This window comes from Pleurodeles waltl, chromosome 4_2 (genome assembly GCF_031143425.1).
Source record: "Pleurodeles waltl isolate 20211129_DDA chromosome 4_2, aPleWal1.hap1.20221129, whole genome shotgun sequence".
Lineage (NCBI taxonomy): Eukaryota > Metazoa > Chordata > Amphibia > Caudata > Salamandridae > Pleurodeles > Pleurodeles waltl.
The window spans coordinates 552,630,853-552,702,941 of NC_090443.1; positions in this window are offsets into that span (position 1 = coordinate 552,630,853).

Sequence of the window (72,089 nt, forward strand, 5' to 3'; positions counted from 1 at the left end):
AATTTGTGGGAAAGTCATATTTATTTGTGGGGTTTCCTTGATTTGGTTGTTTTGCTTTAGTGTGTGCTATTTGTGTCCATTTGGTGTCACTGTTTTGATTTCATGTGGACAATATGTGTGTTATTTATTTGTTATAGTTTTATTGTGAAGAAGGGAAGATGTGTAATACCTTATATGTAAGTTGGAGAGTTCCGTCCTAATGAACTTTCAGTACTGTGTATTCTGGGTTAGAATGCTACGATGGAGGTACTCATGGAATGTAGGGTTAATTGTGTTGGCAGTTGAACTGTAGCTGTAACTGTGCCGGCAGCATAAGGGTCCCTGCATGTTCACCCTCCGTTACTGTGTAGCTTATATGTAGTAATAAACTTACCTTATCTTGCCTGATGTCTCGGGTTTGATTACTACAGACACGTGCCACAAAAGCTGTACTTGGGCTTGGGGTTGTTACAAGCATATGATACATGAACAAACAATGCAAAATAAAGAATGATAAACACTAACGATACATACTAACATAACAGTAAATACATCTATGAACACAGCATCACACACTTGAGAAACAAGTGTACAGGAGCCCAGGGTTGAGCAATGACTATGCCCCTTTTTTTATATGCACCCAATTATTGTCTGCATTAACCGAATGATATGTGTATCAGGAAGTGTGATTAGTATGCTCAATACAGGAAGGGTGAGATGTTACAGGCAGGCAGGTCCCTTGACACCACCCCACTCCTACCCACCCTACTTTAGTCCAATCCGCCTCACTCCAATCCAATCCATGCCACTCCCATTAAGTGTTCAGACACAATATCAGAAATTAAAATATCATGGGACAAAATATTGTGTTAAGAATATCGAGGACAAAAATATTGTGACGGTAAGCTTCTATAGGTAAGGAAAGTATTACTGTATATAACTCCACATATATGTACCTCATCAAGGTTAAGAATAGTAAACCCATACTTTCCTATTTTCACTTACCTTCTCGATATTTTGGTCCGGGTATTTTTCACACAATATTATATCTACACAATATTTCTGTTTCTGATATTCTGTCAGTGATCCCTCCAGTCCACTTACTCCAATACATTCTATCCCACTCCAATACACTGCAATCACCCACTCTATTCCAATGTACCCACCCTACTTCAATCCACCCCATTCAGTCCACCCCACTCCAATCCAAACCACCCCACTCCAATACACCACAATATACCCCACTCCAATCAACCCAAACCATTACAATCTAATCTAGCCCAATTCCAGTCCAGCCCACCCCACTCCACTCCAATCCAATTCATCACAATCAACCCCACTCCAATCCAATCCACCCCACTCCAATTCAGTGCAGTCCAGTCCACCCCAACCCAATCCAACCAACTCCAATCCAATCCTCCTCAATTCAATCCACCCCACTACAATCCAAATTACCACACTGCAATCCAATCCACCCTACCCCATTCCAATCCAGATCCTCCACTTCAATTCACCCCACTCCATTCCACCACACACTGATCCAGTCCACCCCACTCCAACCCAATTCACCCCACTCCAATCCATTCCAATCCAATCCACCCCACTCCAATCCACCCCACTCCAATCTACCACAATACACCCCATTCCTAACAATCCACCCCACTCCAGTCCAATCCTCCCACTCCACTCCAATCCAACCCACTCCAATCCAATTCAACCCACTCTACTCCAATCCAGCGACTCCAGTCCAATCCTCCCCACTCCAAACCAATTCACCACAATCCACCCCACTCCAATCCATTCCAGTCCTCTCCACTCTAACCCAATTCACCCCAATCCAATCCACCCCACTCCAGTCAAGCTATCTCACTTCAAAAAATCCACCCCAGTCCAGTCTAATCCATGTCTCATTCACCCCATCCAATCCACACCACTCCAGTCCAGTTCACTCCACCCCACTCCAATCCACCTCACCCCACCCCAATGTACCCTATTCCAACCTACCCCACTCCAATCTAATCCACCCTACCCCAATCCAATCCATCCCACCCTACCCCAATCCAATTCACCCCACCGCACCCAACTCCACTTCACAGCACCATAATCCAATCCTCCTAGCTCCAATTCAATCCACCCCACTCCAACTCAATCCACCTCACTTCACTCCACCCCACTCAGTCCACCCCACCCCAAACCACCCCAGCCCACTTCTATCCACCCCATCTCACACTACCCAACTCTAATCCTCCCAACTCCACCTGATTTCACCCCACTCCACCTTACTCTACACCACTCCACGACGCTCTATGCCACTGCACTCTACAACACTTTCCATCACTGAACTACTGAACTCTACTCCCCCTACTCCACACTATGACACTCCACTTCCCCTACTCCACTCTACAACACTCTACTCCTCCACTCTATGAGACTGTACTCTAACAACTCCACTATCCAACACTCTATTCCACTCTACAACACTCTGCTACCCTTACTTCACTCTACGACACTCTACTCCATTCTACAACACTCCACGCCATGTCATAAGCTCTCTGGGAAGACTGCTGGATTTGGGGTGGCAGCACCTCTGCGCTGTAGGTGAATAAATCACTCCCACACCAGTTGGCTGCTGTCGGCCCAACACTCCCAGTAAAGGTGATTTGTGCCAGCTTTGCATGGAACTCTGAAAACCCCTCAGAGAAAATCGTGGTGAAACAATCCTTACACTTTTCTCTCCACATATGAGTCTCTTAAACACACATAGGCAAGAAAAGAGATGCAGAACAGTTTTTAATACATTTATTGAAAATATAGCAATTTATGATAAAATGCATGAGGTGCAACAATTAGGATAATGAGAAATAACAAAATCAGGATTGTGAAAATCAGAGATGTAAATATGAACAACTCCAACATATTGTCATTACAAGAGCATGCAATTCCAACCTAAAAGCTTGATCTCTAGCCCTTAAGTGAGAGCATGGCGATGTAAGTCAACTCGGTCTCTACAGTGTCTATGAGAAGCACACCCCACCCTGGTTCATTGGTACAGGATCAAGCCACCAGCTTCCAGATCAGGATCCGTGGAGACACAAAGGATGAGGTCAACCAAAAACCAGCATGGAGCATGGATGGAAATTCTGGCTGGAAGCCCCTATAAAGCTCAGTCCTTACAAAATGTTTTTATAAGAGACATGTTTATGTTCATGTACAGAAGCCTGAAGTGGGTATGTACCTAAGCACTGGACTGTTTACGCAGTCTTGGGGCCAGCAGTACAAACTATTATTCTGTATGCCTCGCATTCTGAGGAAAAGAACATGATGCAAAGTATGTCATCCATAGCACTGATAATGACGCTCTCGTAGAATAGCAGCTGATAATGAAATTAAAACAATGCCACTAAACGAAGCAAAAATAAAATGAATACAGGAATACAGAGCATAATAACTGGGCAAATGGGCATGGGTCGCAAGCCTAAGCTAAGCTATCACTGTGCCTAAGTGACTCACTAAAATGGACCCACGACAGCAACTAACTTCTAGCCATACTGAACAGCAGCCACACTGATGTCCAACACGGCTAAAACACATTGCCAAAGCCAATAGCTTTTGCGTAGGTGCGACCTATTGGATTTGCCAATGTTTGTTTCTGTAGTCGACTACGCCTCCAGGTTGAGGGTCTCAATTGCCTTGGTAAGTATATATTGTAAACAGTTTTGCCTTTCAGAAACATATAAATATCAAGGTGCACAACGCACCTTTACCTGCCTTTGTAGACGTGGTATTGTACTGAGTCTTGGTTAAAGGCTCACAATTTTGTTAGCAAAGAGTCAGGGTGGAAGCTGGGGACTTCTGCTTCCAATCTGTAGGATGAGAGGATCCGCTCTAAGCAGAATGCAAGGTTCTCATGCAGGAGAAAGAAAGAACTCCTCCAGCCTGATAGAATCTTCTAATAAGGAGTGAGTGTGCCAGGGTGGTGCTCCCATTTACACCAGAAGCCTCCCAAGTTGGCTCCCACTAAGGAACCTGGGAAATGAAGTCCAAAATTTCACAAGTTTCTTGTTTCCTTGTTGGTGAACACTATCTGATTTGAATGCCCATTCATTTCCTAATAAAGGAACTTCACATTATGATAGGCAGAGAGACTTTTCTATGAAACGACTATCCATAATCCGTCGCCAATTAAAATGTTTACGGAGCACAAATTGCCTACCAAGCACCATGAGTGCAATCTTTGAAATTAAGGTATAACTTTCCTCATGGTGCTTGGTGTTCTTGTAGGTAATTTGTTCTACAGCATTGCTGCAGCAAGACTTCACTACACTGATGTGTTTTTTCAAACACTGATGCATCTAGATAGATTCCTAAGAATCAGTTTATGGACATGTGGGCTCTCAGAGATGTATCCTGAAGTTGTGTGTGATGTGATGTTTGAAATATACTTGCACATTTGTATGATCACAAAAAGACTGGGGTTTAAATGTTTTGCTAACATTACTGTGATGATACAGGGCTGGGTTTAGGGGCATTTTCATACACGTTCAACTGTTATGCATGAGTACATAAGGTATTAGAATTCAGTGTGTGCACTGAATCACAGGATGTTTATGATGTTCTATGTTTTCAGTTTACAGCAATAAAATAGAAACTATATTCATCTTCCCTGAGAGACTATATGATGAACAGATCTTGAGGCTGTATTCTAACGCAGAAAAGGATGTTGTTGTATAAATATTATATTACCTACTGATGGTGGACAGTAGGTAATTATAGTAAGAACCTAGTTTCCACACGAAAAGTGTTTTTGGCTTTGCTAATAAGTTTGGTGCTGTTTGACAAATTTTCACGAAATTTTTAAAACAAGTGTGCCAGTCACTTCCGCTGCTGTCTTTAAAGTTTCGGGGTGGTTTCTCAAGCAGGGGCTGAGACAAAAGGGAGGTCTCAAAATGCGCTTTCCCGGTGCAAATTGCCATTGGGATATTAGACACGACTACAGCCCAAACCACTGAACGGAATTAAACCAAATTTGGCAGAAAGCAAGATCTTGACCAGAAAAATCTCTTTTTGTTGTAATTTGATGTAAATCTGTTCAGTAGTTTTGGAGTTATTAAAGACAAAAGATAACTCGCGCCCTCGCCATGCACTGCTAATTACCCCACATATTACATCAGTCATGATATCTTCTATGACATCATTGATAATATCACTACAACATTTGCCATTCATTTATCTATGATACAACTGTGCATGTCAGGGATGCAAGTTATAGATACCTTAGGGCACGAGTTATAGTTTGCTGAGATAACTATAACTGTGACTGCTGAATTTCAATGATTTTTTTGTGTAAACTCTGAACCTAACTATAACGCCTCTGTAACCTTTGTTTTTTTAGTGATTTTATATATATATATATATATATGTCCCGGTTCTCTATCCAGGGATTCATCCCGTGAATTTGCCCGGATGTGGTCCTTGATCAACCTGATATGTTAATGTGGCCTCACAAGATTATCTGTACAGCCTTGAGAAAGCCCCAGGTTTATGCACCACTAGGGGGCTAAACACGTGTCGGCGTTTGCTCATTACCTATGCACGTTGAACTGGCTCTTTGTTATCGATGCAGTTCAAAATTAACTCTCATTGGATTTATTGATTGGACTGAATGTATTGACTATAACTGGGACTGGGATATTGAAGACATGAATTAATCAATTTAAGCATGGGTTCACCAATATTTTGTTTCTAAACTTCATTAATAGAGGTTAACTTAAGGGGTCCACACCTCTTTGGTAACCCATAATCGCCAATAATAGGGCATTTAGAAAGGGAGTTCTGGACCCTTTTTGGAATATATATATATATATATATATATATATATATATATATATATGCATGGTGGCGGACATGACCCCCTATCCTGTGTGCCCCAGCTGGTACTGATTTTTGGGTGAACATGGATCATGCATGTGCGCCATGATCTAGGCCTGTCTCATGGAAATGATGTCTCATGCCATGAGGGGTGCCCCAAGTGCTACCCTCATAGTGGTAAAGGGATACTGCTCTTGTCAGGAGATAAGTTACATAAGCACTATGGGGTCAGCATACCCGTTTTGTGTTTTGTACTAATCTGTAGAGTGAACAGATCTTTTTATCTGTGTCACGGCAATGGGGCCTACCTGCCCACCCATATAAAGTTCTGCTCTGTGTACTTAACTCACCCTTGGCCTATATGACCACTGTATGTATTGCTGTGCAGTGTGTGATGCTTATGTGTTCTTGCTGTGATGTATATGTGCTTGCAACAAAATATGGAGGCTTGTGTGTTCCATTTTCGAAGCCCAGGACCTTGGAGGGGCTAAATGGAAGTGAGGACTGCAACCCTAGACACAGGAGATGTGGATTGCTGACTAGGCCGCGGAATGGACAGGCACACTGGAGGGACGGGAGCAAAGTATTCTCTGTGCATCTCAAATGTCTCTTTGGTTCAAGAAGACTTACTGGTCAGTGGGGCCTTGGCTCATTGCCAGGAGAAATGCTGGGTCTAATAAGTGTGCACTGTAGAAGCAGGGAATAACAGAGGGAATCAAAACTGAATCTTTGTGAGGCATATTTCAGGAGAGGATGACAACCATGTGTGATGTTTACGACTCCCACACGAAGGCATATCTTGGCGCTTCACTTGTTACAGGATCAGCAGATGACTTAAAATAGCCTTGTCCTCTAAAGTTTTTTAAATTTTACATAATCTGTATGAGAACAAATGTGATATCGGAGATTATTCCAAAGTGAGGGAGTGAGATAGGAAAAGGTCCTACTACCTATCCTTGCTGAGTGGATATGAGGAACCTTAAGCAAGTCCTTGGATCTAAGATTTCTAACTGACCAGAAGTAGCTAAACTTCTTCTGCATATAGCTCGGGCTCTTTCCCATTAGTGCCTTGTGAGTGAGGCAGCAGAGCTTGAAGACTGGTCTTTTCCTGACACGTAGCTAATGTAAAGCTCTTAACAATGGAGCAGAGGAAGAGCCCAAAAGAAGATTATTAGCTGGTCGTGCAGCGATATTCTGCACTACTTGCATCTTGGACATCGGGGTCTCATTGGCTGATATTAATAAAGCATTTCCGTAGCCCAGCCTACTCATAATTCATGCTTGTACTAGCATTTTCCTGGCAGAGGAAGGATGGAATGGAAACACTTTCCTCAGCAAGTGCATAGTGGCAAACAAAGTGCCACAGATGGAAGAGACATGGGTGGTCATTCTGACCCTGGCGGTCTTTGAGCGCCAGGGCGGAGGACCGCGGGAGCACCGCCGACAGGCCGGCGGTGCTCCAATGGGGATTCCGACCGCGGCGGTAAAGCCGCGGTCGGACCGGCACCACTGGCGGGGTCCCGCCAGTGTACCGCGGCCCCATTGAATCCTCCGCGGCGGCGCAGCTTGCTGCACCGCCGCGGGGATTCCGACCCCCCCTACCGCCATCCAGATCCCGGCGGTCGGACCGCCGAGATCCAGATGGCGGTAGGGGGGGTCGCGGGGCCCCTGGGGGCCCCTGCAGTGCCCATGCCACTGGCATGGGCATTGCAGGGGCCCCCGTAAGAGGGCCCCTAAATGTATTTCACTGTCTGCTGCGCAGACAGTGAAATACGCGACGGGTGCAACTGCACCCGTCGCACAGCTTCCACTCCGCCGGCTCGATTCCGAGCCGGCTTCATCGTGGAAGCCTCTTTCCCGCTGGGCTGGCTGGCGGTCTGAAGGCGACCGCCCGCCAGCCCAGCGGGAAAGTCAGAATTACCGCCGCGGTCTTTCGACCGCGGAACGGTAACCTGACGGCGGGACTTTGGCGGGCGGCCTCCGCCGCCCGCCAAGGTCAGAATGAGGGCCATGATCTTTTGTCAACAGAGATTGATCAAGTTGAATACCCAGATTTTTTTTACTGTCTGTTGAGGAGATGGGGTGGGACAAAGTTCATGGGGCCACCACTCTGGAGTCCATACCTGTTGGGCTTTACCGAACATCAGGATCTCGGTTTTATCACCATTCAGTTGCAAGCAGGCAATTCTCCGTCATCCAAGTGGCTATCTTTCTAATACAATCACAGAAGTGAGCTTTCACCACACCAATAACATGTCCAAATTAGATATTTAGCTGGATATCATCCTCACACAATAATATCTCAAAGGTGTATGCTTTGACAATCTGAGTAAGGGAGGACACATAGGCCCTCATTATGACATTGGCGGTAAGTCCCGCTTACCGCCATGCTGACTACCGCCAACATATCGCCGGCGAGGCGGATTACCGCTACCCATATTATGACACACACATAGCAATCCGTCACTATACAGCCAAGCACACAAGTCCGCCAGCCCAAAGGCCAGTGATAAACTGACGGTAGCAAAACCCACACCGTTACGCCAACAGAACTACGTCCACAGCATTATGACCCACTAATCATTGCGGCGGACATTCAACCGCGGTAAACCATTGGCGGTACATACCGCCACGCTCAAAATACACACACACATATAAAACAACACTACATTGGACAATTCAAACTACACACACCTGACACACATACACACACCACACCCACACCCACACTATAAAACAAACACCCCATTACCCACAATCCTTTACGAATACAAACAATTGCCAACTGAAAGAGATAGACCAAGAGCACCCACAGAACCAGAGCCACATAACACCATCACCCATACATCACCCACACACCTTACAGCACACACCCTAATACATCACCCCACACATCCTCACACACACACCACTCACACTACACCCATGGCACCACAAAGACACTCCAGGTTCTCAGAGGAGGAGCTAAGGGTCATGGTGGAAGAAATCATCTGGGTAGAGCCACAGCTATTTGGATCACAGGTGCAGCAGACAGGCATCACTAGGAAGATGGAGCTATGGTGGAGAATCGGGGACAGGGTCAACGTAGTGGGACAACACCCCAGAACAAGGGTTGACATCAGGAAGAGGTGGAACGACCTATGGGGGAAGGTGCGTTCCGTGGAAGCAAGACACCAAATAGCAGTACAGAGGACTGGCGGTGGACTCCCACCTCCTCCCCCACAACTAACAACATGGGAGGAACAAGTCTTGGCAATCATGCGTCCTGAGGGCCTGGCATGAGTAGCAGGAGCACTGGACTCTGGTAAGTCTATTACTAACACCCCTCTACCTGCATGCCATCCCATACCCCCACCCCTACCCTCACCCCACATCACCCCACCACCTCACATACACCCCACTATCACAACCCACCCATCCCAATACCAAGTACTGCAAGTAACACCAATGCACGGACCCCCATCACAGTGCTGCATGGACACCCATCACTAAAGCATGCACACTAGAGACAATCACCTAGCCCACCAAATAACTACTCAGACAAGGCAAAGCTGCCAGGGCAATAACAACCATAGGGGGCAACACACCCATGCACATGATGTCACACACAAAAACAATAACACTGCATTTACATCCCCACAGGTCCCCCACCCAACGTCACCGGAGAGGAGGTGCCAGCAACATCCAGTCCCCCCCCAGATAAGGTCCACAGTGATGACAGCAGCTCCGGACGCGTGGACCTGGATGACCAACCTGGTCCATCAGGGACCTCCGGACAGACGGTTACCCAGTGTCAACACCAGGGCAGTGCGTGCTCTATTGGTGACTAGAATGCAAAAACCCAGCACTCTCAAAACAACGTAATTTATGCATTGTGCTGATATGTTGTTGTTTAACCTTTTGCATTGCAGAGTTCAATCCTGAAGACTTATTTTTAATGTGCTTACAAATGCTGTTCATTTGCAATGTATTGCTGCAGGCTTTCAGAGTGTGTTAGGGTGTTGTCCCTTTCCAGGGCTTTCTAGAGACTTTCCCTGCAACATGCCTGGGTGTGGTTGTGGGCTGGGCCAAGACTCTATAAAAAGGAGCCAGCCCAGCTCCAAGTGCTCACTATTCAGAGGTCCCGGTGCAGAGCAGCAGCTACTTCCTGAGCTCCTGTCCCGGTGGCCTATTTGGTCTTCTAGACATCTGACTTTCATTCTTCATTTGGAGATCCTTGTTCTGGACGGTGAGACGGTGGTTGGGCTGGCCTCCCGACGCCGTTATCGAGAACTTTCATGTTCTTGGGCCTAATTCTTTTATGATTTGACAGAGTACTTTGCGCGTGTGAAATATGCGCTTGAGTGTTTGTGACATTTGCAGGGTGACTTGCGAATCGGCAAGACGCGTGATTCGTTTCATGATAATTTAATCTTGTTATTCATTGCACGCTACCATTTCTTGACAGTTGCATGGTGGCTTAAGAATCGGCAGGACGCGTGATTCATTTTATGGTGATTTAACTTTGTTGTTCATTGCTCGCTACCATTTCTTGACATTTACATGGTGGCTTAAGAATCGGCAAAAGACGCGCGATTCGTTTCATTGTACTTTGATCTTGTTATTCATTGTGAGCTGTTATTTCTTGGCATTTACATCGTGGTTTACGAATCGGCAAGACGCGCAATTCGTTTAATGATATTTTGACTTTGATATTCATTGCGTACTACCATTTCTTGGCTTTTTACATGGTGACACTCGAATCGGCAAGACGCACGATTCTCTCCTCGAGTTTAATTCATGTTGTTTACTGTATGCCACTATTCTAAGATATTTATCATGTAATATTCGAGTTGACAAGTTATGTGATTTGTTTTTCCTGAATCCATATTGTGTTATTCATGGTGCACAATCCTTTTATGGTGTTTACTATATATATATATATATATATATAAATCTACAATATGCGCAATTTGTGTTGAAACATTTTAAGAGTACACAGAAGATCAGAGTGTCTAGATGCAATATTGTATGGTCCTAGTATGCATTCTCAAAAAAGGATTTATATGACTGGTTAAAAATGTAGTCAGAATGTTTTTCTGATTCTCATGTAAAGGAAAGTACTTGAATAAGAAAGTTTTCATTTAATCCATCTTGATTCCCTTACAGGTATCCGGCCATCTTGAAACTTAGGGCCTGATTACAACTTTGGAGGAGGTGTTAATCCGTCCCAAATGTGACGGATATACCACCAGCCGTATTACGAGGTCCATAGGATATAATGGACTCGTAATACGGCTGGTGGTATATCCGTCACATTTGGGACGGATTAACACCTTCCTCCAAAGTTGTAATCAGGCCCTTAGTCATTTTAAACTTAATTCTTAGATTGTTCATGTTTTCAGAATGACTATGCTTAGAGTCATAGGGGGTGAGGCCGCCCGCCAGAGTTCCCCCCTCCAAAATACCGCTCCGCGGTCGTGAGACCGCGGAGGGTATTCTGGCTTTTGCACTGGGCTGGCGGGCGGCCGCCAAAAGGCCGCCCGCCAGCCCAGTGCAAAAGAGCCTTCCCACGAGGACGCCGGCTCAGAATTGAGCCGGCGGAGTGGGAAGGTGCGACGGGTGCAGTGGCACCCGTCGCGTATTTCAGTGTCTGCAAAGCAGACACTGAAATACAAAGTGGGGCCCTCTTACGGGGGCATGGGCACTGCAGGGGCCCCCAGGGGCCCCACGACAACCCATACCGCCATCCTGTTCCTGGCGGGAGAACCGCCAGGAACAGGATGGCGGTATGGGCTGTCAGAATCCCCATGGCGGCGCAGCGAGCTGCGCCGCCATGGGGGATTCTGAAGGGCAGCGGGTTTTCCGCATCTGACCGCGGCAAAACCGCCGCGGTCAGAATGCCCTGCGGGGCACCGCCAGCCTGTCCATGACCGCCGGGGTCAGAATGACCCCCATAGTCTAGTATTGATTTCAGGAGATATAATTTTCATATTGTGTGTTCTAACCTTTTTCTTACTACAGGTCTCCTTCCCAGCTGTTTCCCTTCCTAATCCCCTCTTCCCCTCTTGAACTCTCTTAGCCTCTGTGATTTATCTATCAGAGTCTTGGAGCTGTTCAGTGGTGGACGTGTTGGGAACGTGCGCAGACCCCTAGGATCTGCTGACTCTGACACCCAGGCACAGTCCCATACCACCACAGAGCATCCCCACTCAGGAAACACCAGCACAGTACCCACCCAGCGGGCCCATACCTCTGTCCACAGGACACGTCATTCAGCGGTGTGTCCACCACTACAAGGACCCCAGGACACCCCACAAACACAGGACAATCAGGGACCTGGGGTAAGTGGCAATGGGCACTCGGTTCAGGGGACAGAGGCACAGGACAACAGGGAAGCGTGGAGGACTGCTGTGCAACAGGGGGAGAACAGGCCCAGGGAACTGACTCTCCAGCAGGCACTTGCAGGGATCCTGGGAGCATACCACCATTCCCGGGAGACGATGGGCCAGATACTGAACAAGTTGCAGGAGACCCAGCGGCTGCAGGAGCGACAGTACCCGGGGATCAGGGAGGACTAGAAGGACATCAACACCACCTTGGTCTCCATTGCAGGGGTGCTGGCAGACATGGCCAACACCATGAGGGAGACAGTGGCACATCAGTAGGCCGCTACCACTAGCCACACCGATGAACAGCCCTCCACCTCTGCTGCCGCTAGTGGACAGGAGGCCCTGCCACATGACCAACAGGCCAGTAGCACGCCTCCCCCTGCAAGCCAGGCAGAAGCCAGAGACTATTGCCAATACCCCCACCAGGAAATTAGACTATCCTGATTGTCACCCTTGTGTCCCACTCTGTCACCCTGTCCACCTTGAACTGCCAGTGCTCCCCTTCCTATGCCCCCCTGGACAATGCACCTGTGATACAAATAGACTGAACTCTATCCTGGACATTCCTCCACCATATCCCCAGCCCATTGCACGTCCCCCTCTACTTATTGGCACTTAAAAAATACAAGTATGGAGTCTGGCAAATGATTGAACTATGTATTCGTTTAACAAGCTTTAAACACTGCAATTCAACTGTACAGTAATGTATACATAGGAATGACCTGTAGTTGGCTGCAGTCAACACACCAGGAGCCAGAGTGGGGCACAGATATCTGAAAATAGAGTTGCCAAAGGGTAAAGTAAGTGGCCATAGAAGTGGGAAAATCAGCCTGCCATGTACAATGTCAAACACAAAACTGTCATTGTAAAGTGAAGTTACAGTGTCTTACCTGTGTGTCACTGGAAGTATTGTCGTATTATTGCACTTCTGTTGTCCTCATCCTCATCCTCTGCCTCATCTTCACTGTCCAAAGGGTCCACTGCTGCCACACGGCCATCTCCCGCCTCATCCTCCTGCAGTAAAGGCACATGGCGTCTCACGGCAAGGTTGTGCAACATACAGCATGCCACAATGATCTGACAGACCTTCTTGGGTGAGTAGTACAGGGATCCACCAGTTAGATCGAGGCAACGAAACCTGGCCTTCAGGAGGCCAAAGGTCGCCTCGATAATCCTTCTTGTCCGCCCATGTGCCTCATTGTAACATTCCTCTTCCCTTGTCCAGGCATTCCTCACAGGGGTCAGTAGCCATGAGAGTTGGAGTAACCAGAATCACCTGCAAATATCGAGGGACAACTGTTAGACACACACTAACCCTTAGGGCCCACACCATACCCATACACCAACACCTACTGGGTGGGAATCAGGGCTCACCTATTGGCCACACCCGGCGCCTCTGGAGTTGAGCCATCACATATGGGATGCTGCTATTCCTCAGGATATAGGCATCATGCACAGACCCAGGCTACTTTGCATTGACATGGGAGATGTACTGGTCCTCCAGGCACACTATCTGCACCTTCATCGAGTGATAGCTCTTTCGATTCCTGAACACCTGTTCATTTCTCCGGGGGGATAGGGGGGACGCATGCAATATGTGTACCATCAATAGCCCCAATAATGTTGGGGATATGTCCCATTGCATAGAAGTCAGCTTTCACTGTGTCCAAATCCTCCACATGGGGGAATATGATGTAGCTGCGCATGTGTTTTATCAGGGCAGACAAACACTCTGGTCAGCACTATTGAGAACATTGGCTGTGACATTCCTGCTGCCAAGCCCACTGTCACTTGGAAGGAGCCAGTTGCCGAGAAATGGAGCACAGATAGGACTTGCACAAGAGGGGGGATCCCGGTGGGCTGACGGATAGCAGATATCAGGTCAAGCTCCAATTGGGCACACAGATCTGTGATTCTGGCCCTGTCAAGTCTATAGGTGAGGATGATGTGCCTGTCTGACATAGTTGCCAAATCCACCAGGGATCTGTACACGGGGGATGTCTCCATCTCCTATTCAACCACAGCGGTTGCAATCTAGCGGGTAAAACGGTGAGCAGCTGGTCAGTATTCCACATTTCCAAACACTACACTGCATTGCATGTTGTGACTGGAACAGTATAATGTTGTATAGGCCCAAATGGTGCATATGTGTACTGTGACGCAGTTAGGTGCCATGGCCTGCCACCCCTGTAATGGCGTTCGCCTGTCCTGAATAGAGGGACATGTGGAAAAGAGGTAATTCCGCTGACGTTGTGTGCTGTTGTGGAAGGCGGTCGAGTACCGCCGTGCAACTCCTCATTGGTTAACATTGGGCTCTATGGGTACAGTGGCCAATGGTGATGTACGCCGGCAGTGACAGTACGGACCGCTGTGGACGTGACCGCCACTTTCTATCTGTTCACTCACTTGCTACCTGACCTTCAACACGAGAGAACCTACACCGCAAGTGCTGCTGCGACCTGTGACTGGAACCGACCATGGCTCGTGTCACTGGGGAAAGGGCCCCTGCATTCACTGCTGCAGAGTTGGAGAGACTTGTGGATGGGGTCCTACCCCAGTACCGAATGCTGTATGGGCCTCCAGACCAACAGGTGAGTACACTGTGAGCATGATGCATGGGACATGAATGCATGGAGTGCTGTGTGTGAGGGCCTTGTGCAAGGGGGGGATTGGTGGAAGGGTCCTGGGCAGCGTGTTGCATGTATGGTGGACAATGTCTGTGCGTAAGAGGATGCGAGGGCTATGGTGGGACCTGAGTGTAACAGGCCGGACGATCTGTCTGATACCTTTTTCTATGTGTATTTCTCTGCAGGTCAGCACCCATCAGAAAAAGGGTATATGGTGTGCCATCACCAAGGACGTGCGGGCCCTGGGGGTCTAGGGCAGGCAGAGCACCCAGTGTCGCAAACGGTGGGAGGGCCTGAGACGCTGGGCACGGAAGATGGCGGAGGCCCAGCTAGGGATGGCCTCCCAACGAGGAAGGGGTGCCCGTCGAACCCTGACCCCCCTGATGACCCACATACTGGCGGTGGCCTATCCGGAGCTGGATGGGCGCTTGAAGGCATCACAGCAGCCACAAGGGGATGAGTACAGTTCCCCAATATACTACTTGCGCGAGGTGGGGTGGTCTCCGGGTGGGGGATGTGGGCCTGTGGGTGCCCCTAGGCCAGGCCGGACATTGCAGGGTAGGTCCCATGTTGGGCAGAGTATGATGTGAACTACCTCCAACCAAGCTAGTAGGCATCCACTACTGGGCAGGGGACTGTGGGTCTCACTTATGCTGCTATTGGAGTTAGGTGTTCCTGTCCATGGCCTGGTGACTAGCATTGTGACTGTTAGTGCATTGCCTAATGCGTAGGGCTGTTCCTTGTGTGTGTGTGTCATGTACGCCAACAGTGGTGTTGTTGCCGCCATTGACCAAGTGTATACCTTATCTCTCCCCCCCCTTTTTGTTTTGTCACCCTGTCCTTCTGTGCATTAGCATCATCTGGCAGAGGAGCAGAGGCACAGGCGACGGAGGGAGCTGCATCCCACATGGCCCAGGAGGCCATATCCACTGATGGTGAGGGCACCAGTGGGACGGAGGGCGAGGGGAGCACCACGACAGAGACAGGAGGGGACAGTTCTGACAGTGATACCTCCTCAGATGGAAGCTCCCTGGTGGTGGCGGACACCTATGTGGCCACCCCAACTACAGGTACAGCCACCACCCACGTACAAGCACTGCCCTCCCAGCAGCCCCCCATGCCCGCTCACCCAGGAGGGTGGGCATCTCCTTCGCCCCAGGCACCTCAGGCCCTGCCCCAGTTAGCCCTGCTACCCTGAGTGAGGAGGCTATTGACCTCCTACGATCCATCTCTGTCGGGCAGTCAACCATTGTGAATGCCATCCAGGGGCTGGCAGCCCATTTGCAACACACAAATGCATTCCTGGAGGGCATTCACTCTGGCATGGCACCCCAAAAGAGATCAATCCAGGCTCTGGCCTCCTCTCTGATGGCAGCCATTGTCCCTGCTTCTAGCCTCCCCCCTCCAACTTTGTCTACCCTGTTCCATTCCCCTCAACCCCAACCTATCCCAAGCACACAGGCAGACCAGCATGCACCCAGGACAACACACAGGAGTGGCTCAGGCAAACACAAGCACCACACATCATCCCGCAGGCACTCACACAAACACCATCCAGCTGCAGACATACCAACATCCACTGCCTCCACTGTGGCCCCTTCTTCCTCGTCCTCCACCTCCCTCCCAGTACCGTCTCCACTCACACCTGCATGCACTACATCCTCATCCACTACCTCCATCACCAGCACGCCTATCTCTACACACGCCTCACTGGCAGTCACCACCCCCACATCCATGCACATGTCCCCTGTGTCCCCTCCTCCCAAGGTACACAAACCCAAGCACTCAGATACCCAACAGCCATCCACCTCACAACAGTATCCAGCCCATGCACCTGCACCCAAACACAGCAGAATGACACCTCCTACAACCACTTCCTCTTCCTCCACTCCCAAACCTTCACCCTCTTCCCACCCCAATGTCCTTAAGAAGCTTTTCCTCTCTACCGTTGACCTCTTCCCTACCACTCCCACCCAACCCCCGTCCTTCACGTCGGGCTAGGGTGGTCAGAACCCAGGCGAGCACCTTAGCCACCCAGGCCACGGCCACAGTAGTGTCGACAGCTACTGCAGGTGGGAGAGGATCCCGGGCACCAGCAAACAGCAATGAAAGTGTGCTTGCACCAGGTGCATCAATGAAGGGGAAGGAGGCACCACCAGCAGCATCGAGGAGGGGCAAGGAGGCACCAGCAGCTGCGACAGAGAAGGGCAAGGAGGCACCACCAGCAGCGTCTAGGAAGGGCAAGGAGGCACCAGAAGCTGCGACAGGGAAGGGCAAGGAGGCACCACCACCAGCGGCTAGGAACAGCAAGGAGGCACAAACAGCTGCAACAGGGAAGGGCAAGGGGCCTGCAGGCAGGAAGGACAGGAGGCCTGGTGCTGGGACTCATTCGGAGCCCCACCACCAACCATGGTGGTTCTGCCATCTGAGGCTGCAAGGATATGGCTGGAGCCTCCCCCCACCACTGCCAGCACTGCCACCAGCACCACTGCCAGCAGCAGCAGCCCCAGTGGGCAGCCGCCCGAGGCTGCAGGGGATGGGCTGGAGCCTCCCTCCATCACTGCCAGCACCGTCACCAGCACCACTGCCAGCAGCAACAGCCCCAGTGGGCAGCCATCCAAGGCTGCAGGGGATGGGCTGGAGCCTCCCCCCACCACTGCCAGCCCGACACCAGCCCTGCCACTGCCACCACTGAGCAGCCATCACCGTCGGCAGGCAGTGTGTAGTCCTGCCTCCATGGGCTGTTGTGCGTCTTGGCCCCTGCAAATCCTGTGGGTGTGACACCCAGGTGAGAGACTGTGACCTTGCACTCCCCAAGATCTGCATCACAGGGCAAAATGCCCCCTCCCTAACCAGTGGAAGAAGCCATCCACTCACCCCATCCTTCCCAGGATGAAGCACACTGGGCACAAGGCCCCCTCTAGAACCAGTGGAAAAAGCCATCCACTCACCCCATCCTTCCCAGGATGAAGCACACTGGGCACAAGGCCCCCTCCAGAACGAGTGGAGAAGCCATCCACTTGAGAGACTGTGGCTTTGCACTCCCCAGGACCAAGCAGTGGGCAAACCACCCACTTGAGAGACTGTGGCCTTGCACTCCCCAGGACTAAGCAGTGGGCAAACCACCCACTTGAGAGACTGTGGCTTTGCACTCCCCAGGACAAAGCAATGGGCAAACCACCCACTGGAGAGACTGTGGCCTTGCACTCCCCAGGACAACGCACAGGGCATGTAACCCCCTCCAGGACCAGTGGTGTTGTACCATCTTCCGGCTGAGGTGCCCCCCCATTCCCCGTCCCCTTGAAGTGCCTGTGTATTTTCGACTTGATGCCCCTACAGTGTTCTCTACGTGTTGTTGCAGGAGTGAGGTTGGGCCTTGGCCTATGTGATGTGGCCCTGTGGCCCACGGACATTGAGGACTGGGCAGTGTCCCTACATTAGTAAATATGTATATACGTTTGTATTTTGATGCACTTATTCATGTTATGTTATCGTATTACACTCACTTTCTTCCAATCATTTTGTCCTTGCATTATTCTGGGGTGGATTTGTAATGTTTGTGCATCTGGTTGTGTGTATGGTGTTGGGGGTGGGGGTGTTGCGTGTGTGTGTCACTCTCTTTTTCCTCCCCCCTCCCTTGTGTGCTAGGCAGCAGTACTCACTGTGGTCGTCTTCGCTGGTGTTGGTGTTCATAATGCAGGAAAAGGTAGACGAGCATCGGAAATATGTGCAACTCGGGCTCCATGGCGTCGTGGTTGTTCCCTGAGTCTCCAGAGGTGAGTCCTTTGACTTCTGTGTTCTGTTTCCGCCGTGCTTTTGATGTCATTGGTACCGCCCCAGAAAAGGTGGCAGATAGACCTGTCGTAATAGTGTGGGCGGTACATTGTCTTTCCGCCTGGCTGTTGGCGGTTACCACCGTAGTGCTTGTTGATACCGCTGTGAGCGGTTTCCGCCGTGGTCATAATTCCATTTTTCTTACCGCTGGCCTGTTGACGGTATTATCGCCGCTTTATCACCGACCGCCAGGGTTGTAATGAGGGCCATAGATTTTGAAAAATGTAGAACCTAAAGAGGAGCCCTGAGGGACCTCCTTGTTGATTGGCACTGTACATGACTTGAAACAGCCTAATCAGATCAGCTGCGTCCGGTTTTTCAAGAAATCTATATACCATTGTAGAGCTTTCCCAAAGATGCCTGTGAATCAGGTCCTGAAAATGTTTTTACAAAAGGACATAAGGGGCAAGGTAGGGCTACCCTAACCTTCCAGCCCTGGTGTGGGGGGCTCTTGGTTCGCAGTCACTTGTTACTCCAGTGGGACCAGAAAAAAATAGTAAAAAATAAGACAGGGGCTTTTTTTCATAAACATTCCACAGGGTGGGCCAGGGCCTGGTCAGTTGATGAATTTTGTGAGGCTTGATGTAAGTATGAGGTACTGGGGACCCCACCCCTCAGAATATAAAAGGCGTGTTTTTTCCCTGCCTGTGAAGAGCCTGGGCAGGGGACACTGGGTCATTCCCACCTGTCAGGAGAAGAAGAAAGGTAGCTAGAGGACAGAGAGTTACGGCCAACTCCCACACTGGCACCTGAGGATGGGAGGTGTCTCGGGAGCCGGTGTGGCCTCGCATGCCTTGGGCCTATCCCCACAGTCCCCAAAGAAAGACTGAAAATAAATCCAAAGAAAAATATGGTCAGCTCTCTGGCAACCTAGGTGCTTGGTGACTGGGGCTGTGGGGGCCTTCCCTTACGGCCCCCAACAATATGGCAAAAGGTGGGTGTCCGGGATGGCACCAGGGCATCAGAAAAAAAAGAGAGGTGAGGCAGCCAACAGTGATTAATAAATGAGTGGTGGGAGCCACTCATTTATTTTTTACCACTAAGATTGCCCCATAATGACCTTTGTGGGCTAATTTACATATGTTTTCTTGTTTTGTGGTGCCCCTAACTAGGCAGGCGCACCCCCAACATGTTACAGAAATGAGTAGCCCCTAGAAATCCTTTATTAAAAGTAACCCTCTGTTTCTTGAGGTGTATACAACGTGAACCCATGAAAGGTTTATGATGTTTCAAAGCATTCCCAGAGATGGAGATTTTACTCTTCAGCTGGGGATTTAAAGGACCCCTTATGGCTGGTGTTATGGCTGCACAATGTGGCCTGAGGACTGTAAAACAGAGACACCAATGGGTGTTTAATGTTGTTATTAATAATAACTGCCTTTAAATCTGGATGTTTAATCATAGCTTGATCGTTATTTTATCAAGGTTGTGGCTCCTTGAAAAAGCCAATATGTTTGCCTTTGTATATTGATGTACTGACCACTTGACAAAGCCAATTGACTTGCTTAGCATATTGATGTGGTCACTCCCCGCCAAAGCCAATAGGCTAACCTTATATAAGGATGTGGCCATCCCTCACACCTTGTATATTAATGTGGCACCTCCTTGACAAAGCCAATAAGTCCGCCTTTTATATATTGATGCGGTGACCCCTTGACAATGGAAGTAGACATGCCTTATTTAAAATGGCGCCCCTTTATATTGTGATGAACGCTCTCATTAGCTGACTTTGCACAGGGCATTGACCAACACAGGGAGGGATGGGTGCAGGGTCTGTCCTCTCCACAGGTAAGTGGCGTTATAATTAGATATGATAGTTAAATCATACGTTATGTTAAAAAACCTGGAAATTCACAAACATTAAAATGGCGTTATACTTAGGTAGGGTATTAAGGTCTTACTTTATGTTTAAAGACCTGAGAAATTCACTGAAAAAAACAAATGTGACCTCATAGTTAGGTCTGGTAATAATATCTTATTTTGTGTTTTTAAAAAAACTTAGAGCTTCATTGAAAAAAACTTTAAAGTGAAGTTATATTGTTAAGTCAAAATGTCAGTTAAAAATAAAATTGTAAACTAAAACAATACTGGAATTCACCAGTTATAATTTACTGAGCTAAGTGTAAATTGTGCCCTCCTATGTACCTGCTTATGACCTCACATATTACATCACTCATGACATGTTCAATGACATAATTGATGATATCACTGAAGGCATCTCATTTGACATAATTGATGACGTTATAGATTACATCATCCTCTAATATTCTGTTCAGTTTACCAAACCAGTATAGCCTTTGGAATATGTAAAGAAATTACTAAATGATGGAGAATCATGTAAAGTATTAATTACATAAACAAATATTTTTTGATAAAATAAGTACACTGTAACTCACTCCCTCTAGCCCCACTAGCCCCATTAGGTGACCAAGACACTACTATGCACATGCTTATTCACGCACACATTTTCCTGCCTCCAGACACTCTAGTCCCATTTTATGCCAAAGCTCCTACTACCCACATCCTTCACCCTGTGCAGAGCTCTTCAAGGAGAGCCCGCTCTATCCAGACACCAAAGCCCCATTGGGTGACCAAACCTCTACTACGCACATCCTTTTCCCTGAGCACAGGTCTTCATGGTGAAGCCACTCTCTCTAGCCATGCATGCCACATTACGTGGTCAGGCCTCTATTACATACAAACCAGTATAGCCTTTGGAATATGTAAAGAAATTACTAAATGATGGAGAATCATGTAAAGTATCAATTACATAAACAAATATTTTTAGATAAAATAAGTACACTGTAACTCACTCCCTCTAGCCCCACTAGCCCCATTAGGTGACCAAGACACTACTATGCACATGCTTATTCACGTACACATTTTCCTGCCTCCAGACACTCTAGTCCCATTTTATGCCAAAGCTCCTACTACCCACATCCTTCACCCTGTGCAGAGCTCTTCAAGGAGAGCCCGCTCTATCCAGACACCAAAGCCCCATTGGGTGACCAAACCTCTACTACGCACATCCTTTTCCCTGAGCACAGGTCTTCATGCTGAGGCCACTCTCTCTAGCCATGCATGCCACATTAGGTGGTCAGGCCTCTATTACATACAGACTTCACCCTGTGCACTAGTCTTCATGGAGAGGTGACTTCCTCCAGACACCCAGACCACATTAGGTCACCAAGCCGCCACTACCGCTGCATAACTTCTCACAGAGACCCCAATACCTATAGATTCCCAAATAAGGTTAGGTGGTGAAGCCTCTCCTGCCCTCAGATTTTGTCCTGTGGACAGTTCTTCACGGTGAGCCCACACCTTCCACACATGTAAGCCCCCTTAGAAGGCCAAGCATTATACAAATGCCTATACTCATTAAAAGTACAGAAGCTATAGAAAGTTTGCTCTTAATTTAGCTCACTAAATACCTTTCAGTGTCAGAAGCATATAGCAAACTGTCACACTAACCGATTTGCATACAGAGGACTGCCTTTACCCAAAAAGTTCTGTTTTGTCTTTTTCCTATGGGAAAGTGTTTCAGTGTTTTCTTATTATTTTCTGCCAGTGGTAATTTCCATTGCCAGTCCAGTTTGCTTCTCCTCTGTTATGTCTTCCTTCTGGCACATTTGGTAGCTTCTCTGAGGTTCTGCTGTCCCAGGTTATTCAAAAAAGTGCTAAATCATTTATACAACATAAATGATCAAGGATTTAAATATTTAACTGGAGAATACACTCTAAATAAATATACTGTACTTAGGCCTGTCTTAAGAGAGTGCATGCGCTGTCGCTTTCAAGATCTTTTGTTTTCTATTCAGTGGGCTTTGAGTATGCCCATTACTTACCATTGGTCGGCTTTACTGTCACTCTCATTTTTTTGCTTGTTATTGGTCTGCTGCTATTGGCTTCCTTTCCTTCCTTTTGTGTGTGTGTGTGTGTGTGTGTGTGTCCCTCCCTTGGAAAATGGATGCATCACTTTTGTCCTTCCACTGTTAGAAGCTTCTTTTTTTATTTTTGTTTAAACACTCTATGAGAATGTGTGTTTTTCAGCTGTCTCGCTCAACTACTTCTCCTTCTCTGTGATCCTCCTGCCCACCAACCCTACAGTGTCTGGCTGACTGTCCCTTGCCCCGCCCTCCAGCCCTCTATTGTCCTTCTGCTTGCCCCAGCAACTTCCTCTCATACTCCATTGTCCATCTGCTTGCTTCAGTACCTCCTTGCTACCCTCTGTTGTCCGTCTGCTTGCCACCGCCACCCCTCCCAGCCTCCATTGACCATCTACTTTCCCAAAGCCCCTCTTTCCTGCTCCACATTGTCCATCTGCATGTTCTCAGCCCCTCCTTCTGCTTGCCACCAGCACCTCCCTGCCACCCTCTGTTGCTTGTCTGCTTGCCACCAGCCAATCCCTCACGCCATCTTTTGTCTGTCTCCTCGCCCCAGCACCTCTCTCACACCCTCTCTTGCCATTCTGGTTGCCCTCAGTCCCTCTGTAACACTCCGACACTCTTGATTGTCTATTTGCTTGCCCTCAGCACCTCCCTCCTATCGTCTGTTGGCCAGGTGCTTGCTCACAGGCCCTCCCTTCAACCCCCTGTTGTCTGTCTGCTTGCCAGCAGCCACTTCCTCCCACCCTCTGTTGTCTGTCTGCTTGCTCCATCAGAGGTGATGCTTGATCCATCACCTCCCTCACAGCCTCTGGGCAATTGTTTTGAGACTCCATTCACTGTCACAAAACAATCATACATACCACTGCGACTCACAATTTGGAAAGGACACTCATGTCACTTCCTAATTGTGACTTGCAAACCTATTTTGCGATTTGATAAATAGATAACCAAATCAAAAATAGCATTTGTATATACCAAATGCTTTTTTCTGTGCGCAAACGGCCCGATTCTTCCAAAAAGCTTTGTACATCTGCCCCATTGTCTCTCTACCGTCGCTTTGACTGGCTGGCATCTCTGCTTCCGCTGCTTGCTGTTAAAACACTACTTTTATTTTGTTACTCACTCCACTAGAGTGCATGGGTTTTCAAGCTATCACTCTTGTGTACTTCCCTCCCACTGCACTGTTTATTGTTCTTTGTTTCCCAAGTGCTTCTCCCCGCCCCCTCTGTATTGCACTCACCTTTGTGCATCTTCACCTTCCCTCCCGGGCATTGCTTTGGCTCCCCTGCACCTTCTCCTAAGGTCCTCCCTGTGTTACTTTGGCTATTCCCTGCCCTTTCTGTGTTATTTCTGTGTTCACCCTCATTGCTTTCCTATCAACCCAACCTTGTGCTTTAAAATAAACAATTTTGCATGTTTTACATTTTTTGTAGTTATCGATCTAACTTTAATCAGTAACTAAAAAGAAAAAAAACATAAGCGTCACACTAATTACTTTAAAAAAAAACTTTAGTCACGTTGCTCAGCATCCAAAAAAGGTGAGACTGAATGTCTTTGCCAGTGCCTGTCTTTATATTGTTATAACAGTAGTCCTACATGGAAGTGGTGAAATACAAAACTATAAGTACCAAAAAGCAAGGCAGAAACCAGCAGTGGATAAGATATTCATTCCTAACAATGGACAAACTTCTTTTAAAACTTTCCATTGAAATATTTTTTCAATGTAACAATAAACAACTAATTATGCAAAAAACATATTTATCAATCCTTAGCATGTATGAGATCAACAGTATTTTGCCTGCCTCAACATGCAAAATGTGAGAACTAGGAACTTTCCCGAGGTTAAAAGGATCACACTAAGGATTCTTTGTTCAAAGCTGAGAAATTCTAAAGAGTGAGCTGCAATGTTTATTATTTTGCATACTGTATCAAATGCATTGGTTTTGAGAGAAAGTTCTTTAAAGATTTATGAGAAAATGTGAGAATTTGCAGGGTTTTATAAACCTTCTAAAATGCATGAAACTTTCCTTATTGTCTATCATATTCCACCGTTATTCACTTACATTGGGCACACTACCCACATTAAAAACCACTCATCATATTCTGCCACCATCCAGTTTCACTCTGCACACTAAACCTGTGCAAAACCAACCCCTGACACAATACTCATAATTAAATGATGAAGGAATATTTTTTATCCTAGAAACTGGGGAGTAACCAAACATTGAAGAATGTATTAATCAGGGCTGCATAATGAACTATTAATGTTGACCACCTACGTTGCTACCAAAGCAATCACATAATACCAATAATTATCAACTCTGGACTTTTCCACACCATGAGAGCACCTTAGATCTCTGTAGCACAAGGTTTGGGGTTGTGTTGATCACTTCATGCAACAAAAAACACCTCACCTTATTTCCGGTCCTGGGATTTTACTTAATAAATTATTGTGTTCTGGGAGTCGAAGTCTTGATTTGGTACATGTCAACACATCACACTGATTTTTTAAATGAAAAACTTAACAGCCCAGGACTAGCAAAACACTGATATATATAAATATATATATATATATATATATATATATATATATATATATATATATATATATATATATATAACTATCTATATCATAAACTTTTCAAACGTTCAGCTGCTGTCTCGAAAGCTTTGGGGTGATCTGTCGAGCGGGTGCCAAGGAAAAAGGGGGGTCCCCAAAACACTTTTTCCCCATTTTAAGTCAATGGGATTTTTCAACTCTTTGAACACAACTGCAGCCAGAACCGCTGGACAGAATTACACCACGTTGACATTTGGCAAAAGGCTAGCTGTTGGTCCAAAAAGTGTGCTTTTTGTGATTTGGTGTAAGTCTCTTCAGTAGTCTTAGGGATATTAGAGATTTCAAAATATAGATATCTAGGGACGCGGATCCTCCGCAGATCCAACAGGCCCCCGTGCTGATATCTGATTGGCCCCCAACACTTCAACAAGGGAGCATACCATCAGAAAAAAAAGTTTTTTAAAAAAGGGGCCAGGATAGAGTCACCCTGACCCCTTAGCTGCAGTGCTAGAGGAACCCGCCAGGGCTTAAAAGCATTTTTTTTAAAACATCGGAAAAATCCGCAAATTAATCAGCTGATTTTTCTGACTTTTGTTTTGTAAAAGGGCGGCGCCCGCCTTTTCATGAAGCCCCTGGATGGGCCTGGTCCAGGGGACATTGGGGGCTTTAGAAAGGAGGGTGGGGCACGGCGCCCTCCTGCTAAGGCCTCTATAAGCACCTTGGACCGCAATCTCCCTGGGGTGATCACAAAGTAAAAAATGTGGGGGCTGCATGTCCCCCTTGCCCTGGGGACCACCACTCCCCAGGGCAAAATACTGCTTTAATGTAGGAAATTTAAGATCACCTGTGGTGATCACAAAGTAAAATGCAGGGGGCTGATCAGCCCCCAGATCCCTGGGGACCACCATCTCACCAAGGCAACTGTAAATAAAGTGTGGGGGGCCACCTGCCCCCCCCACAGCCCCATGGCATGTATTCTAATTCTAATGCAGAGGGCCACACGGCCCCTCCCCTGCAGCCTCGGGACCGCCACCTCTTCAGCTTTAAACTAAACACATGCGGGGACCATCTGGCCCTCCCGCACCTTGGGGACTGCCATCTCCCAGGGGCAAAATACTGCTTTAATGTGGGGAATGCCATATGGCATTCCCCGGAGTCCCGGGGACCGCCACCTCCCTGGGGTAACTATAAATGAAGTGTGGGGGGGGGGGCAGCTGCCGCCCCACAGCCCCAGGGACTGCAACCTCCCCAGGGCTTCAAACTAAATGGATGCGGGTGGGCCATCTGGCCCCCTGCAGCCCAGGGACCACTACCTCCCCTGGTCTTCAAACTAAATGGATGCAGGGGGCCACCTGGCCCCCCGCAGCCGCCACCTCCCCATGGCATATCTTCTAAATCTAATGTGGGAGGCTGCACGGCCCCCCTACAGCCCAGGGTACCACCACCTCCTCAGGGCTTTAAACTAAACATATGTGTGGGGCCACCAGGCTGCAGCCCCAGAAGCTGTCACCTACCTGGGACACTCTTGCTAATGACATGCTTGGGGGCCTCTTGGCCCCTCCGCAGCCCCAGGGACTACCACCTCCATGGGGCACATCTTCTAAATCTAATGAAGAGGACCACATGCCACCCCCCCCCCCCGCAGCCCTGGAGACCGCCACCTCCCCAAGACTAATTTTGAAATACAATGACTGCAAAGAGCCAGACTAGCAAGATGTTTAGGATGAATGTTATAATTACGTTTGGATGCAGGGCAGAACAGAGTCACTTCTGGCCTAATGGTCAAAGTCTCCGTAGGCTGAAGGTTCAGATCCTAGTATCGCTTGGAAGTATGTTTATTCACTTTTCCTAGTGATGGAACATTTATGTTTCTTTCCTATCACATGCGTGGGTTGAAAGTCATTGGTATGTAGGAAACAGGTGGGTAAGGAGTCACCTGTGGTGTAATGGTTAAGGTCACAGCCCCTCACCCTGAAAGTTGGGGGTTCTACTCCTACTGTTACCATGGTGTTTTCCCTCCTTAAATTTTTTTTAACTTCTGAAGTTAAAGGTTCATACTGAAAGGTGATCTGGGTACAATTTTCTTTTTGATTTGTCCTAAAATATCTCACTCTAGGTATATCATTCATCAAAGTCTATATCCTCTCTCTCTTTTTTTCCCTCTCTCAGGGTTAGGTTGTTAGGGAGGTTTGTCACAGGGACTGGTCTCGGGGAGAAGACAGGAATGCGGGGTACAGTGTTAAGTACGGTACATTTCTGCCCTTTCCCTATCATAAATATCATATAGTATAATAATATAATAAATGTGCCCCTTTTGTGAAAACATATGCTCATGAAAAAAATACCATGAAATAAGCCATGTACCCAAGTGCAGGGTATATACTATGATTTGTATTACCATTGCTGAAGGAAGGGAGGGCACCGTGTCCCATTCGAGGCTATGTTTCTTGTGAGTCACGCCGCTCCCCACATCTCAACAACGATAATAAATAGCATGTTACACTCTGCTTCCCTCCTTCTCTATGTATCCATCTTCTCATTTCCCCTCACTCCTCTCCCTTTTTCACCTGTTCCTTCCTCCCCTCGGTATAATTTTACGTATCTACGTTCCCACTCTTTCTGTGTACATCCCTCTGCTTCCCACACTCCGTCAGCTCCTGCAACCCCCCCCCCCCAACCCTCATATTTTTCCTATTGGCCCATACGCAGTTAAACTAATTTCTGCATGAACGGTTCATTTTGCCATCAACCAAATCTGCCCTCATGGAGGAGACTGAGGGCGGAAGATGCAGAGCCCCCCTTCCGTTCCCTCCTCGTACCCCCAGCCTCGGCATGCCGCTTTGATCAGTACCCCTCAACGCCTGTAGCCACAATTCCAGCTGACATCTCTCAGCACCTCTCTCTCCTGAGCCCAACCCCCTAGGGGGGGCGAAGCACCGGGGCCGGAGGAGCTTCCCACAGTAATTACTGCACATCTGGTGCGCAGACCTAGCCCTCGGCCGCCCGCCCGCTCCAGCCCCTCCTCTTGCAGTAGTCTGTGTGGAGACGTGACCCGCTCCCATCCTATTTCCCAAGCGCCTTCCTCCTGTATTAGTTTCTGTGCAGACATGACTCCGTGCAACCCAAGGCAATGCCTTTCATTTGCTCGAGCAGGCAGATGTATAATGCAACGGAAGAGTAAAATGATGCTTAATTCAAGTTTTGACTTCTTTTCTGTTTGATTCGTGGGCTCCCTCCTGTGGCATCTGGTCACATGCAGCGGTACATTTTGCTGAACTCTCTTCTGTTTCCGGTCATAGCCCAAGGATGAGGCAGTGTTTTGACTCCTCAAGAGTTTCTCAGAAAGTCTGTCTTGTTCCCAGAAAGTGGGCAATTAAATATCTCGAATGGCTTTCTATGTGCGGCAGCATGCGTGAGTGAGAATATTCGTACTGTATTGTAGCATTTATATAGTGCTTTATACTTCATTCTGGGAAGTCGAAGCACGTTTTTAGATGGGTAGCAGCACACTACACCGTTGGGAGTGCATGGTTGGCACCTCCCTTGTATATTTTGTCGCTTCTTGGTGCTCATTTTACGTTGACCGGTAAAGAGCAACCTAGGTGGAATGGAACAAAGGGCCTGATATAGATTTGGGGGAACAGAGTAATGTCCGTTATGGTGATGGAGTAACTTACTTCGTCGCCTTGATGGACATCTCGTCCCCCAAATTTAGCGCTGTCAGCCAGATCCGTGAACAACTCTTAACATGAGCAGGAACCACTGTCGCAGAAGTTCCTGACAGTGTTGGAAAAGTTTATGAGATGGCTACGTCAAACAAAAAAGCGGTTCGTCAATTTTTTACAGAGTTTTTCATTTTTCAAAAACATATTCCCAAAGCAGGAGTTTTAAAATATAAAAAAATGATGACCACCACATTATGGGAGCCTTTATATTTTTTTACTGTCCAAAACCTGGCAGGGGCGGGCAGCAAAAAAAGCCATGTGATTGCCCACTCTAAATGGGGTGGGTGGTCCGGTGCCTAGCCTCTCGGAGCAGTCTCCATCGTCAATATACTCAAGGTCTGCCCCCTCTAAATCGGGCAGGTGGGCCTCGAGTTTGACAGCGAGGGAACGTCATCGCTGTCTTGGGTGTCTACCATGTTGTTTTCCACTAATTGTTTTTGTGTATCTGTGCCCTTGCAAATAGATGCGTTGTGCTCGGCCGTGGACCAGGAGTTATGCCATGTACTCTGTGCATTCATAAACACAACTGGTAAATTGTTCTTTTCCAGTTATATTCTGATGTTATATCATTTGTATAAATACATCATTACTTCTATCCTGTACATCACATTTTCTGAAATGATATTGGGCATAGCTATCTATCTGTCTATTTCTGCCTTATGAGTCATACGTGGAAGAGAGATGCTTTTTATAGAGGCCTACGAGGTCAACTCATGAGAGTGTATTTAGCCTTGTATGTTATCTGCTCGGCCATCATCCTCTTGGTGTTGCCACTTTGAGCAGTGGGCTATGTTGAATTCCCTCTTGGAATGTATGGTGATGAAATATGTGCAGCTAGCCCGTTTGCTTTTACACTTTGGGGTGGTTGTTCTTAGGCCAGTCAGGAAGTTATTGAACCAGTGTAAGCGGCGACCATGTAGACACTAGCATACGAGGTTACTCTGACCGAAGACAGAGGGGGATGATGGTCGAGGTACACCACACATGCAACGTACTTTGGAAAAAGAAGGGTTTGAGGCCTTTGCAGAATATTGTGAAGGGAAGTGGAGTATTGTAAAGTAGGTGGGGAATAATCCCAGATACTCCGGGCACAACCAAGAAGTGGTGCCCTAATGTTTGTTAGGAGCAGATTAAGACAGTGAAGCGAATGCTGATGCTGGATGTTCGGTTGACATTATAGGTAAGAAGAAAACTTTCTGAAAATTTGGCTGAACTGAAGCACGTTTTAGTTTCAACAGCCAAATAGTAATAGATGAAAGTGCTTGAGACAACATTTCTTATGATTTGAGCATTACATGCCATTATTTTTAAATACATTTGGGCTCCGACAGAAAGGGATGAAACACAGAAAGATTCGTATTTCACCTGGCTAAACGGAGCTTTTGTGCCCAACTCGCCAGGCAACACCCCTCTGCAATGAACACAAGCAGCTTCAGCCTCAGATGTATTTCAGTCTTATTGGACCTGAGGTGCAGCAGCTCGCAAGCCAAGTTTAAACACTTCCCTCCCACCTAGTGAGAGTCACTGAGACAAACAAAATAATGTTTCTCATTGCATTAGACAATCACTGATAATTCTGCAAGTGCAAAAATATTTCTTTCCTTTTTCATGTAATCTTGCAATGTACAGGCAAGGAATATCTGAAGAGATCTACCACATGGCCAATGGAGGCCTTTAATTTAGTTCAGCATTGCAGGTCTCAACTAGCTACACACTGTTAGACCTGCCAACTTCACCTAAAATCTCACAGTGTGAAGACGGGGCAAGGCCTTGGAGGGGATGTGACCTCAGGCTGGGAAGCACCTAAGAGGCACCTTTGCCCCCACCCCAGCCCCAAACCACACCTAAACTCCCCCCCCAAAAAAAAACAGCTTGCTGAGGCCTATGCCCTGCGGTGTTTTCACACCCATTAGTGGACAACGAAAGTTGAAAGCACTATTTACAGTGGTTTTCAGCTCGTTTTCCCTGCCACCGTGTGATTTTGGCTCCTCACCTGTGCCCGTGTGAGGGGAGCGAGTATCATGTGTCACACGGTGACACCATGTGAGTTGGCAGGTCTGCACTATGCACATTTTTTACATATCAAAATGGAAATCAGATAGGCGACGATAGTAAGAAAGTCCATCCCAGCAGTTTTCCTTCCAACCTATAGCTGAACAGGACAATACACTTTAAACAAGATATCTCAGAATGTACAATGTAATGCAATAACCAGCTCAGTGGAGTATAAAAATAAGAAATACCATAAGGGACCTGCTGTTCAAAGCTGCCAGTTTACTGAAACACTTCCCACATAGGATCAAAACAAAGACAACATCTCCCCCCACAACACACAAACACACCTTAAGCGGCATAGCATGCTACCTTGTAGGCCACAGCTTCAGAGCCCCACATAGGAGTAGGAAGTTATATATATATATATATATATATATATATATATATATATATAATATATATATATATATATATATGTGTTGCAATACAATACAATGTATTCAGAAACAACAAATGCCATTAATCCACCACACCGTTTCAGTACCATGTTAGCTGAAACCATATTTGATCTAATATTGCCAATTTATCCTGCAGTCTGTTAACATCAATCAATTCTGAAACCATATATCACGAAAAGGCAAACCTGATGGCAGCTATTCTTGTGCATTTACTATCGTTTCAACAACCTTATCAAATAATGCCAAAAATCATTGGAAACATTAACAGTCAGCTTCCACACTTTTATTTCTGATTGATTATTAATTGTGGAGCTTGTAATAGTGTTTAATGGCTGCAAGAATTCTTTTCAATTCTTACGGATTGCATCACAAGTGGAGAACATGTGAGTCAACTTTGCTCCTCCCTCTCTACGTGAGATACTCTGTAGCAGTTCTTTAGGATTAAATGTTAGCAGAAAGCAAATATTTGCTCTCTTGGATTGGTACTTGAACACCAATTATCAAATGGAAATATAGATTTTCCACAGCCTGGTGGGCAGAAAATCTGTATTTTATTAAAGACACAGAGCCTTACATTATGCAACACTCTTTTACTGCCCCTTCTCACAGCAGCAGCAATTGTACAAATGTAGAACTTCAAAAAATTCTCACAACTTATAAAACTCAGGAACAGAAAGCTCTCATCTTTTTTTTTTTTTAAAAAGCATACATAAATTGACCCAGCTTATAGCATTACATAACAATAAACAATATGTAAGTCTGACACTTGGCGGATCCTTTCCTTCGAGGGACAATTACCATAAAACAACACTTCAGTTATGTCATTTGTCCAGGACCGTTCATGTGGCTATGCATGTCATTTGTGGGGTGGATGCTGCCCCTGTCGAGTGCTGCAATGGACCCCTTGTATCTTTGGGGCTTGTCCCTGCATATATTTCTGTTACATAATGGCCCACCCATTCACACCAGTATGTCATGTCTTTTAGCCACTTGTCCTTTGCTGGCGATCTCCTCTGCATCCAGGCCATCGCCACCAGTCGCTTGGCCAGCATTATCGCCATAGATGTGGAAATTGTGATGTATCACCCAGCAGCACCACCTAGGCAAGGAGACACCGGCACCTCCACCACCTCAGCTAGTATTTGAAATAGTTATTGCTAATACACCAGTACCTTAGAACACTCCCATGCCCAGGAAATTTGCATTCGGAAGGCCACATCGTGTACTGCTACTTGATATTTGGGATTGAACAGGGCCATCATCTCAGGAGAATAAGACTGGTGTAGGTATTTAAAATGTATTAATTTGTGCTTATAGTTGAACAGCATTTACTTCAGCTGGAAGAAACAATATGCTCATGTTTTATCAGCAATCTGACACCCCCTGAACCACTCCCATTTTTGTCTAGCTCCTGCTATACTGCCTATGTTACAAGATAGAAGCGTTGAGAGTGTCCTATGTCCACCCGTTAAAGAAAGACTGAGCATGGTCATGTCAGGCGGCGACCTGGAGAATTCAGCAATTGCGGCCATAGTCACCTAACGTAACCTATGGTGACACAATACTGCCATTGGCGTATCTGCTCCATGCTCTCGGAAAATCGGCAGTGATATAAATGAGTCTCCCTCGAAAAGTTCATCAAGTGTATGCATACCCCATTGATGTAATAATTTCTTCTTTATCATTTCTTTAGTTGGTAGGAGTAAAGGATTATCTGCAAGAGGCAGTAGAGGTAAGTACAACAGAGCGATCTTCAACATTTTAGCCATATCCGACCAGGCGTGGCAGATCTTGGCAGCCACATCCAAATCAGCCCTACCAGGGCACAGTCTTACGCCAAGTGATCCCAGTAACAACCTAGAGGGAATGATGGCCCTCTCTACCCTGACATGTACTGGTGCCATCTGGGACGTAGCCCAATATTTAAAATGATGTGCCTGCACTACCCAAAAAAATATATATGGATCCAATACTGCCAGTCCCCCTCCCGCATTGGTCATGTGAGCACCTACCAGTGGATCCTTGGCTGTTTTCTTCCCCCTGCATATTATTCTAATTAGTGTCTGTCGGAACTGACTGAACAACACCTGGGGGAGCTGGATTGAGATGTCAGCAAATAGGTATGGAAACTTTGGTAGAACTACCATCTTTAGTAGGGACATCTGCCCCATCACAGTGAGGGATACATAACAGCAATGGTCCAATTAAAACAAATCCGCTCAACAGATCTGATCCTTAGTCTGACCTGATTGTTAATCACAAAACCCCAACCGATATGACTTGAGAATAGGAGTAACTTACTTCTGTTCTCAAGCCATATGGGTTGGGGTTTTGGACCATTGTTTTTATGTATCACGAATTACCAAGGTCCTGTGGTTTAATTTTGGGGGACCCCGTTGTTGTGTAATGGTCAGCACAGAGAGTGGCATGCAGATCCAGTGGTCACCCCATGTTGTCAATTGCTACATTGCCTGCCAAAGTTGCGTCTGACCAATTCATCGACATCGCACACCTAGATATTTAACACCATCGGGCCTTCATTGCAGTGGATAGTCCATGGCTGGGGCTGACTCACAGTCTGCAAGGGGGGAAAACCTCAGACTTCGTCCAGTTGATGCACAATTGTAAGTGGCCACCGAATCGTACAACCTCACTCATAATGGGAGATAAATTTTCCTTCGGCCGTTGGCTATAAAGAATCACATCATCAGTGTATAAGGAGATCACAAGGGAGCTATTCTCAAGCTATAGCCCACAATGTGAATGCAGGTCTAGAATAAGGCATTCTAGCAGTTCAATAGCAAGCCCAAAGATTGGTGGGGATAGAGGACAACCTTTCCAGGTGCCTGTATCAACTACAATGGTGTCCGAGTAGGCTCTGTTGATCCTGATTCTGACTGTTGGAGTGGTATATACCAAAACAAATAGCTTCTGAAAATAGCTGCCAATGCCCAAGCACTGAAGGGCCTCCTTCAAAAATGGCCACTCCAATGAATCAAAAGCATTTTTAGCACCCAGAAGGACCACTACCAACAGTAATTATGGGTCAACCCTGTTGAGGAGGTCCATAAACGTTCTCAGAGTAAAGGCAACAGGTCTTTGGGGTGCAGAGACAACTGGAGCTTGGCAAGCGGAGTTGAGCTCCTGAAAGAGAATGCTGTTTCCAGATCTTTAATGTTAGGCTCAAGCCAGTCTAATCGGTTGTGTATTGCTTTGAGAACCCCAGCACTCTTGGACATACACATACCCCTTATGTAGCTTCAAATGATTCTCAAAGGGTCCCAACATCATCCACCATATTCTCATTTAGCTTGAAGTACTCCACTATAGCCTCCCTGATTTCAGTTCTAAAAGTTACATTCCTGAGTTCAGTACCTTTCAATCGAAAGAGGACTCAGGGTACACAGCACTAGTTCTACCTGAGAGTGGTAAGATAGAGTGCTTGGCAGAATCATCACCATCTTAAATGAGTGCTTCAGTGTGCAGCAGTCAATCCAAGAGAACATATTATGAACCTGGGAACAGAATGTGTGTTCAGTATCTGCTGGAAGTAATACACTCTAGGCAGTTACTGGTTTGTGCAATTGCCTTATATGGGTGAGAGCATTACTCCTGTGTGTAGTGGAACGAGCCATCAGAGATGTTATGTCTAGGCGTGTGGAAAGTGTTAAATTAAAGTCCCCTCCCCATATCATAGGCCAATCTCTAAACATGGAGTACATATGCAACACCTCGTCAAAGAAGGAGGGTGTCATTCATGTTAGGGCCATAGATATTAATCAGCAGTAGTTGGTGACACTCAAGCGCTCCTGCAGCAATTATCACCCTTCCTGTGGTGTCCGCAAGGTGGTCAACTAAAGTAAACTAGAGAGTCTTCTTAATCAGGATAGCCACCTGTAGGAAAATGGCTCCCTGTTGCAGTTACCCCCCATGTTTTGCCTGATATTGATGCTGTCTTGACTGAGAAGTGTGCTGGGACCCTGCTAACCAGGCCCCAGCACCAGTGTTCTTTCACTAAAAATGTACCATTGTTTCCACAATCGGCACACCCCTGGCACACCGATAAGTCCCTTGTAAAAGGTACCAGTGGTACCAAGGGCCCTGTGACAAGGGAAGCTCCCTAAGGGCTGCAGCATGTGTTGTGCCACCCTAAGAGACCCCTCACCTAACACATGCACACTGTCATTGCAGATTGTGTGTGTTGGTGGGGAGAAAAAGGCAAAGTCGACATGGCATCCCCCTCAGGATGCCATGCCCACATAATACTACTGCCTGTGGCATAGGTAAGTCACCCCTCTATTATGCCTTACAGCCATAATGCAGGGTGCACTATACCCCAGGTGAGGGCATAGCTGCATGAGCAATATGCCCTTACAGTGTCTAAGTATATTCTTAGACATTGTAAGTACAGTGTGGCCATATTAAGTATATGGTCTGGGAGTTTGTCAAAAACGAACTCCACAGCTCCACAATGGCTACACTGAATACTGGGAAGTTTGGGATCAAACTTCTCAGAATAATAAACCCACACTGATGCCAGTGTTGGAGTTATTACAAAATGCACACAGAAGGCATACCCAATCCTTCAGTGCAGGACTGACTGGTCAGTGCCAGCCTGCCACTGAGACGAGTTTCTGCCCCCCTGGGGTGAGAGCCTTTGTGCTCTCTGAAGACAGAAACAAAGCCTGCACTGGGTGGAGGTGCTTAACACCTCCCCCTGCAGGAACGGTAACACCTAGCAGTGAGCCACAAAGGCTCAGGCTCGTGTTAAAATGCCCCAGGGCACTCCAGCTAGTGGAGATGCCTGCCCCCTGGACACAGCCCCCAATTTTGGCAGCAAGTCCAGGGGAGATAATGAGAAAAACAAGGAGGAGTCACCCACCAGTCAGGACAGCCCCTAAGGTGCCCTGAGCTGAGGTAGCCCCTGCCTTTAGAAATCCTCCATCTTGATTTTGGAGGATTCCCCCAATAGGAATAGGGATTTGCCCCCCTCCCCTCAGGGAGGAGGCACAAGGAGGGTGTAGCCACCCTCAAGGACAGTAGCCATTGGCTACTGCCCCCCAGACCTAAACACACCCCTAAATTGAGTATTTAGGGGCGACCCTGAACCCAGATTCAGATTCCTGCAACCGCAAGAAACAAAGAAGGACTACTGACCTACAAGCCTGCAGAGACGACGGATGACGACAACTGCTTTGGCCCCAGCCCTGCCGGCCTGTCTCCTGAGTCGAAAACCTGCAACCAGCGACGCATCCAACAGGGACCAGCGACCTCTGAAGCCTCAGAGGACTGCACTGACCCCCAGGACCAAGAAACTCCCGTGAGCAGCGGCTCTGCTCAAAAACAGCAACATCTTTGCAACAAAGAAGCAACTTTTAAAGAACTCACTCTTCCCGCCGGAAGCGTGAGACTTCACACTCTGCACCCAACGCCCCTGGCTCAAGATCCAGAGAACCAATACCACAGGGAGGACTCCCTGTCGAGTGCGACCCCGTGAGTAGCTGAGACGACCCCCCTGGACCCCTAAAGCGACGCCTGCAGAGAGAATCCAGAGGATCCCCCTGACCGCGACTGCCTGTAACAAGAAACCCGACGCCTGGACCAAGCACTGCACCCGCACCCCGAAAGGACCAGAAGGAACCGAACCTCAATGCAGGAGTGACCCCCAGGCAACCCTCTGCCTAGCCCAGGTGGTGGCTGTCCCAAGAAGCCCCCCTGTGCCTGCCTGCACCACTAGAGTGACCCCCAGGTCCCTCCATTGAAACCTATACAAAACCCGACACCTGCTTTGCACACTGCACCCGGCCGCCCCTGTGCCACTGAGGGTGTGTTTTGTGTGCCTACTTGTGTCCCCCCAGTGCTCTACAAAACCCCCCTGGTCTGCCTCCCGAGGACACGGGTACTTACCTGTTGGCAGACTGGAACCGGAGCACCCCTGTTCTCCATAGGCACCTATGGCCCTCATTCTGACCCTGGCGGTCGGTGATAAAGCGGCGGCCAACCCGCCAACAGGCCAGCGGTCCAAAATATGCAATTCTGACCCTGGCGGGAACCGCCAACACAGCCCGCCGCATTAACACTCCGCCCGCCACGGCGGAACAAACAAACAGCGCGGCGGTCACCGCCAACAGCCAGGCGGCAGACAATGTACCGCCCACCCTATCACGACCCACCAATCCGCCACCTTTTCCGGGGCAGGAGCACCGCCGATAAAAACACGGCGGAAACAGACTACGAACGGGAAAACGCTCACCTCCACATACTCCACGCGAGATTCCGGCAGTATGGAGCCCGAGTTACAGGTCATCCCCGCACTCCTATACCTGCTCCTGTACCAGGAGCACGCCCGGCGGCGCGGAAGACATCGGTGAGTACTGCACCTACGACACAGGGGAGGGAAAAGATTACCGGCACACACCCACCCACACCCACTACAACACACACATCAATGCATTCCCACAGATCACTGTCACAACCCACAAACCCCCCCCTCCGAAATAATGCAAAGACCAAAAGAAGAGATCTTAAACGGGCAGATATATTGAAAAATGGACAGCAGTAATCCAAATAAATAAATAAACTATGTACAAAATATATACATCTACTATATGTAGTCCACCCACTGTCCGTGGACCACAGGGGTCCTGAGCAAAGGGGCAAGGCCCAGTCCCACGACAAGAACTCCACGGAGAGAACACTGCAGGGGCATCAGAAAGAAAAAAGGACAGGCACCTCAGGGGGAAGGGAAGGGGGGGCACCTCAGGGCCATCCTGGGGAGTGCAAAGCCACAGTCCAAACAGTCCATAACAGACTCCACTGCCACTGGAGGAGGCATGTTGGCCAGAGGACATCCTGCAGCCCTGCCCGAGACAGATCCTGCCCTGCCACGTCTGCCAAAGGGCCAGCGGTTCTTGCCTTGAAGGGCCCAGTTCAGCGGTTCTTGCCTTGAAGGGCCCAGTTCAGCGGTTCTTGAGACGGCGGTCCCCAGCGGAGCGGTGCTGGAGACGGCGGGGCCCAGTTCAGCGGTTCTTGCCTGGAAGGGCCCAGTTCAGCGGTTCTTGCCTTGAAGGGCCCAGTTCAGCGGTTCTTGCCTTGAAGGGCCCAGTTCAGCGGTTCTTGAGACGGCGGTCCCCAGCGGAGCGGTGCTGGAGACGGCGGGGCCCAGTTCAGCGGTTCTTGCCTGGAAGGGCCCAGTTCAGCGGTTCTTGCCTTTAAGGGGCCAGTTCAGCGGTTCTTGCCTTGAAGGGCCCAGTTCAGCGGTTCTTGAGACGGCGGTCCCCAGCGGAGCGGTGCTGGAGACGGCGGGGCCCAGTTCAGCGGTTCTTGCCTGGAAGGGCCCAGTTCAGCGGTTCTTGCCTTGAAGGGCCCAGTTCAGCAGTTCTTGCCTTGAAGGGCCCAGTTCAGCGGTTCTTGAGACGGCGGTCCCCAGCGGAGCGGTGCTGGAGACGGCGGGGCCCAGTTCAGCGGTTCTTGCCTGGAAGGGCCCAGTTCAGCGGTTCTTGCCTTGAAGGGCCCAGTTCAGCGGTTCTTGCCTTGAAGGGCCCAGTTCAGCGGTTCTTGAGACGGCGGTCCCCAGCGGAGCGGTGCTGGAGACGGCGGCCATTCTATGGCCAACTGCTCATTGCCTGGTGGTGCCCTCCTGGGCAGCGGGGATGGTGCTCCTTCAATGCCCACCTGGGCTGTGGGTGGTGGGGCCCTCCTGGCCAGCTGGGCTGGGTCCTCCCTGGGCAGCGGCTATGGGGGTGGTGGGCTCTCCCTGGGCAGCTGTGACGGTTCCTCCCTGGGCAGCGGCTATGGGGGTTGCGGGCTCCTCCTGGGCAGCTGTGACGGGTCCTCCATGGGCAGCAGGCCTGCTGCCTGACTTCTCCGCCTTGCTGCCCTTGCCCTCCTTAGTCGGGAGTCTGTGGCCCTTTCCTCCCTTTGGAGCTGTGGCTGTTGACGGTGGCTGGCTAGTGTCCTGGGGGGATATAGAACCCGGGCTCCTGCGGCGGCCCTTCCGCCTTCTGCTCCTCTTCCCAGGGGGTGGGCTGGCTGTCCCCTTGCTGCTGGGCGAAGATCCAGACCTGCGGGCTGGTGGGCTCCAATACCCCTGCACCCTTGTCAAGGGGGCTGCAGGGCTGGTGGTGGCTGAGGTGCTCTTCTTACCCCGACGAGAAGGAGGGGGGGGCTCAGGGTCAGGAAAGAAGGTAGCAGTAGAGAGATAGATTTTCCTGGGACAATGGATAGTGGTAGGTACAGTGGGTATGGGAGTGGAGGGAGAGGATGTGGTTGTAGGCGAGACAAGTTTGCTGTCTTTGGGTGCAGGTGCAGGAGCGGGAGGCTGTCGTGAGGTGGATGGCTGTTGGGTGGGTGGGTGGCTGCGTTTGTGTGGTGTGGAAGAGGGGGTGACAGACACAGTGGGAGAGGACACAGGGGACGTGTAAATGGCAGTGGGGGTGGTGACTGCACGTGTGCGGACTGTACTGGAGAGTGTGCTGGTGATGGAAACACTGGCTGATGGTGAGGTGAATGAAGGTGTGAGTGTAGACGTCACAGGGAGGGAGGAGGGAGACGAGGAGGTGGGGGTCACAGAGGTGGTAGTGACTGTTGGCATGTCTGCATCGGAATGTTGCTTGTGTGAATGTCTGCGTGATCTGTGGTGCTTATGTTTGGATGAGCTGCTCTTGGGTGTTGAGGTGTGTGCAGGCTGGTCTGATGGTGTGGGTGGGACAGGCAGAGGAACAGGAGACTGGGAGGAGGGAGTTAGTAGAGGGAGGCAGGAGACAGGGACAATGGCTGCCGTCAGTGCTGAGGCCAGAGCCTGGAACGATCGCTGATGGGCAGCCTGACCCGAATGAATGCCCTCCAGGTACGCATTGCTGCGATGAACCTCCCTCTCCACCCCCTGGATGGCATTCAAAAGGGTAGTCTGCCCAACAATGAGCGTTCGGAGGAGGTCAATGACCTCCTCACTGAGGGCAGCGGGGGTAACAGGGGCAGGGCCTGAGGTGCCTGGGGCGAAGGAGATGCCCGGCTTCCTGGCAGAGCGGGCACGGGGCGAACGCTGAGGGGCTGCTGGGAGGGCGGAGATGGTGCGCTGGGTGGCGGCTGTACCTGTAATGGCGGGGGGCACGGATGGTGCCACCCCCGCAAGGGAGCTCCCTTCCGAGGACGTGTCCGTGTCGCTGCAGGGTCCAGTCGTCCCCGTTGTGGAGCTCCCCTCGCCCTCCGTCTCACTGGTCCAGTCAGATTCTGTGGCATGGCCCTCCTGGGCCATGTGAGATGCAGCTCCCTCCTGCCCCGATGCCACTTCTCCTCCGCCTGATGATGCTGATGCACACAAGCACAGAAAGACAAACAAAAAGGGGGGGGGGAGAGAGAAATAAAGAGATTTTGAGTACATGGATCACCGGTACAGTTAGCGGACATGACAGACACAGATGCCCCCTGCACTAAGTTGCGCACTTGGGGTCCCCTACGCATTCCGTGGAACATGCCCTACACGCCTAGAGTTGACAACTGCACCCATGGATGACACGGCCCAGGGATGGCTGTACTGGCACACTACTGAGGGTGGTGGCTGGGGACACCGGGGCTTACGGGGGTGCCCAGCCTACAGATATCGCCCTGGCCTAGGGGGACCCACAGCCCTCCTCCCCCACCCAGACACCTCCACTGCGCGACAACAGAGTAGATTATGCTTGTACTCACCCCCTTGTGTCTGCTGTGCTGCCCTCACGCGCCCATCCAAATCAGGGTAGGCCACCGCCAGGATCCGGAACATCAGGGGGGTCAGTTGACGGCAGGCACCCCGCCTACGTTGGGAGGCCATCCCCAGCAGAGACTCGGCGGTCTTCTTGGTCCCGCGGCGGATGTCCTCCCACCTCTTGCGGCAGTGGGTGCCCCGTCGATGGTGGACCCCCAGGGTCCGGACTTCCTTGGCGATGGCACGCCAAATCCCGATCTTCTCATGGGCGCGGACCTATGTGACACGTACAGGGAGGGAGAAATACCACGTTCAAGTTTGTCTGCATTTTCGTTGCCAGTGGCCCAACGCCCCCCATCCCCGCCAGGCCCCCCGCCATGCCCCCCGCCAGGCCCAACATGCCCCCCATCCCCGCCAGGCCCCCCGCCAGGCCCCCCGCCAGGCCCAACATGCCCCCCATCCCCGCCAGGCCCCCCGCCAGGCCCAACATGCCCCCCATCCCCGGCAGGCCCCCCCGCCAGGCCCAACATGCCCCCCATCCCCGCCAGGCCCCCTGCCAGGCCCCCCGCCAGGCCCAACATGCCCCCCATCCCCGATAGGCCCCCCGCCAGGCCCAACATGCCCCCCATCCCCGCCAGGCCCCCGCCAGGCCCCCCCGCCAGGCCCAACATGCCCCCCATCCCCGCCAGGCCCCCCGCCAGGCCCCCCGCCAGGCCCAACATGCCCCCCATCCCCGCCAGGCCCCCCGCCAGGCCCCCAAGCCAGCCAGTGGCCCCAAATCCATATTGAATTAAACTCACTTGTTGGTCTGGAGGACCGTAGAGTAGCGCATACTGGGGGAGGACCCCATCCACAAGTTTCTCCAACTCTTCTCCAGTGAAGGCAGGGGCCCTTTCCCCAGGCGCAGCAGCCATTGTCCCTTCCAGACCGAGGTCACAGCAACACTTGCAGTATAGGTCCTCTCCTGTGAAAGTTCAAGTCGCGAGTGAATAAGTAGATAGAAAATGGCGGTCACGCCCGCGGCGGTGCGTACCGCGGCGGTGCGTACCGCCACCGCCGGCGCCCTTCGCCATTGGCTCCTGAAACCCATAGGCTTCAATGTTAACCAATGCGGCTTCGTGCCGCGGTCTTCGACTTCACAGGTCAGGCAGCCGCCATTTCGAGGGTCCACATGGCTCAATTTCAACTGCGTCACACAGGCCTAGGCCTTGCATAGCCACTCAGACACGCCATTCACTGCATAGAGAATCGTTTACTGTGCAAGCTGTGAGTACGTACCTGTGGGTTGCTTGACTGTGTGCTCCATGTTGTCCTTCCTAGGCACCGTCCGCTGGGTTTGGCGAGGAGACGGATGAATTCTCCCGTGTACAGGCCGCTGGTGGACCTGTCGACAATGGAAGCACGCCACATTATCCTGACCTACCGGCTTGACCGTGCCACTATACATGAACTGTGTGGCCAGCTGGAGCCCGACCTGATGTCCCCCATCCGCCAACCCACAGGGATTCCCCCTCTGGTGCAGGTCCTGTCAGTACTCCATTTCTTGGCAAGTGGGTCATTTCAGACAACAGTGGGAATTGCTTCTGGGATGTCTCAGCCCATGTTTTCGAAGGTGTTATCCAGAGTGTTGTCTGCCCTGATGAAATACATGAGGAGCTACATCCTTTTCCCTGAGGTGGGCGAATTGGCTACAGTGAAGGGTGATTTCTATGCCCTTGGACATATTCCCAACGTCATTGGTGCCATTGATGGGACCCATGTGGCTTTGGTTCCCCCAAGAGACAGGGAGCAGGTGTACAGGAACAGAAAAAGTTACCATTCCATGAACATCCAGGTGGTGTGTTTGGCTGACCAGTACATCTCGCATGTAAATGCCAAATTCCCTGGGTCAGTGCATGACGCCTACATCCTAAGGAATAGCAGCATCCCTTACGTGATGGAACAGCTAGAGAGACACCGTGTATGGCTATTGGGGGACTCTGGGTACCCCAACCTGTCGTGGCTACTGACCCCAGTAAGGAATCCCCGGACCAGGGCAGAGGAACGGTACAATGAGGCCCATGGGCGTACTAGGAGGGTGATCGAACTCACCTTCGGCCTCCTAAAGGCCAGGTTTCGGTGCCTGCATATGACAGGTGGATCCCTAATGTACTCACCTAAGAAGGTGTGTCACATCATCGTGGCCTGCTGCATGCTTCACAACCTGGCTTTGCACCGCCAGGTGCCTTTCCTGCAGGAGGATGGTCCAGATGGTGGTGTTGTGGCAGCTGTGGAACCTGTGGAGAGTGAAGAGGAGGAAGACGACGGGGATGAAACAGACAACAGGGACAGAATCATTGCACAGTACTTCCAATAGGACACAGGTAACAATTCAAACATAATTTAGTAAATGTAAAATACTCTCCTGCATCTCTGCTGCCTGTCTATTTGCCCCAGTGTATGATGACTGAGTTGTGGCTTTTCCCTCCCTATTTCAGATCTGGGGTCCCCACTACGAGTCCTGTGCTTCGTTTCCCCATGGACTACAGCTTTGTGGCAGCTGTTTGTTGACTTCACTATGTACAAGGACATATTTGCACTGTCATGTCAATTACAATATTTTGAACTCACAGCCAGACTCCAGATAGTTTTGTGCAAAATAGGTGTTTATTTCAGTGCTCAAAATGGGATGGGTGGTTTCAAGGGGGTGGGGGCTATGGTGAAGGAATGTCCATGGCAGAGTCCAGAGTAACAGTCACACAGGTGCATTGTCCATAGGCCTGTGGAGAGATGGAGCATGGGCAGTTCAAGGATGGACAGGGTGACAATGTGGGACAGTGGGATGACATCAGGTGGTATCCTTTGCTGGCGGGGGTCTTGACATCCTACTCTGTCTTCTTGCGAGATCTCAGGGCCCTCTTGCGGGGTGGTTCTTCTCCTGCAGGAGGTGGGGGTCTGGTGGGCTGCTGTTGTGCGGGGGCCTCCTGTCCACTAGCGCCGGCGGAGGTGGTTGGCTGTTCTTGGTCCAGGCTAGTGGCAGGGGCCCTTTGTTGTTGTTGAGTGTCCGTCCTGGTGTTGATGAGTTCCTGCAGCAGCCCTACCATGGTAACCAGGGTGGAGGTGAGGGCTCTGATGTCCTCCCTGTACCCCCGATAGTGTTCCTCCTGCAGTGCCTGGATCTCCTGGAACCTGGCCAGTACCGTCGCCATCGTCTCCTGGGAGCGGTTGTATGCTCCCATGATGGTGGTGAGGGCCTCGTGGAGAGTGGGTTCCCTGGGCCCGTCCCCCCCCTGTCGCACAGCTGCCCTCCGAGTTGCCCTGTTTCCCTGGGCCTCTGCCCCCTGGCCGGTGTGCCCACTACCACTGCCCCCAGGTCCCTGTTGTTGTTGGGGTGGTGGGTTATCCTGGGTGCCCTGTAGTGGTAGACACACCGCAGATTGACGCGCCCTGGAGACAGAGGCATGGGCCCGCTGGGTGGGAGCTGTGCTGGTGTTCCCAGAGGGGTTTGGGTCTGTAGTGGCCTGTGCCTGTGTGAGGGGAACCGACTGTCCAGAGGTCCCCGATGGTCCGGGCTGGTCATCAGTGTCCAGGTCGACAGAGCTGCTGTCATCGCTGACGGCCTCTTGGGTGGGGGGTGTGGAGAATTCTGGGCCCTCCGTGGCGGTGTGTTGGCGGTCGGGTCCTGCAGGGGTATAGAGGTATGGTTATAGTTTTCAATGTGTGCCATATGGGTGTATCTGTGGGTTCCCGTGTCCCCAAGTGCTGGCATTCGTGTGTGGGGGCTTTGGTGAGGGTGGCTTGTGGGGGGATGTGTATATGCATTGGGCATGCTTTGGTGATGGGTGTCCATGCTTAGTGGACGCATGCAGGCCTAGGTTTTGGGATGTGTGGGTTGTGATGGTGAGACATTGGCAGGGAATAGGTGTGCTGGGGGTGGGGGTGAGGATGGTGGTGGGGGTGAGGGTGGGGGTGAGGATGGGGGTGGGGGTGAGGGTGGGGTTCGAGGATGGGGGTGAGGGTTGGGGTATGATTTGGCATGCAGGTGGGGGGGAAGCAGTAGTGAAGCTTCAACTTACCAGAATCCATTCCTCCGCCGACTCCTGCGAGGCCGTCAGGATGCAGGATGTTCAAGACTTCCTCCTCCCATGTTGTAAATTGTGAGGGTTGAGGTGGGGTCCTCCGCCAGTCTTCTGCACGGCGATGTTGTGCCTGGATACCATGGAACGCACCTTCCCCCGTAGGTCGTTCCATCGCTTCCTGATGTCTTCCTGATTTCTGGGGTGCTGTCCCACAGCGTTGACCCTGTCGACAATCCTCTGCCATAGCTCCGTCCTCCGGGCAATGCTGGTGTATTGGATCTGTGTGCCGAAGAGCTGGGGCTCTACCCGAACGATTTCCTCCACCATGACCCTGAGTTCTTTGTCTGAGAAGCGGGGGTGTCTTTGGGGTGCCATGGAGTGGTGTGTATGATGTGTGGGGTGGGGTATGTGTAGTTAAGTGTGTTGAGTGTGGTGGTGTGTGTTGTTTTGTGTGTGGATATTGTGTGGGTGATGGTGTAGTGTGCCTCTGTGTGATGGTGTTCTGTGATCGCTGCTGTGTCTCTCAGTGCTTCTTTTTGGATTTTGGTCGAAGGGGTTTGTGGGTGATGTGGGTGTGTGTTTTATATTGTGTGTGTGGGAGTGGTGTGTGTATGTGTATCAGGTGTGTGGAATTCAAATCGGCCAATGTGGCTGAGTTTTGTTCGTTTGTGTGTATTCTGACCGCGGCGGTGTGTACCGCCAATGGAAAACCGCGTTTGAAAGACCGCCGCGTGGATTCGTGGTTCAGAATGGCATGGGCGTATTTCTGTTGGCGTGACGGTGGAGGTTTGGTCACCTCCACTTTTCCGCCGACCGCTGGTCTGGCGGTCTGTTGTGGCTGTCGGATTTTCGGAGGTTTGGCTGCTGCGGGTCAGAATGACCGTGGCAGGTTACCGCGACTGCGGCGGAATTATGGAGGATTTCTGACCGGCGGTAGGCGCCTTTTACCGCCGAGGTCAGAATGACCACCTATGTGTTTTGGGCACCTCTTTGACCTTTGCACCTGACTGGCCCTGAGCTGCTGGTGTGGTAACTTTGAGGTTGCCTTGAACCCCCAACAGTGGGCTGCCTATGCCCAGGAACTGAGACTTGTTAGTGTCTTACTTACCTCACTATCTAACCAATAATCACCTCCCCCAGGAACTGTTGATTTTTGCACTGTCTACTTTTAAAATAGCTTATTGCCATTTTAACAAAAACTATATATGTTATTGCTATAATTCAAAGTTCCTAACTTACCTGTGTGGAGTACCTTGCATTTTATGTATTTACTTCAAATCTTGAACTTGTGGTTCTTAAAATAAACTAAGAAAATATATTTTTTTATATAAAAACTATTGGCCTGGAGTTAAGTCTTTGAATGGGTGTTCCTAATTTGTAGCCTGTTTGTGTACAACAAATTCTTAACACTACTCTCTGATAAGCCTACTGCTCGACCACACTACCACAAAATACAGCATTAGAATTATCTAATTTTGGCACTATCTTACCTCTAAGGGGAACCCTTGGACTCTGTGCACTCTAGAATAGGCAGAGTATGATGAGAAGTGCTGGTGAGGACCCCAGGTAGAGACCAACCAAGGGGGAAGCAATGGAGGGCAGTGTGTTTCTTGTAGCACAGCCACATCCACTCTGTGGTGGGTCAAGCATGCAAGCACTTTTTGTGCTTTACATGGGTTGTTCACTCCAGAGACATTCCAGGTGATTATTTTTGGCAAAGTGATTCTTTTTCAAGTCCTCATTAGCCAACTGTGTCCCTTTGCGTATCTCTCAGTCCCCCTGGTCATTTCAGGCTCTGTGTCTGTGTGTGTGGCATGTGTTGTAGCTGTGTGCAAATCAATGCAAAATAATCAAAACAACACCCTTTCCTCCCCCCTCCCACACCAACCCCAATCGTCAGCGATTACCCCAAACCCAATAATCAACACAAACAGTTCCATCTCATGGGTATTGAAAGATTATAGCAAGGCGTTCCATGCTTGCGGGGGACAGTAGCACAGCTTTGCCTAGAGTGGGATGCCTATGACCAATAATGTTGACTATTCTTCCTAGTACTATAAAGTGGGTGGGTGATATACATGTTCTCTTCCTTACAGTCTTGCGGCGGGCATCTGAAGGCCTAAGCATTCAAAACAAAAACACTACTTTACTCATGGTTACTTCATCTAGGATCTTACCCAAGGTTTATGTCTGTGTAACACAATAAAGAGACAACAAAGGCCGAGCATTATGACACAGTCTATTAAAGTATCAAGGCAAGTCTATGTAGATAGAAAGGCAACAGGCAGACTTATTACAATGGTCATTGTTGCTGAGTGCGGGGGTCCCATGTCAGGGGCCACTCCTCCTGGAAGCCGGACTGTCTGACCCAGAGAAGTGGGTCCCACATGATGACATATAATGCTCGATGAATTCAAGTGCTGTATCTAGTTGGTTACACAGAGAAGTAGGTCTTACCAATATTTCCAGCCTGAGCTTGGCCAGAAATAGCATGGAATACTTAGCTCTTTTTAATTAGAGAGACTGTTTAAACTCTGTGAAGGATCTACTGGCAACCTGCGGCGCTAGGATAAAATCCGGTTAGAAAGGGACACAGACTTTCATACTGTAAACAGCACTTGCTGTATTGAGGTGGAGGATCTAGTCTCTGTCCCTGTAGTTGAGGAGCCTTGCAGTAATCAGCCTTGAATTCTGGCCTGCCCGAGGCCTGGGCGCTTGAGTGTGGTGCACTCCCTCAAAAACAAGAACCTCTGAGAATGATTTCTGACCAAACAGTTTCTCTAGCAGCCCTTCTAAAAAATGTTGCATGTTGATACCGTGTATGGTCTCAGGGATACCTAAAATATAAACATTATTTCGCCTGGATCTTTCCTCCAGATCATCGTTCTTTGTCTTTGCAAGTTTCAGCTCCTGGATTATTAAGGATAAGGAAGTCACTGTGTGTTGTTCAGTGTCCTCCAAGTCAGAGATTCTAGTCTCTACCTGTGTCAGCCAGGTGTCATGTTTGTCCACCTGCTCTTTAAAACAGTCCATGTGATAAGTGAGGTTATCTATTTTGTTGTCAATACACCGTGGACTGTTTTTGATTTCTTTCAGAAGATCAGCAGTGTCTGTGCTTTGGGAGTCTGTTGTTTAAGTATCATCTCCTCCCATAGGTGGTGTGGTCTGCCTCTTCTCAAAGTGGAGTTTAGCATTTTTGTGATCTGTTTTTCCCATTACTCCGTGCTCTCGTGCCGATATGGACCGGTGCTGCACCCAGAAGGTATTTATGTATAACGATCAGCACTGGGAGGTACTCCTCGTTTGCGGTCTCACATATATGATGTAGGAGGGAACCATCATAAATGTAGATAAGAAGTTCATTATATCAGGGCAACATGGGCCAGAAGGTTGCATGGGAATTCCTTTGAGCAAATGAATTGCAAACTCCCCTCTTGGGTCGTCACCCCCCATCCATCTCCATGCATTGTAGGATCAGTCGTCTGCTGATGTCCAGTACAGGCAGCAGCATCCAAACAAGGAACAACAGCCTCCATGCTGCCTTCCTTGGACTGCAGCTCCTGAGTGGAGTTACACCATGCACTTGTGACTAATAGCCTTTTAAGCCTCTCACCTCTCTAGGCCTTTAGTTTGTTATAGGCCATGTCATGAAACATTCCCTTTCTGTATAAGGGGCAGATGGGTATAAATCAGCACAGTCCAGAGGTGTCATGTGGAGCTTCCTTGTGTGACCTGGCTCTAACGGTATTTACTGACTTCTTTAAGGCCCTCCAGCGTGTCTCAGCAGGCCATCAACACTGGCCCACAGATCTCCACCATACTGGGTCTGCTCCACTGGGACCAGACTGCAACGGTGTGTGGGGGGGGGAACCAGGCTTCAGGAGGTGAACGTGCTGCGGCTCATCCCCAAAAATCCCAGTCTTTGTCTATGTTAGGCTTTGTGGGCACCTGCACATGGCTATGCAACCTCTATGTCAGCCCCTGCCAGCGGTTACAGGCCACTACAGGTCTTGACCTGCCACTTTCTACCAGGGTCCTGGGACCCAGGCATCTCCCCCACACCCTCCATGACCCCACAGGCCAGATGCAGAGAACAGACTGACTCAGAGGCATCAACACCCAAGTCCCGCACTCTATACAACAGCAGTCCCTGCAGAGGGAGGAGGGGCGGTGTGGTCAGTGGCACTGGCACCGGTTCCCTCCCAGACCTCTGCAGGCCAGAGTGCAGTGGCGTGCCGCTCCAGGCCCCAGGTGGCTTTCACCTGGGATGCACACAGAGATAACACTCAGCAGCATCTTTCCTCGGTCGGCTGCATGGCAGTGGTTACAGACCATGACAGGACGCAACCGGTCATCTATCACCAGTGCCTCAGGACAGGGTCATCCTCCCTATGTCGCAGCTCTCTGGGTCCCCTCTGACACCTAAGGCAGGCACGCAGTGGGGATAGCCTGCCTCAACAGTCTCCACCTCGAGGCCTCATGCATCGGCCCGCAACAGGCACTGAGCAGTCCCATCACTCCCATCACAAGTCCACAGTCATTCATCCTTAGATCACGTTGGTTTTAAAAGCAGGGCACTCCCGTACATCTGAGCCCCTAGTGTGCTATGATTCTGCTCATCTGGACAGCCAAAGGTGCTGCTTTTTTAGGCGTGTCCGCCAGAGCTTCCTGCCTATGCGGTCCTCTTGATTGTCAGCTCTCTGGCACCCCCGCTCTTATCCTTCTTTAAATGCTGCAAACAAAATGTAAAAACTCTCCAAAATTAAAAGAGTCACAAATTTTTAACATGTAACAATAATTTATTTTGCTGCTATCCAAAAGTTCTTCTTCAAAATCCAGCATCTATTCTGAAATCAAAAGCAAACCTTTATCACGGTGTGTTACAAAACAGCAGCAGGATAATCTTAGCCTCTGTGTCTTTAATATGATACAGATTATAATGCCCACCAGGCTGTGGAAAATCTACATTCTGCAGCTCTCAAGATATCCTGCAGACCTCCACCCACAACAAAAGCTTTCATAGCAGAAGCACCCCGAACAGAATGTGCTCCAAATCTTTTCATATCACAACAGCCTCTCTTATCACCTCTTTCACCGATCTTGCCAAAGTCACTGGAGGGACAGGTGTATACAGCATTCTGTAAGATATTAACAATTGTGCCACAGAATTGTGTCTCCACCTGTCAGTTCTCCTCTCATACTCCTTTAAGCAACTAACCACACACAGTCTTTAACTCAATCCAAAATAAGGATAAATTCTAATCCTTGGTGATGTTTGTGTTCTTCTTTTTGAAAAAGAAACAAACAACCTCGGGTTGAAAGGCCCTACTCGTGACATCCACGGCTCTCACATCTAAAGTCCTCCTAAAAGACACCAGAGTAGCATAGTCAAGTTCAAGTTCAAGTTTATTTCAATGCATAGTCAATAAAATTGGATACATCATACATTTTTAAAAGATACTACTCACCCCACACAAAATAAAAAGCAAATACCTTCCATTCTAGTCTATAAGTTCTTCTTAAATGTATAAAATATAAGATAAGTATAACTAACCCAAATGTTTCTTCTAATTATACATTTCATAAAATATTACTGTTGTTAATTGTTTTTGCTGGCAAAATACCTCCTGATTAGAATGAGTATGTTTTAGTCATAGCCACATAGGTTTTCCTATAAAGTGCATCAATTTCCCACTCTCCTCATCTTATGAATGCGATTCTAAGCATGTTAGAGAGGTATCTTTAAGATTTCTAACAATTTAAAAAAAAAATAGGTTATGAATCTATTTACAATTAAATTAATACCCCGGAGCTAAACATACTTTCCTGGATACTGTGGGAAGGCCTTGTAGGTCAGCTGAAACATATATTAAGCTTATACTAATTGATGAGCTTGCAATAGGTTTTTAGTTGTCAGGCATAAAAACTTTATAGATCCAGTATTCAAGATATAGTCAAAAGGTTTAAAGCAGGTGATCATCACTTCTCTGCAGGACCGTTTTCCCCTCTGATTGAATGCTGTTTTTAATAGAGACTTAAGCTCATTCAGTAGGCCATTACAGATGAGTAATGTCTTCCAGTCCACAGCCACAGAGCCTACACTGGGGAATTATTGCAGTACATTCCCAGGGGGCTTGGTGGACACCGCCAGAAATAAGGCCATATCGATGTTTAATAAAAAGATCCTTCTCAGCTTTTGACTACCCGGCCTCCAAATATGGCTGATATTTCAGGAGTTTATATTAATTTATTACCATCCAAGTGTGCAGCCTGGCTGCTAACAGGTTCTTATCCATTAATACTGATCTCTTCTTCGCTGTTCAGCTTAAGATTTTTTAAAATGCATAATAGGAAAGATTTGAGTTCCACAGTTCCCGTACTTTCAAATCTTCTAATGCCTGATCTAGGTACTGTCTGGATTTGGCTGTAGGATTCAAACTAATCACCTTCCAAATCGCCTGGAAGAGTTGATTTCCCTTTGATAGCTGTAGGTGTTTTCAGGTTTTAATATAGCTCCATTCCCTTGCTATATTTTGGTTTAAGTAACCAAACTCTAGTCTTATTTGAGCTTGGGAAGTCTACCCTGGTGATTGAAATAGAGACCTAAATATTTTTCCAGCTATACCATTTAGGATGGCGGCGTCTTGCCCACGCAGGGCTTGACTACCGTACCCTATCGTCGAATTTAGTTTAGCTGCCACAACTTGTAGCAGAGGACGGTAGCTAGGGCTGCATAGCAACTTTTTCAGAGTGTGAAAGACAAGCAGTAGAACATTTCCTTTCCTATATAAATCCTGCTTCTGAGGGAGAAAGGAACCCCAGTTATTTAATAGTACGCCCAGGTAGCTATAGTGATTGACGTGTTCTAAGACCCCCCTTTGTGTATGCCATTTTTTATCTCCAAGTTTTTTTTTACTGATTTCCATCACTTTGTTTTTTTTCTGATTGATTTCAATTCCATTCTGTTCGGCGTATTCGATTAAATTGAAGATGAGCTGTCGTAGTCTTACTTTAGTTTGGCTCAAAAGTACTACATCGTCAGCGAATAGCAGATTAGAGATAAACATGTCACCAACCTTAGGGGAGTGCGCGTTCACCTTATTAAGTTTAACAGTTAAATCTGATAGATAGAGATTGAAAAGATACGGAGCCAGCACGCAACCCTGTTTCAGACCATGTTTTGTCTCAATTTTTCTTGAGCGGAAAGATCCGTCCCTTATTTTTATTCTGTTCCATGTATCAGTATATAACTGCTGAAGGCCTTTAACAATTTCTCTGGTATGCCCCAGGCTGCTAGTTTTTTCCATAGAAGGCTTCGCTGTACCAAATCAAAAACTGATTTGAAGTCTACAAAACACAAATACAAAGGTTGACTTTTTTGTTTGCATTTGTCAATGACAATGGAAAGAGTTAAGATGTTTGTAGCCATTTCGGGGCCCGTTGCAAAGCCTGTGTGATTAGGGGGAATAATATTTTTTTCGGTTGCCCAGCTGTGGAGATGGTCCAGTAATAGCCCAGCATAGTATTTAGCCTCTACACCCATTAAGGTAATCAATCGGTAATTCTCAGGATTAACTTTATTACCTCCTTTAAAGATTGGATGGATTATAGCCCCCTTCCAAGATTTTGGAATGCATCCTGATTCTATACAGTGGTTGTAAATTGAGACCAGTTTTTCACCCCAAAAGGCCGGGTTTGTTTTAAATAATGCGTTAGGGATCCCATTTGGACCTGGAGCCACTGTGCTTCTGCTGTTCTTTATTGAATTCACAACTTCCGACATTGAAAAGGTTAAGTTTGTGGATTCCTTTTGGAGAGTTGGGGACTCTGATAATATTAGTTCTTGGCTTAACTCATTTGTTATCTTGTCTGAATTTTTAGTGTCTTTCTAACCACACACAGGTGGTCATAACAACCCTGGCGGACGGTGTTAAAGCGGCGGTAAGACCGCAAACAGGCCGGCGGTAAAAAAAAGGGAATTATGACCGTGGCGGAAACCACCAACAAAGACAGCCACTTTAACACTCCGACCGCCACGGCGGTACAGACAAACAGCGCGGCGGTCACCGCCAACAGACAGGCGGGAGACAAAGTACCGCCCACAGTATCACAACCTACGAATCCGCCACCTTTTCCGGGGTGGATTCACCGTGGATAAAAACACGGCGGAAACAGCCATTTCAATGGGAAAACGCTCACCTCTACACACTCCACGAGGAAGGAGGCCACCATGGAGCCAGAACTCCAAATACTCCCTGCGAAAGTCTTCCTGCTCCTGTACGATCATCAGCAACGCCGGCGCCGAAGACAACGGTGAGTACTGCACCTACGACATAGGGGAGGCAAAAGTCAGGGACATACACACGCAACACCCCCACCCCCACCCCGACCCACTACAACACACACACCAATGCATATCCAAACATAACAGTAACAACCCCAATACCCCCCGGAAGAATGCAAAGACAAAAGGAAATGAGTGCAACCATTGTAATGTATCAAAATACAGTAACCAAATATATACAGATATAATTTCACATCCAACAAAATATACATCACGATTAGTAGTGCAGGTGTGCACCAATCAATGTCCATGGACCACTGGGCCCAAAATGCATGGGCGAGGCCCACACACAATACCTGAGCAAAACGGAGAGAACACTGCAGGGGCATCAGATCGAAATACAACAGGCACCTCAGGGGGAAGGGAAGGGGGGGCACCTCAGCCGGATGAGAGCACCACGCCAGATCCACGAGGGGGCTCCATGCCCATTGATGTATCCTGGGGAGTGCAAAGCCACAGTCTCTCAAGTCTCTACAGTGGGTGGTTTGCCCACTGTTCAATCCTGGGGAGTGCAAAGCCACAGTCTCTCAAGTCTCTACAGTGGGTGGTTTGCCGACTGTTCAATCCTGGGGAATGCAAAGCCACAGTCTCTCAAGTCTCTACAGTGGGTGGGTTGCCCACTGTACCATCCTGGGGAGTGCAAAGCCACAGTCTCCCAAGTCTCTACAGTGGGTGGTTTGCCCAATGGACCATCCTGGGGAGTGCAAAGCCAGAGTCTCTCAATTCTCTACAGTGGGTGGGTTGCCCACTGTACCATCCTGGGGAGTGCAAAGCCACAGTCTCTCAAGTCTCTACAGTGGGTGGTTTGCCCACTGTTCAATCCTGGGGAGTGCAAAGCCACAGTCTCTCAAGTCAATAACAGTCTCCACTGGTTCTGGAGGGGGACTGGTGCCCAGAGTGCTTCATCCTGCCAAGGACTGAGGTAGTGGATGCTGTTCTCCACTGGTTCTGGAGGGGGAGTGGTGCCCAGAGTGCTTCATCCTGCCAAGGACTGAGGTAGTGGATGCTGTTCTCCACTGGTTCTGGAGGGGGACTGGTGCCCAGAGTGCTTCACCCTGTTAAGGACTGAGGTAGTGGATGCTGTTCTCCACTGGTTCTGGAGGGGGACTGGTGCCCAGAGTTCATCACTCTCCCCGTGACGGTCCCAGTTCCGTCACTGCCCCTGCCGCACATGGGCTAGCGGTGCTTGAGTTGGCGGTGCTTGCCCTGTTCAGCTGTGCTTGCCCTGTTCAGCGGTGCTTGCCATGGCGGTCTTTGCCCTGTTCTGCGGTGCTTGTCCTGTTCAGTGGTGCTTGACTTTGCTGTCTCTGACCTGTTCAACGGTGCATGCCATGGCTGTCTTTGCCCTGTTCAGCGGTGCTTGCCCTGTTCAGCGGTGCTTGACTTTGCTGTCTCTGACCTGTTCAGCGGTGCTTGCCATGGCGGTCTTTGCCCTGTACAGCCGTGCCTGCCCTGTTCAGCGGTGCTTGCCATGGCGGTCTTTGCCCTGTTCAGCGGTCTTTGCCCTGTTCAGCGGTGCTTGCCATGGCGGTCTTTGCCCTGTTCAGCGGTCTTTGCCCTGTTCAGCGGTTCTAGACTTTGCTGTCTCTGACCTGTGCAGCGGTGTTTGCCATGGCGGTCCCTCATTGCCGAGCGGGGCTGTGGCTGCCGGGGCCCTCCTGGGCATTGACTCTGGCGGTGTCTTCCTGGCCAGTGACGATGGGACTGCCCTCCTGGGCACTGACTCTGGCGGTGGCCTCCTGGCCAGTGACGATGGGACTGCCCTCCTGGGCACTGACTCTGGCGGTGGCCTCCTGGCCACTGACGATGGGGCTGGCGGTGGCCTCCTGGGCAGCGGGGATGATGGCGGGCTTCTCCGCCGTGCTGCTCTTCCCAGACTTTGGCGCCGTCTTCTGCCCCTTCCCCACCTTGGGAGGAGTCACAGCTGAGTGGACAGTCCCCCCGGGACCCTTGTGAGCGGCTTTGCTGGCAGGAGTCTTCCCCCTATCCCGTCGGGCACTGTCCAACTTCTGGTGCTTCACAGGGGGGGGACTGGCTGTGCTGTGGCTCCGTGTCACACTGGCTGCCCTGGTGCCCGGTGCACGCCACATACCTCTAACAGGCACCACTGGTACCGGAGACTTTTTGGCTGAGGTGCTAGTACGGGACCTATGATTGGGAGGGGGGGTGGTGGGAAAGAGGTCAATGTTGCTCAGGAAAAGTTTCTGACGAACACTGGGACGGGTAGCTGGAGGGGGTCTGGGAGTGGAGGAAGAGGAGGTGGTTTTAGGAGGTGTAACTTTTGTTGATTTGGGTGCAGGTGCATGCGCTGGAGGCTGTCGTGAGGTGGATGGATGTTGGGTGGGTGTGTGCCTGCGTTTGTGTACTTTGGGAGGGGTCGTCACAGACACACTGGGAGAGGACACAGGGGACGTGTCAATGGTAGTGGGGGTGGTGAGTGCAGGTGAGTGGGGTGTGCTGGTGGGTGTGCTGGTGCGGGACGTAGTGTCTGTAGTGGTAGTGCATGCAGGTGAGAGTGTAGACGATACTGGGAGGGAGGAGGGAGACGAGGAGGAGGGGGACACAGTGGAGGCAGTGGATGTTGCTGTGTCTGTATGTGGGTGATGCTTGTGTGAGTGCCTGTGGGATGTGTGGTGCTTTTGTTTGCCTGATCTTCCCTTGTGTGTTGAAGTGTGGGCATGCTGGTCTGATGGTGTGCTTGGGATAGGCTGGGGTACAGGGGATTGGGTCTGGGTGGAAGAAGTTGGAGGGGGGAGGCTAGACACAGGGACAATGGCTGCCATAGTGCTGAGGCCAGAAATTGCAGGGTTCGATGATGGGCAGCCTGACCAGAATGAATGCCCTCCAGGAATGCATTAGTGTGTTGCAACTCCCTTTCTACACCCTGGATGGCATTCACAATGGTAGACTGCCCAACAGTGAGTGACCTGAGGAGGTCAATGGCCTCCTCACTGAGGGCAGCAGAGGTGACAGGGGCAGGGGCTGAGGTGCCTGGGGCGAAGGTGATGCCCACCCTCCTGGGTGAGCGGGCACGGGGCGAAGGCTGAGGGGCTGCTGGGAGGGTGGTGCTGGTAGGGGGGGTGGCGGCTGCACCTGTAGAAGTGGGGGGCACAGATTTTGCCGCCACCACAAGGGAGCTCCCATCGGAGGACGAGTTTGTGTCGCTGGTTGCTGATCCTGTGACCGCCGTGAAGCTCCCCTTGCCCTCCGTCCCACTGGTGTATTCAGAGTCCGTGGTGTGGCCCTCCATGGCCATGTGGGATGCAGCTCCCTCATGCTCCGGTGCTACTGTACCTCCGCCTGATGATGCTGATGCACAAAAGAACAGGGAGACCACAAAAAGGGGGGGGGGAACGACAGAAGAAAGAGAGGTTGAGTGCATGGCTTACCGCTACCATTGGCGGACCATACAGACACAGCAGCCCCCTGCACTACGCCGCACTGTTGGGCTCTACTGATGCAGTTCCTGGGATATGGCCTACATGGCTATGGTGGACATCAGCACACATAGATGACACAGGGGCATGTATACCTGTACTTGGCACTCTACAGAGGTGGGGTGGAGTGCCACATGGGCTGCATTACGGAGAGGCCTAGCCTACGGAACTCGCCCTGGCCTGGGGAAACCCACAGCCCTCCCCCCCCACCCAGACACCTTCACTGCGCGCAAAGTCCGCTTCATGAGAGTGTACTCACCCCCTTGTGTCTGCTGTGATGCCCTCAAGCGCCCATCCAACTCAGGGTAGGCCACCGCCAGGATCCGGAACATCAGGGGGGTCATGGTTCGACGGGAAAGCCTCCTACGTTGGGAGGCCATCCCCAGCTGAGCCTCCGCCGTCTTCTTGCTCCAGCGGCGAATGTCCTCCCATTTCCGGCAGTGGGTGCTCCATCTCTGGTGGACCCCCAGGGTCCGGACGTCCTTGGTGATGGCACGCCAAATATCCTCTTCTGGTGGGCGCTGACCTACATGAAATGTACAGGGGAAGAAGAGAAGTCATTACCAACTGCACCGTCGAAGTGAGTGGCCCACATCCCTACCCTTGCCATGTGGCACATGCATTCACAGTCCTTCATGCATGCAGAACTGTGCCCCCTTCCTTCTTACAACCCGCCCTCTCCACCCAGGCATAGCCCATACAACTTGCTCCTTGTGTACTCACCTGTTGGTCTGGAGGACCGTAGAGTAGCGTGTACTGGTGGAGGACCCCATCCACGAGCTTCTCCAACTCCTGTGCAGTGAAGGCAGGGGCTCTTTCCCCAGACGCACGAGTCATTGTCTCTTCCAGACCGAGGTCACAGCAGCACTTGCAGTATAGGTCCTCTCCTGTCGAAGATCAGGTATCGAGTGATTCAACAGATAGAAAATGGCGGTGACGTCCGCGGCGGTGACATCCGTGGCGGTGCGTATCATCACTGCTGGCGCACTTCGTGATTGGCTCCTTGGACCCATAGGGTCCAATGTTAACCAATGCAGCATTGCGCCGCGGTCTTCGACCGCCTACCGCGACGGTGTACAACGCCAGCGCAGTTACCTCACATCCCATTATCCCAGTTTGGAGGTCAGGCAGCCACCATTTCAGGGGCCCACATGGCTTCATTTTCAACTGCGTCACACATACCTAGGCCTGGACTCAACACACATACAGACAACTTTTTGGATTATGTTTCGTGTTCTGTGTAGCTGTGGGTACATACCTCTGAGTTGTTTGACTCTGTGGTCGCTGTTGTCCTTCCTAGGCACCGTCAGCTGGACATGTGAGGAGATGGCAGAATCCTCCGGTGTACCGACCGCTGGTGGACCTGTTAACAACAATGGAGGAGCGACATTTAATCATCACCTACAGGTTTGACCGTGCCACAATCCAGGAACTGTGTACCCAGTTGGAGCCTGACCTGATGTCAGCAATCCGCCATCCCACAGGAATCCTCCCTCAAGTGCAGGTGCTTTCAGTGCTCCATTTCCTTGCAAGTGGGTCATTTCAAACAACAGTGGCCATAGCATCAGGGATGTCCCAGCCTATGTTTTCCAACGTGTTGTCTAGAGTGTTGTCTGCTCTGCTGAAACACATGAGGAGCTACATCGTTTTCCCTCAGGTGGAGGATTTGGCTACTGTTAAAGGTGACTTCTATGCCCTTGGACATATCCCTAACATCATAGGTGCCATTGATGGGACCCATGTGGCTTTGGTCCCCCCCACAGGAGTGAACAGGAGTACAGGAACCGGAAGAGTTATCATTCCATGAATGTACAGATGGTATGTTTGGCAGACCAGTACATCTCCCAGGTAAATGCTATGTTCCCTGGCTCAGTGCATGACGCCTACATCCTGCGGAATAGCAGCATCCCTTATGTGATGGGTCAACTCCAGAGGCACCGGGTGTGGCTATTAGGTGACTCTGGTTACCCCAATCTGTCATGGCCACTGACCCCAGTGAGGAATCCCAGGGCAGAGGAACGCACAATGAGGCCCATGGGCGGACTAGGAGGGTGATCAAACGCACCTTCGGCCTCCTGAAGGACATGTTCAGGTGCCTCCATATAACAGGTGGTTCTCTATTCTACTCACCAAGGAAAGTGTGCCAGATCATCATCGCCTGCTGTATGCTTAACAATCTTGCTTTGAGACGCCAGGTGCCTTTTCTGCACGAGGATGGTCCAGATGACGGTGTTGTGGCAGCTGTGGAGCCTGTGGACAGTGACGAAGCAGAGGAAGAAGACATTGACAACAGGGACTCAGTCATCCAGCAATATTTCCAATGACACACAGGTGAAAACACTTTCTTGCCTACTACAAGTACTTTCACACTTCTACCTCTATCCTGTCTGTCAATTTCAAGCAGTATTTGGTAACTGAGTTGTACATTTCCATTACGTTTTCACAGGTGTGGTTACGAACGTGTGTCATCTGCTTGCATTCTTCATGGATTTGTGATGTGTGACATAGGTATGTTGACATTACATTTGAGTACGGATTTTGTCACTGTAATAGCTAATACACATTTTCTAAATCACAGACTGACTCCAGATTGTTTTATGCTTCAAGGGTGTTTATTGAAGTGCTAATTATTGGAGGGGGTGGTAAAATGGTGAGGGGTGATGGTGGAGGAATGTCCATGGCAGAGTCCAGTCTATTTGTCTCACAGGTGCACTGCCCATATGGGCATAGGAAGTGGAGCTGGGGCAGTTCCAATATGGACAGGGTTACAAAGTGGGACAGTGGGATGACAATCAGGGTGGTCTCATTTCTTGGCGGGGGTCTTGCCATCGTGCTCTGTCCTGTTCCTGGATCTCAGGGACCGCTTGCGGGGTGGTTCTCCGTCTGCAGGGGGTGGGGTGCTGGTGTGGTAGTCCTGTGGCGGGGCGTCCTGTCCACTAGCGCCGGCGGAGGTGGTGGGCAGTTCATCATCCATGCTAGTGTCAGGGGCCCCTTGGAGTGCCACGGTGTTCCTCATGGTGTTCTGTATGTCCTTCAGCACCCCTATGATGGTGCCCAGGGTGGAGCTGATGGTTCTGAGTTCCTCCCTGAACCCCAAATACTGTTCCTCCTGCAGGCGCTGGGTCTCCTGAAACTTGGCCAGGACCGTAGCCATCGTCTCCTGGGAGTGGTGGTATGCTCCCATGATGGAGGAGAGGGCCTCGTGGAGAGTGGGTTCCCTTGGCCTGTCCGTCCCCTGTCGCACAGCAGCCCTCCCAGTTCCCCTGTGTTCCTGGGCCTCTGTCCCCTGGACCGTGTGCCCACTACCACTGCCCCCAGGTCCCTGTTGTTGTTGGGGTGGTGGGTTATCCTGGGTTCCCTGTAGTGGTGGACACACAGCTGATTGACGTGTCCTGGGTACAGAGGTATGGGCCCGCTGGGTGGGTGCTTGTAAGAGGCTGGACTGGCTTGTAGTGAGTACCAAGGGGTACTTACACCTTGCACCAGGCCCAGTTATCCCTTATTAGTGTATAGGGTGTCTAGCAGCATAGGCTGATAGATAATGGTAGCTTAGCAGAGCAGCTTAGGCTGAACTAGGAGACGAGTGAAGCTCCTACAGTACCACTAGTGTCATATGCACAATATCATAAGAAAACACAATACACAGATATACTAAAAATAAAGGTACTTTATTTTTATGACTATATGCCAAAAGTATCTCAGTGAGTACCCTCAGTATGAGGATAGCAAATATACACAAGATATATGTACACAATACCAAAATATGCAATAATAGTATTAGAAAACTGTGCAAACAATGTATAGTTACAATAGGATGCAATGGGGACACATAGGGATAGGGGCAACACAAACCATATACTCCAAAAGTGGAATGCAAACCACGAATGGACCCCAAACCTATGTGACCTTGTAGAGGGTCGCTGGGACTATTAGAAAATAGTAAGGGTTAGAAAAATAGCCCACCACAAGACCCTGAAAAGTGAGTGCAAAGTGCACTAAAGTTCCCCAAAGGACATAGAAGTCGTGATAGGGGAATTCTGCAGGAAAGACACAAACCAGCAATGCAACAACGATGGATTTCCAGTCGAGGGTACCTGTGGAACAAGGGGACCAAGTCCAAAAGTCACAAGCAAGTCGGAGATGGGCAGATGCCCAGGAAATGCCAGCTGTGGGTGCAAAGAAGCTGCTACTGGACAGTAGAAGCTGAAGGTTCTGCAGGAACGACAAGGGCTAGAGACTTCCCCTTTGGAGGATGGATCCCCCACGCTGTGGAGAGTTGTGCAGAAGTGTTTTCCTGAAGAAAGACTGCCAACAAGCCTTGCTAGCTGCAAATCGTGCAGTTAGGGTTTTTGGATGCTGCTGTGGCCCAGGAGGGACCAGGATGTCGCCAATTGCGTCTGGGGACAGAGGGGGCGTCGAGCAAGACAAGGAGCCCTCTCAACAGCAGGCAGCACCCACAAAAGTGCCCGAAACAGGCACTACGAGGATGCATGAAACGGTGCTCACCCGAAGTCGCACAAAGGAGTCCCATGTCGCCGGAGGACAACTTAGGAGGTCGTGCAATGCAGGTTAGAGTGCCGTGGACCCAGGCTGGACTGTGCACAAAGGATTTCCGCCGGAAGTGCACGGAGGCCGGAGTAGCTGCAAAAGTCGCAGTTTCCAGCAATGCAGTCTGGCGTGGGGAGGCAAGGACTTACCTCCACCAAACTTGGACTGAAGAGTCACTGGACTGTGGGAGTCACTTGGACAGAGTTGCTGGATTCAAGGGACCTCGCTCGTTGTGCTGAGAGGAGACCCAGGGTACCGGTGATGCAGTTCTTTGGTGCCTGCGGTTGCAGGGGGACGATTCTGTCGACCCACGGGAGATTTCTTCAGAGCTTCTAGTGCAGAGAGGAGGCAGACTACCCCCACAGCATGCACCACCAGGAAAGCAGTTGAGAAGGCGGCTGGATCAGCGTTACAGAGTTGCAGTAGTCGTCTTTGCTACTTTGTTGCAGTTTTGCAGGCTTCCAGCGCGGTCAGCAGTCGATTCCTTGGCAGAAGGTGAAGAGAGAGATGCAGAGGAACTCGGATGAGCTCTTGCATTCGTTATCTAAGGAATCCCAAGAGACAGAGGCCCTAAATAGCCAGAAAAGAGGGTTTGGCTACCTAGGAGAGAGGATAGGCTAGCAACACCTGAAGGAGCCTATCAGAAGGAGTCCCTGACGTCACCTGATGGCACTGGCCACTCAGAGCAGTCCAGTGTGCCAGCAGCACCTCTGTTTCCAAGATGGCAGAGGTCTGGAGCACACTGGAGGAGCTCTGGGCACCTCCCAGGGGAGGTACAGGTCAGGGGAGTGGTCACTCCCCTTTCCTTTGTCCAGTTTCGCGCCAGAGCAGGGCTAAGGGGTCCCTGAACCGGTGTAGACTGGCTTATGCAGAAATGGGCACCATGTGTGCCCATGAAAGCATTTCCAGAGGCTGGGGGAGGCTACTCCTCCCCTGCCTTCACACCATTTTCCAAAGGGAGAGGGTGTAAGGAAGTCCTTTGTTCTGCCATCCTGGGCCAGGCCTGGCTGGACCCCAGGAGGGCAGAAGCCTGTCTGAGGGGTTGGCAGCAGCAGCAGCTGCAGTGAAACCCCGGGAAAGTCAGTTTGGCAGTACCCAGGTCTGAGCTACAGACCTGTGGGATCATGGGATTGTGCCAACTATGCCAGGATGGTATAGAGGGGGCAATTCCATCATGTTACATGGCCATATTCTGAGTTACCATTGTGAAGCTACATATAGGTAGTGGCCTATATGTAGTGCACGCGTGTAATGGTGTCCCCGCATTCACAAAGTCCGGGGAATTGGCCCTGAACAATGTGGGGGCACCTTGGCTGGTGCCAGGGTGCCCTCACACTAAGTAACTTAGCACCCAACCTTTACCAGGTAAAGGTTAGACATATAGGTGACTTATAAGTTACTTAAGTGCAGTGTAAAATGGCTGTGAAATAACGTGGATGTTATTTCACTCAGGCTGCAGTGGCAGGCCTGTGTAAGAATTGTCAGAGCTCCCTATGGGTGGCAAAAGAAATGCTGCAGCCCATAGGGATCTCCTGGAACCCCAATACCCTGGGTACTTCAGTACCATATACTATGGAATTATAAGGGTGTTCCAGTAAGCCAATGTAAATTGGTAAAATTGGTCACTAGCCTGTTAGTGACAATTTGAAAGAAATGAGAGAGCATAACCACTGAGGTTCTGATTAGCAGAGCCTCAGTGAGACAGTTAGTCATAACACAGGTAACACATTCAGGCACACTTATGAGCACTGGGGCCCTGACTAGCAGGGTCCCAGTGACACATACAACTAAAACAACATATATACAGTGAAAAATGGGGGTAACATGCCAGGCAAGATGGTACTTTCCTACAGTGCTGTGCTGGTGTTTCCAGAGGGGGGAAGGTCTGTGTTGGGCTGTGCCTGTGCGAGGGGAACCGACTGTCCCAAGGCCCACGGTGGTGCGGGCTGGTCATCTGGATCCAGTTGGCCAGAGCTGCTGTCATTACTGTGGGCCTCTTCTGTGGGTGGGGTAGAGATGTCTGGACCCTCCTGTCTGGTGACATTTGGTAGTGGTCTTGCAGGGGTGTAAAAGCATGATTATTGCATCTTTGTGTGTCATGGTGTGCAATGGGTGGGTGAGCGTGTACCCCAGTGCTAGCATTCCTGTGTGGGGGCTTGTGTGATGATGGTTGGGGGGTTGTTATGGGTATGTGCAGTGGGCATGCTTTAGTGAGGGGTGTCCATGCTTTGTTGTGTCATGCAGGGCTTGGTGTTGGGATGTGTGGTTTGTGTTATTAGTACATTAGTGAGGAGTTGGAGTGATAGGGGAGGGGGTGAGGGTGGGGGTCTGTGATAGCATGCAGGTAGGGTGGGGGATATGATAGTTAAGATTTGACTTACCAAAGTCCATTCCTCCACCGACTCCTCCGAGGCCCCCCAGGATGCATGATGGTCAAGACCTGCTCCTCCCATGTTGTTAGTTGTGGGGGAGGAGGTGGGGGTCCGCCGCCAGTCCCCTGTACCGCTATCTGGAGTCTTGAGACCACGGGATGCACCTTCCCCGTAGGTCATTCCACCTCTTCCTGATGTCCTCCCTATTTCATGGGTGCTGTCCCACTGCGTTGACCCTGTCGACTATTCTTCTCCATAGCTCCATCTTCCTAGCTATGGAGGTGTGCTGCACCTGTGATCCAAATAGCTGTGGCTCTATCCGTACGATTTCCTCCACCATGACCCTGAGCTCCTACTCAGAGAACCTGAGGTGTCTTTGCCGTGCCATGGGGTGGTGTAGGTGATGTGTGGGGTGGTGTATGTGGTGATGAGTGTGGTGATGTGTAGTGGTGTGTGGTGTTTTGTGCGTGGATGTTGTGTGGGTGATGGTGTTGTGTGCCTCTGTGTGGTGGGGTTGTCCATGCTGTGCAGTCTCTCTGGCCTTCGTCAACATTTTTTGGTCGTAGGGGTTTGTGGGTGATGTGGGTGTGTGTTTTATATAGTATTGATTGTGTGGGAGTGGTGTGTGTATGTGTATCAGGTGTGTGTATTTGGAATTGTCCAATGTGGTGGTGTTTTGGAGATGTGTGTGTATTTTGAGCGCGGCGGTGTGTACCGCCAATGGAATACCGCGGTTGAAAGACCGCCGCGTGGATTCGTGGGTCGTGATAGCATGGGAGTGTTTCTGTTGGCGTGACGGTGGAGGTTTTGTTTTCGCCAGTTTATCACTGACCTTTGTTGTGGCGGACTTGTGTGGGTGTCAGAATTTCGGCGGATTCCGAGATGTGGGTCATAATAGCTGTGGCGGATTTCCGCTGCCGCAGCGGTGTATTGACAGTCTTCTGCACGGCAGTAAGCGGCTTTTACCGCCAATGTTGTAATGACCCCCACAGTCTTTTACTCAACCCAAAATAAGGATAAAATCTAATCCTTGGTGATGTTTGTGTTCTTCTTTTAATAAAGAAACAAACAACCTCGGGTTGCAAAGCCCTACTCGTGACATCCAGGGCTCTCACATCTAAAGTCCTCCTAAAAGACACCAGAGAAGCATAGTCAATTTCCAGAAAATCTGCTTCAAGCTTAAACTCACATTGTCGCCCAACTTTCCACCACAGTTAAACCCTGCTTAACATCCTTTAGTGAAGAATTCTTAGTGCTTGGAGGTTTCAAATCATTCATACTACGCATACTTTTCTCAACTATCAAACTCTGATCATTCACTAAAGCATGCCTAGCCACAATTGTAGATCTGTAGACAATTATTGTTCTCAAGAGAAAGCCCTGGTATACACAACTCAGTCACACAATTAGCCACATTAACTATATCAGTGCAAAACTGGATGAAAACATGCCCATGAGCTTGAAATCTTCTGACAAATGACCTGGCATTTCCCACTGTCTCCTGAAATCCTCCATGCCATCAACTCAAGCAATCCCTGAGCGACCAGACTATGGAACTCCCCCAGAGGATATAATAGCATACTCCTGAACCTTAGAATACATACAGGAAAATCCACTGACATCTCCATCATGATAGGGAACCAAGCTTGTGATCTCCAAATTGGAGTTATGACAACCCCTGTCTCCGTGCACCTGCACACTCGCACCAATAATCGCAGTAACATCTTAAAAGGAGGGAACACGAGGACGTGGCCGGCAAGATGCCCGATCGGCAGCACTAAACAAGTGCTTCTGATCCCAGCTCGTAATCCTCCCTGATCCTGTGGCCCCGGACCCCCGCGGACCTGGCAGCCGAGTTCTGGAGTATGCGGGAGCGGAGGAGGTTACGGGAGATCGATGGAGGAGAAAATTTGAGGCACGAGTGCCGAAACTGAGCAGCAGGGGGGTGTGCAAGCAGAGTGCCTGACCCTAAGATGGTGGCCGCGATTGCGGGCTCGATCTAAACACGGCAAAAATTGGCCGCAGGAGACACTGGAGTGGCACGGGTCCAAGGAGGATGTTTCCTGAAGGGAAGCCACTCAGGGTGAGGGGTTGAGTGGACTTTGACTCTGCAACCCTCCCCCTTTGCTTCCCCCCCCCCTGGAGAGTGGGTACAGTGTTGGAGTTGGGCCTCCCAGTTGGATTGGAGGCCTGCTGTGGTGATTGTGGCAGCGGTGGAGATCGGTGGTTGCCCCCTGCGGGGTGTGCACAGGCCCTGGATGCTTGGGGCTCAAATAGCTGCATTGGGCATATAGTGGCAGCTGGAGGCATCGCTGGACTGGTTCTTGAGGAGTGACTCCTTTGTGTTGGAGATCTGCCAGATTTCTTGGGTAGCCCCACTCTGGAGTGTGGAACTATCAAGCTGTGCATCGGATCCGTCGGCTCGTGTACGACATTTGCGCTGCTTCTACATATGCTGGCACTCCCACGGGGGTGAGGGGTTAAGAGACTGAGAGGTGTTGGGCAGCAGGAATACAGAGTTTGACTGCCTGCCTTGCGCCTGGAGGACTTGAGCCTGGCCTTTGGTGTGTTCCTTTGTGACTGCCACTCCAGCAGGTGGATACCATGGGCAAGGATAGAATGCAAAAGAGTATGCAGCAAACGCAGATGGATCAATACACGGTGCAAAGTTCAGGTGTGAGTCTACAAAAAGATCCCCCAGGCCCCTTGGAGAAAGGTGCAGATCCCACCGGTGCGCAAATCCTGGCTGCTATTGAGTCCTCGCGGCAGGCAATGCAAACTCAGATCGCGGCCATAGCGGTGGATGTCAATCTGCTCCGAGCGGACCTAAGAGTAGTGGAGGAACGCTCGGTCGCCACTGAGAAACAAGTGACGTGCCTGCAGTCTGAGATGGATACGCTGAAGGCCTCAGTGGCAATCCTTGAAGCTAAAACCCGCAAGCTGGGGGCGAGGGTCCAGGATGCGGAAGGTAGGGCAAGACGGTGTAACATCCGCATAGTGGGCTTTCCCAAAGGTGTGCCGGGGGCGAATGGGGAGGCTTTCTTGGAAGACTGGATCCGAAAAAACTTTGGCTGAGGCACCCTTATCGGCTGTATTTGTGGTGGAGCGTGCACACAGAGCCTTAACAGCGCCGCCACTACCGGGAACCCCCCCCACAAACAATTATAGCCAAGGTACTTAGCTACAGAGACCGAGATGTAATCTTGAAGGAGGTGCGCAAACATGGAGATCTTACCTTTGAAAATCACACCATCCGTTTTTTCCCTGACTATACCAGGATGGTGCAGCTCCAGAGGCAATCCTTTGCTGGTGTTTAAGCGCAAGCTTAAAGAACTGGGCTATACCTATATGCTGTTGTTCCCATTTAAGTTGAAAGTTCTTCATGCAGGTCACTTGCACTTTTTTCCATCTCCTGAAGCAGCTTGAGACTGGTTGGAGCAGAACGATGTGGCGGGAACGCCGGAATTCCTGGTTGGAGAGAGCGGCAGAAGGCCCCAAGGGACAGCGGAGGTGCATCCTGCAGCCGGCAGGAGCACCCGCAGAGGCCGTGCTGGCCAAGGAAGCCGAGTGATTGTTAGTTCGGATGCCACCCTCTGTCTGGAACATCGGAGACGGGAGCGAGAGAAGACCAAACTGTTGGTTCAAACTGTCACGTCGGAGGCGTCCTCCCACTCCGGGTCCCCCTGTGTTGCGGGCAGATTGTCTCTGGATTTGAGCCCGGTGGGCACCTGAATGCTTCATTAGCTCTCCAGTCGGGGCTGGAGCCACGTGCTTTGGTTTTGGAGGATTCTTTGAGGTCTTCTCCCTGTTGTGCCCTCCTTCTCTCTCTGACCCCTCCCCTCTCTTTCTGATGCTGACTATGGATGGGAGGTAGCGGGGGTCTGGGTCAATGATTGTTCCGGGAGTTGCTGCGGAGTGGTGGAGCTGAACTAACCCCGCCTATTGTTGTTGTTGGCTCTACTTGTGGGTGAGGGCCGGACGATTGGCGTGGGCGGCGTGTCGGAGCGCTGTCTGGACCTGAATCTAGCTATCGAGTGGGAGCGGCGATCGCCTCCCACTTCTGGACTATAGAAGTGATAGCCGGGTACACACTTGATTGGGCACACACTAGTTGTGGGAGGTGTTTACCCGGGGTGGGATAGGGAACTTATCTCTGGGTTCTTGTTTGAGTTGGAATTCTGTATTTGACACTATAAGCACTGTGAGTGTCTTTTTGCTCAGGGATATCGACTTGCCTGGTTGCGTGAGAATGACCTGGTTGGATTATATGGTGGGGGCCGTGCGCGGTTGGGATGGGGGACGACCTGGAGGGGTGGTGAGGTGTGTGGAACAGATTGGACTATGGTGGGTACCTTGACACGCATAGTTACATGGAACGTTAGGGGGTTAAACTCCTATGTGAAGCGCTATAGAGTGCATACGTACATTCGGCGGCTTGACGTAAACATTGCTCTCCTGCAGGAGACTCATTTGGTTGAGATTGAAGTGCAAAAAGTGCAGAAAAAGTGGAGGGGGCAGCTATATTCCGTGACCTATTCCTCCTACGCTAGAGGAGTTTCAGTCTGGGTGGCCCCTGGGACTCCCTTTGTACTACAAAGTCTAAAAGCAGACGTGCAGGGACGTTACCTATTTCTTCATGGCTTACTTGATGGCCGTGAGATCTGTCTGTTATCTACGCCCCTAACACGGATGATGCGGGATTCTATCATCAGATACAACAGGAATTAATATCATTTACAGGGATACCCATTCTGTGGGTGGGCGACTTTAATTGCGTCCTCAATGGAGAGCTAGATAGGGACCCCCCGATGTTGAATACGAAAGCGCGTATGACTGCCAAACTGCGAAACGTTATGAGAAATCTCCACTTTGTGGATGTGTGGAGACACCCCTCGTCTAGAGTGTTTTGGTGTTACACGCCCACCCATGGGGTTACAGCTGTCTGGACAGATTTCTCCTAGCCAATGATGGATCCCTAGACGTTTGCCAAGTTGTTTATCAGGCCCGGTTTTTGTCGGACCATGCCCCCCTCCTTCTAGAGTGTGAAACGCACATGCCCAGGTCAGCGATCCTCCTGTGGCGGTTGTGACCAGACTTACTAAGTGATCCGGAATATAAAAAAGATCTCCAGGATGTGCTAGTTGGACACTTTCATACGAACTGGGGTACGGCAGGGACCCAAGGCTTAGAGTGGGAGGCACTGGAAGTTGTTATTAGAGTGGAAAGCCTTAGTAAAACATATGGAGTAAGGCAGCACCTGGAACGGGAGCTCACGAGTCAGGAGGAGGTGTTGGCTACTCTACAGCATCAAGTTGATAATGGCGACGCTTCAGAGGCAGATTGCCTTGAGGTGAGAGGTAGAATTGTTGACCTCTGGGATAGGCTAGAGCAGTGGTTCCCAACCTTTGGACTTCTGTGAACCCCCATTTGATCAATACTGGAGCCCGGGGACCCCCACTGAATCATTATTGGAACACGGGGACCCCGAGGAGTCATTACTGATAGCTGGTACCTAATATTATTAAATGTTTTAAGCAGCCGCGGACCCCCAGGGGTCCCCGGCACACAGGTTGGGAACCACTGGGCTAGAGAATTATGGGGGTTATTCTAACTTTGGAGGAGTGTTAATCCGTCCCAAAAGTGACGGTAAAGTGACGGATATACCACCAGCCGTATTACGAGTTCCATAGGATATAATGGACTCGTAATACGGCTGGTGGTAAATCCGTCACTTTTCCGTCACTTTTGGGACGGATTAACACCTCCTCCAAAGTTAGAATAACCCCCTATGTCTGTCGAAACTATAGGCAGCGACTACTCCGGGAGGGAGACCGTTCTGGGCGTATGCTGGCTTGGCTCCTCCGGCGAGAGAGACCAGTCCCCATTATTCAGTTGCTCTGCGGCTCTTCTGGGGAAAGGATTTTACAGCAGCTGAGGGTGAATGCGCACCTGCGAGTTATTTCTGACGCACCATGGAGAGCGGGCGAGACCCAGATTCAGAAGTACGTGAATGGTCTCCGGTTACCTCGCCTTATGGCAGCCCAGGCAGAGGAATTGGAAGGAGAGGTTTCATTGGAAGACCTGGGAGAGGCGTTGGGTGGTATGGGGACTGGGAAAGCACCTGGTCCGGACGGGCTGCCAGTCGAATTTTATCGTACATATTCTGCTGTGCTTCTTCCTCGATTGTTGGAAATACTCCATGAGGAGCGAGGGGAGGGTCTGCTACCGGTGCATATGCAAGAAGCTCTGATAGTTATGCTACCAAAGCCAGGAAAGGAGGTTGACGACCCCAGCTCACATAGGCCGTTATCCATGCTGAATATAGATGTTAAACTACTCGCTAAAGTATTGTCCTCTTGGTTGAGTAGAGTGGTGACGCATTTAGTGCAGGGGGATCAATGCGGTTTGGTGCTGGGGAGGGGAACTCATATGAACATACGGCGCTTATTGCATAAACTTCACGAGATTCAAGGCTCTGCGTTTCCCGTAGCACTAGTGGCGCTAGATGTGGAAAAAGCGTTCAACACCCTGTCATGGGGCTACCTATGAGAGGTGTTGCGCAGGATGGGCATTGGTCCTGTCTTCTTGTCCTGGGTGTGTCTTTTGTACTCAGCGTCCCAGGCGAGAGTACGTACCGGGGCGATTGTGGCAGACTCTTTTATGATCTAATGTGGCATACGGCAGAGTTGCCTCCTGTCGCCTCATCTGTTCGCGTTGGTCAGGGAGCCACTAGCTATTCAACTACGGACTGGTTTGGATGGTTGGAGAATCCAGGTGGGGGCCAGAACACACATAATCTCATTGTATGCGGATGATGCTCTAGTGTACGTATTGGAGCCTGAACAGGCGGTCCCCATCTTGTTGGGAATGATGGATGATTTCGGGCCAGTGTCGGGTCTACTCGTTAACAGACACAAAACAGTGTTGTTCCCGATGGCAGGTCTGTCTGTGATAGAGGCTTAGGAGTTGCCCCAATTGGGCTTAACTTGGGAGACTGAGACCTTTTCATATTTAGGCATCCGAGTTGCACATTCGCCGCAATTGCAATTCAATTGAAACCTGGGAAGAGTACTGGAGGGCCTCCATGCATCTGTTTAGTTTTGGACCTCTCTCCCACTATCAGTTATGGGTAGAGTCACGCTCAGTTAAATGATCTTGCTTCCTCGCTGCCTATAAGTTATGCAGAATTCACTCTGTGAGCGCCCTCTTTCGATATTCGGACAATTAGATAAATTGCTCTTATCCTTAGTCTGGGCAGGCAAACAATGCCGAGTTCGCATGGGAATCCTGAAATTGGACCTGGCTGATGGTGGCTTGGGACTGCCAGACTTATATTTAAATTACTTGGCTGGGTTGCTACAGTACGCAGCCCGCATGGTGTGAGGATGCGCCCAAATGGGAAAAGGATTTGTTAGCCGGCTCGGTCTGTGTGGAGCGCCTCCCTCATATACTAATGGGTGGCTCTAGGGTTCCGCAGGGCACCCCCTACCTGGTGGAGCAGGTGTCGAGGGCTTGGGAGAGTGCGGTGGTGCGGGTCCTACGTAAGGCCCCATATGCTCGCCTGCTCCCCCTGTGGTGGATCTAGCCTTTTACTAAAGCTGCTGAGGTAATGGATTTTGCACAGTGGTGTGCAGGGGGTTGAAATAATGCTGGTGACTTATATCATAATGGCACGTTCATTACGAGGGAGGAGGCAGACTCCTTGTTTGGTATAGGTCCAAGACAGTTCTTACAATATGCGAACATCTCGCAGACGGTCAGTGACATTTGGACGTCCTTTCCGGAGGAGCCCGTTGAACCTCGCCTCCTGGCGTCATTGCTTGATCCCGGAGGTGATCGGGGCCTGCTATCCCGAACTTACAAAGCTCTCAAGGGTGACAGACTGACTGGCCTTCAGGGGATTAGAGGCCAGTGGGACACTAGTCTCAGAATGGTGCTCACAGATGGGGAATGGAATAGGACCCGTTCTTTGGTGCGGGATGCGACCAGCAACTCTAGGTTTAAGTTGATGCACTTTTATTACTTACATAGAGCATACCTGACACCTCAATGGTTAAATAGGATATTTCCTTCAAGGCCTGATAGTTGTAACTGTTGTGGAGAGCAGTCGGCTACATTTGATCACATGGCATGGGTCTGTGCCTCTGTCCATCCTTACTGGCATCAAGTGGTGAAGACGCTAAGGGAGGTTACGGCTATGAGAGTGCAGAGGACGATGAAGCACTGCCTGCTGGGCCTGATCCCGTCCCCAAAAAGGGTTGGAAAATGGCATATAGATTTGCACAGCTGGGGCTTTTATTGGCGAAAAGGCGCATTGCGATTCATTGGGCCAGCTCGCACC